General features: G+C 37.7%; 1 protein-coding gene across 2 annotated transcripts; it reads left to right on the top strand.

Moving 5' to 3' along the window:
• Nucleotides 1–784: 784 nt before the first annotated feature.
• LANCL1 (LanC like 1) lies at nucleotides 785–45,967 on the top strand. Of its 2 annotated transcripts, none has more exons than XM_010354920.1 (10): nucleotides 785–833; nucleotides 1,144–1,240; nucleotides 5,392–5,509; nucleotides 21,998–22,205; nucleotides 35,692–35,827; nucleotides 36,383–36,529; nucleotides 39,231–39,413; nucleotides 40,767–40,943; nucleotides 41,695–41,767; nucleotides 42,586–45,967. In XM_010354920.1, the coding sequence occupies exons 2-10, from the start codon at nucleotides 1,160–1,162 to the stop codon at nucleotides 42,660–42,662; spliced, it is 1,200 nt and encodes a 399-aa protein (XP_010353222.1). In that variant the 5' UTR covers nucleotides 785–833; nucleotides 1,144–1,159; the 3' UTR covers nucleotides 42,663–45,967. The 2 variants fall into 2 exon arrangements, with proteins under 2 accessions (XP_010353222.1, XP_010353221.1); XM_010354919.1 differs by having other exon boundaries at nucleotides 787–935.
• Nucleotides 45,968–60,948: the final 14,981 nt, after the last annotated feature.

Here is a 60,948-nt window from a genome sequence, read left to right as displayed (position 1 = left end):
AGCTAGGACCCTTCATTGAAATCGGAGAAAAGGAAAAGGAGAGAGTGAGGGTGACTTTTTAACTGAACTCCAAAATTCTCAGCAATAGAATGGGCCTAATATGTACCAGGTAGGATTTAATTTTAAATGAAAGAAAAATGTTTCAGATAGCAGGGACTGTTAAACATTGAAATTGAATGTTGTGTAGCTCCTGTTTTGTTGGTCTTCAATATTTTTTAAAGAGCTTTGTTATCCAGTATTATCGTCCAGTTGAGGCTAAGGAGCAGAATAGATTTCCTGAGAGCTGTAATTTGTGTTTTCATGTGCTGTCCCCGAAGTATTATCAATTGCTATTTGATATCCTGTCCTTTGGACATATTGTTGTTGTTGATAATGATGGTGGTGTTTTGTTTTTGTTTTTTTTTTTAAGAAATGAAAGAAAAAGTTTGGCACGTCCCTGGAGAGACATTACCCCCGACCCCCCGCCAATTTTATCTATTACAAACAGCAGAAATACCAGTGTTCAGATCTAAAAGCAGTCTTTTTCTTCTCCAGATTAAAAAACAAAATCTACTTCTTATGACTCTGGACTTAAATTTGACTTCTTAAAAATAAGAAAAATTAAAGAAGGGTATGAAATATTGGTCACATCTCCGCGTGATTCTGGGTCCTCACTTCTGCTACCCCGTAATTAAAATACCCTGTGTTATCCTTTAGAAATTACACTCCTGTCTCTTTAACAAACTGTAAGCGAGAAGGGGGAGGGCCTCGGGAGCGGCGAAGGCTCTGATTGGTCTTCCTGGCAGAAACTGGGCGGTAAAGGAGCCTCTTCTGTTATTGACCGGGGCTGCTGGGTGAGAGGCCAGGGCCGAGGAGGGCTTCAGGACGCGGGAAGCGCCCTTGCTTCAAGTCGCGGGCGTGGGAACGGGGTTGCAAAACGGGTCCCCTTCATCCGGGTGGGTTAAGGGCCCTGGCAGCCTTTTCGCGAAGGCGCCACGCCCTAGCAGTTGGGCCGCAGTGGGCCCGAGGGCCACTCGGACCGCCGAGACCGCTCGCTGGCCGCGGAGCTGGAGGAAAGGGGATACCTGGGCCCTGGCCGCCGCCTTCTCAACTCGGCCGAGGCCCCTATCTCAACCTAGTTTCTCTTTTTCCCCTGTTCTGCAGGCTGGCTTCCGGCGTCATGGCTCAAAGGGCCTTCCCGAATCCTTATGCTGATTATAACAAATCCCTGGCCGAGGGCTACTTTGATGCTGCCGGGAGGGTGAGTTCGGGATATGGCTGCCTGCATCCCTGCCTCTCCCCACGGTGTTCGGAAAGGAGCTCATTTCCGAAAGAAAGAGTTGAGCATCCCCCTTTAAAAAAATACATGATTCGACGATAAATATGTAAATTATTTAAAAATACATGTTACTATATACAATTGGAGCTCCAACATAATGTTGAATACGTCATTGTTAACATTGTTGAAGTAAGCTCAATTATTGATAGTATAAATTTTAAAAATTGGCAAATATGTAGTTTACTATGTAATTGGCATTTTTTATGTATTTTGGTTTGCTGCTTAAAGAGGTGAAGAATCCTAACAGTATTCACATGTGCCGTGTTACTCCTTTGTGATTACACACAAGTGTGGTCAGGGTAATGATGAGAGCAAACGGTGGTGTGTGGTAAGGACATCTTTAAACTCTTACTGCTAAGAGAATTTGGGGACATAGGAAACCTGAAGTTTGTACCAGTGTCACCCCACAGGACATACCCACAGCTGGGGAAAAAAAAAAAAAATTTGTAAATTAAACTGGTTAGCATGTCACAAAATCACTGTGCAAAAGAGAACCTGGATGTAAAATACTAGGGGCCTGTGTTTTCTCATGCCTTTTTGAGTGAACATAATGGTTAAGAGGGAATACAAATATTTTTAAGAATACCTAGTTTTGGCTGGGTGCAGTGGCTCACGCCATTAATCCCGACACTTTGGGAAATCAAGGCAGGAGGATAGCTTGAGGCCACGAGTTTGAGACCAGCCTGTGCAACCTAACAGGACCTTATCTCTACTAAAACTTTTTTAAAAATTAGCCAGGTGTGGTGGAAAGCTTGTAGTCTCAGCTACTTGGGAGGCTGAGGCAGGAGAATTGCTGGAGCCCAGGAGATTTGAGGCTGTAGTGAGCTATGATTGCACTACTGCACTCCAGCCTGGGTGACGGGGAGAGACCCTGTCTCTAAAAAATAAAAATAATAAAAATTTTGAAAATGAGTTCAGCTGGAAACAGGGCACACACTTTAAAAATTTTACTAGTTTATTTCTTTGGAACTTGTCAGCCATGCAAAAGGCATTTTATGTGATATAATGGCCTTACAGATTTCATCCCTGTCAAATTAATCTGTGGGTTTGATAGTTCTGTGTTTTTTCCTTAAAGCACTCGTCACTTTATAGATTAACTTGGGTCAGTAATGCAGGTAGGAGGAATCAAAGAGATGAAGAAGAAGTGTAGGGTACAAGGCTACCAAAATGTATATGGAGTTTGAGTCAATCTGATTATTTTAAGACTAGTATTAAGCTGCCCAAACAAAGCTTTTTATAATTATCTTCAGGTCAGATGGATTCCCTCTGGCCATCTGGGCTTGCATTCTTCCTAACTGTGCAGATTCTCAAGGTGAAGTATATGTCTTGTCTTGCTGGAGGAGGACTTGCTGCTTCATGCTGACTTGGCAAAGAGAACACTTGAGGATTGTCCTAGTGACAGAAACCTTCAATAAAATGTAGCTGTTTAGGCTGCCTATAAAGTAAATGCTTTTTATGAATTTAACCCTTTCTTTCTTTCTTTCTTTCTTTTTTTCTGAGATGGAGTCTCATCCTGAGCCCAGGCTGGAGTGCAGAGGCACCATCTTGGCTCACTGCAACCTCTGCCTCCCAGGCCCGTGATTCTTGTACCCCAGCCTCCCGAGTAGCTGGGATTACAGGTGCACACCACCACACCTGGCTAATTTTTAGTAGAGGTAGGGTTTCACCATGTTGACCAGGCTGGTGTCGAACTCCTGTCCTCAAGTGATCCACCCATCTCAGCCTCCCAAAGTGCTGGGATTACAGGCGTGAGCCACTGTGCCTGGCCAAATTTAACCCTTTATTTCTAAGGGGAAAAATGCACAAATTTAGACCCTGACCCAAGAGTAAGAATGTAATTTATTTCCTAATGTAGTTTTTGGACAGATCCTAGAAAGAAAGTAGCATACCAGTTCTAAAACTGTGTAATGTTGCACACAGGGGATCAAACCCTGGAGATCTGTCCTCCTTAATTTCTTGGCACAAGATTTCAATAAGGAACTGGTCTGTTTTCTGGCATCGGTCAGGAAAAAAAAAAAAGGACTTTTAGAGACTTCAGATTATTGCTAGAGTTTGAATAATTTGGTGGTCTACCACAAGCAATCAATATTCTCACAGAGGTCACCTTTATTAAATGCAGAATGTGCCGAACAGAACGTAACTTCCCTTCATGAGGCTGAGACATTCTCATTATTCTTGATCTCTTGAAGGCCAGGCAAGATGATAAATTATATATGATCTATATACAGTAGATGATGTGTTCTCAATGTAGATGCACTCTTCTATCTAGCTGAGATTTATAGGCCTTTTATATTAACACTGAAGTATATTTTATCCTACTAAATGTATTTTCAAGTCTGGTTGAAATCTTCTTTGCAGAAATTGTTAAATAATGGGAGTGTGTCTGTCAAACAATGTAGTTTCTTCTAAAGAGTGTGAAATAAGGGATCATAGTGGTGCTCTAGATTAAATAATCCAGATGCGGTTGAAAGTCTGATTTGCCTTATCAAGGATGCTCCTCCAAAGTGAATCTTAATGTATTTTTAAACTATTGTTGTTAATTCTGATACTGCCTTCTTGCTGTTATCAGTGTTAAGATTTTATCCCATTTTTAAAAATGAGATTCTGATGTGAGTGGTTAGGTTTATTTCTGCAATCCTTACATGGTAAAATAAAGTGTTTATACCCTTGTAACATCCACATTGTTCTGAAATTTTAATTGCTTTGTGAAATTCAACTCGTAGAATCACAGCAAGTTCTTAAAATTATTGAGGGATACAATAAAGTGACTTTTTTTTTTTTTTTTTTGAGATGGAGTTTTGCTCTTGCTGCCCAGGCTGGAATGCAGTGGCACAATTTCGGCTCACTGCAGCCTCCGCCTCCCGGGTTCAAGGGATTCTCCTGCCTCAGCCTCCCTAGTAGCTGGGATTACAGACATGCGCCACTATGCCTGACTAATTTTGTATTTTTAGTAGAGATGGTGTTTCTCCATGTTGGTCAGGCTGGTCTCAAACTCCCAACCTCAGGTTATCCACACGACTCGGCCTCCCAAAGTGCTAGGATTACAGGAATGAGCCACTGCACCCGGCCTAAAGTGACTTTTTAAGACACTGATTCAGTGTATGCAGAAGTTTAAAATTATTTTTCACTTGCCTTTAAGAAGAATAACGTAATGATTGTGTGAGCCTCACTATTTGCACAGCATCTGTGGACCTTCGTATGGGTGGTACTGACCCCAGAGCCCCAGCCTTAGTGGATTTTTCAATCCATATCTAAACTATTACTTGCCTTAGACCCTTGATCTGCTGAAAAATTAGTAAAAATGTCAACATTTACATCCCTGAATGAGAAAGACTTATAATACACTATTTCATTTAATCCTCAAAGTACATTTTGAAATTGGTGGGGCAGGTATTATTATCCTGACTTTATGGAGGTAATTGAAACATAAGTTCTGAGTTAAGCAAGATCACTCAGCTAATAGCGGGTAAGGATGCAGACAGGCTCGTTCATTGAGAAACATTTGTGAAGCCCCATTCTCTGCCAGACACTGGGTTTATGATGGTGAGTTTGATATTTGTTCTATTCTGCTGAGGCTCTTGATACACATGAATTTGTTTTGCTTTTCTTTTGCTACTTTATTTTTTTTAATCATTTTTTAAAAATAAGAGCAATTAGATGTTTCTTTAGGGCATCTACCTTGCTGCAGCTTGAATACTAAAAATCCAGTAGTTTGAAAGCAGCAGATGTATGATTTGTGCTTAATTTAATAAAATGACTATTATTATAATAAATATTGGTTTAAATAATAGGCGATTACTATTAAGTGGTAAATTACTGTGAGCCAGTTTATCATTGGCAGTCTGTTTTCATATTTAACTAAAAATTTTATGTAAAACATAAGTTACAACAGTATTTTATAAATTTTGTTAATGTGATGTTGTTGTTAAGAATAGGTAATAAATTGTTCAGTCTCCCAGGTAGAAAAATATGTCATAAGTGGAAAAGAAATACCTCTCTGTCGTTGATAGCTTATAGTCCAGCAAGCTGGGTGACCCACATTATTTTGATATTTGTTTTCCTTTAATATCTAGCTGACTCCTGAGTTCTCACAACGCTTGACCAATAAGATTCGGGAGCTTCTTCAGCAAATGGAGAGAGGCGTGAAATCAGCAGACCCTCGGGATGGCACAGGTTACACTGGCTGGGCAGGTATGAAGTGCTGACTGTGAGCTGGCATAAGCATTGTGCTTAAGAGCCAGAGCATTTTTCCAAGAGCTGTCTCTCTGAATGGTACACCCTTAAATGCTTCCTGCATCTGCATATGAGTAATTGCTTCTGGGAGAGTGCTGTGCCCTCAACCCAACCACAGTATCTTCTGGGTTTTTAATAGTGCCCTGAATTTAGGACATGGTAAGCATATTCATGTAATTCATGCCTGACATTTGGATGGCTGCTATACTTGTGAGGAGAAAAATTGATTTTCAATATTACATAGTTAATTTGGAAATGTAATTTCAGTGGGAAGAATTGGGAAGAGTTCCAAAATACATTGCCTGAAGCAGAGGTAGTGAGGATTGATCTCAGGAGTAAAACATGTCCAGAAGCATTTTAAAAAGTTAACCCATAACAGGAATCCATACAGAAACACGGGGTAAAGTATTACTTCCATGAACTAATCCTCCTATGTGGTCATTGCTGGTTGGTTTGCAATTGCTGCATTGCCAATCTCAATCATTGAGAGGTTGGAGGAGGTTTAGGAAGAAACAGTGCATTGATGTCAAAAAAGGTGAGAAAGAGAAAAAGGAAAGAAGAGACCGGGCACGATGGCTCACACTTGTAATCCCAGCACTTTGGGAGGCCAAGGCGGGTGGATCATGAGGTCAAGAGATCAAGACCATCCTGGCCAACACTGTGCAATCCCATCTCTACTAAAAATACAAAATTAGCTGGGCATGGTGGCTCGTGCCTGTAGTCCCAGCTACTTGGGAGGCTGAGGCAGGAGAATCACTTGAATCCGGGAGGTGGAGATTGCAGTGAGCTGAGATTACGCCACTGCACTCCAGCCTGGTGAGGGAGCAAGACTCCATCTCAAAAAAAAAAAAAAAAAAAAAAAAGAAAAGTTAAAGAACTGCAATTAATTTACCAAATTTAGAGAAACAAAAAGACAGCTGTGTAATCTGGAAGAAAGCATAGTCTAGAGACTCAGTGTTTCCCATTCCCTTTAAAGAGTGGGCAAGGAGGAATAAGCTTGCAATCCAAGGAATTTGAATTTGATTTTAAGGGAGTGGAATTTGTCATAAAAATGGCCTCATAGCAGAGATTCTGATTCAGTAGATCTTGAGCAGAACCTAGGAATTTGCCTTTTATAACCATCAGTGGTCCTGATGCAGATGGTGATATATGGACTGCAGTTTGAAAGCTTCCTGAGAGAAATTTATTTATAATAGAAATCTCTTAGTCTTCCTCTTTAGTACAGGTTGAGGATCCCAAATCTGAAAATCTGAAATCCAAAATGCTCCAAAATTTGAAGCTTTCTGAGCTCTGATGTGACACTCAAAGGAAATGTTCGTTGAACATTTAGGATTATCAAAACTCAGATTTGGGATACTCAACTGGTAAATATAAGGCAAATATTTCAAAAATTGAAATCCAAAACACTTGTCCCAAGGATTTCAGAGAAGGGATACTCAGCCAATAATGACAAATGATTCCATTTTTTTAACAAGGGTAGGGAAGACAGATTGAACCAGTAAAATTACAGTCTCAGGGACTTTGAAAAGTCAATGTTTTGTAAAAATAAGACTGGACTAAATAATGTTGGACCATTCCTTTTATTATTTTATGATTTTTACGAACTGTAGAAGCTTCACACAAAATGAGAATGAAATGAAAGGATTTTCTTTCAAGAAGGAAGGTATAACAGCTATCATTTATTAGCTACTGTGTTCCAGGTGTGATGTGGTTGATAATGTCATCAGTCAATGTTGAACATTACTATTTATTTAAAATTATTGGGGTTTGAACAAAACAGGGCAAGCACAATACACAGTTGTCTTGAGTTTTCCTCTTGATTGCCACATTGTAATATATAAGGCTCAAACTTACAGATCTGTTTCTAATATATATGGAGTTTCTATTATTTTGTTATTCCTGGCAAAAAAAAAAAAAAAAAAAAAAAGACTGAAACAGATCACTAATTCTAGCACTGATTACGAAAGAATGACTTAAACTTTTAAATTGGCCACTCATATGTACTCATATTATTATTGTGAGGTGCTTTGCTTTAGGGGGAATATAAGAGGATTGATTTCAAGTTTGAATTAAGTTTGACGATGTTGGAAAGAGTCATTAGTCAGACCCTTATATTGCTAGGGCTAGTTGAGAAACCAAAAGTTAAAATCTTTGGAAATAGCAAAGAAATTTCACTCCAAAGTAAAATGCAAGTTTGTTTAATTTTTTTTTTTTTTTTTTTTTTTGGGCTGTACAGGGTTTCTGACTTCATCTCTTTTGAATGCCAATATCCTTCAACCTTTTATCCTCAAGTATCTATGATATTCATTGCTGGCTCCTGAAAGCAGCTTATATGGCAAGCATCTGAGGCAAATTGGCATACTTAGCAGTTTAGGATGTCTTTAGGGGCTGGTTGTTTTTTAGGATGTAACGTAAAATCTTCTAAATTTGCTAATTTTCTAATTTGCTAGTTTTCGAGGCAAGCTTCCTAATGTCTCCTAATCAAACACTGTAAAAAAGCCATTATTCCCACATAAAATAGACTGCCTCCTCCAGTGTTTTGATAAGTAAAATGCTACCTTGTGCCAATGTTGAGACAGTCTAAATAACATAAAGCTCTGAGTTGTATAAGAAACTAAAACTGATTCAACCCCATAAAATCACAGTGTTAATACCTTCTCCTCCTATTATGTTATAGTTTACAAAGTATCATTTATTCATAACTGCAATTTTATTACCAAGAAATGTATTCACAGACATAATAAAAATATTTGGTGCTTTTTGTCAAAGCAATGTTTATATAATTATGTGTAGATTTTTATGTTCCTTTGTGTCCAATGTTATCTTTCAAAACAAAAGACACTCTTTAGGAAACACGCATTATATTTCTTTAACTTTGTTCAGCATGAGAAAACTGCATGGTTATTGCAATTAGTTAGAACTTTAACATCTTATTTTGTTAAATGTCATTCTCCAGTATAAGCATGGGCTGATAGCTAATACTAGTTAGATAGGATTAGGATTTGGGACAGGATTAGGTTCAGCTGTCTATACCCCAAAAAAGAAAACAAAAGTATAGTGGTTTAAATAACAGTGCATTTTTCTCTCGTAAAAGAAGGCCAGAAAGCGTCGGTCAGTCCAGGCCTGATAGTTAGCTTCAGGATGTTAATAGGAACCCCAGTTCCTTTCTTTCTGCTCCATCATTCCTCAGCCTCTAGCTTTTACCTCTTGTTCAAATTGACTGCTAAGATCCAGTCATTACATCAGCTTTTCAGGCTGCTGGAAGGAAGAAGAGGCAAAGAAGAATGCATTAATGCATGCTCTGCCTTTAAAAAGCCTTCCTGGAAGTCCCACTCATCATTTAAGTTGTGCTTACTTTGCATGGGCTGGGATGTAGTCACTCTTGTTAGGAAGGAAGGGTGGGAAATGCAGTCTTTTTTCTTGGGTTCTGTTAATAGAGGAAGAGGAGAGTCAACTTTAGGATAAGACCTAGTAATCTCAGCTATAACTTCTATATAACAAGAAAAATGATTTTTTTCTTGACTCCTGTATTTTGCACAAGGCTTTTGGACAGTGAGCCTCAATTTTTATGTCTGTTAAAGGATCTCTTCTGTTCACTTTTGGGGGATTTTTGGGGTGAATAAATTTACCAGTGTCTATAAAATATTTTGAAGTTTTCCAGGCAATATTTTGTCTCTTCTTTGTTTCCAAGGAGATTGATTTGGGTTTTGATTCACAACACTTTTACTCTTTTAAGGTTTTTTTTTTTTCCCCATTCAGTAAGTAATAGTCTTTGCATAAAGCCTGCCACAGAAAGGAAGTATTACAGGAATGCCAAATCATAAATAATTTTCCTAGAGCTAAGTGTAACTTAAATCTAGAAGGGATTACAATTGATTCTAAACTTAATACTGTAAAACATTACTATTTTTATAGCTTTATTAAACAGTTATTTGCCGTTCTTTTCTGCTTTCTCCTAAACTCTTATTTTCTGTTGCAGAATTATAAAGTTCCTAATTTGTACCATACATCAATTCATACTAAACCCCATAATCGTATGTCTTTGTTTCTACTTCATGAATCTGAAGAAAGCTACAAAACTGGGCCGCCCAGCTTCTTAATACCTCATTCATGGTGTGTCTAGATTTGTCTCAGTTGCAGTTGCTCAGTTGATCTTGAAAATGAAAGGGTTCTAGTGAAGAGATAACACATTCGTGTTTAGTGTTAGATGTATAAACTTGACCCTTGAACAATGTGCAATTTAAGGGCACAGGCCTCTGACACAGCCAAAAATTTAGGTATAACTTTTGTCTCCCCGAAAACTTAACTAATAGCTTGCTGTTGAGGAAGCCTTACTGATAAATAGTTGATTAACTATGTATCTTTTATATGTTTATATTATCTTTTATATTTATATTTTGTGTGTTACATTTAATATGTACTCTATTTTTACAATAAAGTAAGGTAGAAAAAAATGCTACTAAGAGAATTATAAGGAAGGGATTATTTACTATTCATTGAGTGGAAGTGGATCATTATAAAGGTCTTCATTATTTTCTTCTCATTGAGTAGGCTGAGGAAGAGGAGGAAAAGAAAGGGTTGGTCTTGCTCTCAGGGGTGGCAGAAGAAGTGAAGGGAGGTGGAAGGGAAGGCAAAAGAGGCAGGAACACTCGGTGTAACTTTACAGATATATGTCGTAATTTCTGTCTGACATTTTTGCTTTTTCATTTCTCTAAAACTATCTCTGTGCATTGTCAGTTCTTCCACCATTTGCTTTAGTGTCAGTGCCCATACCATGTATGAATCCGTGTCAGAAAAGAAGTCAAAAGCAGCATTGAATAATCAAAACCCTTTTGCCAGACTGTCTAACATCAATTCGTTTTCTGGCACTGCTTCTTCTGTATCCTCCTCATCCTCTAGCACTGGTTCATAAGAACTCATCTTCATCAAGTCGCTTTCTATTAATTCCTGTGGTGTGGCATCTATTAGCTCTCGAATTTCTCCAAGATTCATATCTTGAAGTCCTTCATCCCCATCCCCCCACCTTTTTTTTTTTTTTTGGCCATATCCACATCTCTTTCATGATCTCCTTGATTGGTGCCTGTGAAGTCATGCACACTATCTGGACCCAGTTTTCTCAAGCAAGAATTTGTTTCAGCCTTGATGGTTTTTGTGGCTTTACTGTATCAACGATAGTGTCTCAATGGTGTAATTCTTCTAGACTTTCACGATGTTCTATCTGAGTTGTTCCGTAAATAGGTCACATATGCAAAGTGGCCCCCAAATGCTGAAGGAGCTGAAAACCCAAAGGAGACAGACAATCCAGTTTGTTAGTAAAGTCTGTTTTATTGGAGAACTTGGAGACACCAGCCTGGTCTTGGTCAGCCACAAGGCAGGAAGATCTCAACACTGTTACTCCAGAGACCCAGGGCTTACATACCATAGGGAAAGGCAACCCTCCAAAACAGGCAAGACTACTATGTGTATCGCAGCCTATAATTTGTGCAATAGCACCAAGTTTCCTTTGTTCTTACACTACGGACAGTAACGTAAAAATCAGGAGGCATTCACGAGGCCAGGGCTAATCAGAAGTTAGCGTAGAGAATTAGCCTACAAGATGGAGTCACTTTTGTCTCCACAGGGTACTCCATAGCATTGACAATCCATTCCATAAAGTACTGTTTATAATGAGCCTGAGAGTTCCTTATGAACCCCTGATGTAGAGCCTGAATTAGAGACCTGTTTGGGGCAAGTAGACCACTTTGATGCCTTCAGTGTTGAACTCTTGGGTTCTGGGTAGCTAGGGGCATTGTGCACTATTGAAAAAACTTTAAAAGGCAGTCCCTACTGGCAAGATAATTTCCCTACATCAAAGAGAAAGCATTGGTAGAACAAAACCATTAAAAAAGGTTCTTGTTGTCCAAGCTTTCCTATACAACCAAAAGATTAGCAGCTGGTGCTCATCTTTTCTCTTCAAGACCCGGGGGTTGGCAGCTTCATAGTTAAGGGTAGTCCTGATCATAAACCCTACTGCATTTGCATGAAACAGTAGAGTTAGCCTATCCCTTCCTGCCTTAAATCCTGGTGCTCATTTCTTTTCCTTACTAATGCATGTCCTTTATGGATTCTTCCCCCTAAAATAGGGTTCAAAAACTTTTCAGGCAGATGTCCTTTCCCCTCAATTGTTCTTCATCATACCTGCCACCTCTTGGTTGGCAGAAGCTGCTGCTGCTGTTATCTTGACTCTTTTTTAAGCCAAATCTTTCTATAATTATCAAACCAACCCTTACTGGCATTAAATTATCCAGCTTTAGATTCGTTTTGCTTTTAGTTGCCATATATTGACTTCACATTTTCTTGAATCATTTTAGAGTCCTGTACCAACATAAAGGCTACATTTTCAATATGTACTGCAGTTTCACTAAAAATGCAAGGTTTTTGTGCCTGCTGCTGTAACTGCAGTGATGGCTTCATGAATTTCCTTTTCATTCTTTACAATGGTCCTAATGCTGGATTCATTTATCTTAAAATGGCAGGCAACTGCAGCTGCAGACCTCAATCTATGGTTATATTATATCAAGCAGTTCAGGTGTTTCATGTAATGTCATGACTTTTCTCTGCTTCCTGGAAGCACTTTCAGCATCACTAGTGGCACTTTGTATGTGTCCCATGGTGTTATTCAAGGTTGACAATATTGCACTAAACACAATTAAAAATACGCAAGAATCACAAGAGATTACTCCTTACTGTGATATGTAATTTACTGGAGAGCCAGAGATAATGATCTCAAGCAGAGATAATTCACATCACATGTTATTTTAAGTGGAGCAACACTTGATTTCACATAAGTAGCAACAGGAGGTGGCTAAGAAGTTATTGCTGTAATACAGTGTGCACTAGAGTTAATTTACGAAGTTATTTAATATTTCATCTTTACATTTGTTTACATTTCTCTTGACTGCGGGTGGTGCCATGTACAGTCTGTATGCATAAGCTTTGATAAATTTTAACTTTTTATAATAGATTTGTGTATATTTTATCCTAATGATAAAATATTTTATGATTAAATGATTAAAATTTATTAAATATTTTAATATTTATTAAATAATATAAATAATAATAATTATTAAATAATAAATATTAATATTTATTAAATAAATTTATTAAATGATTAAAATTTATTAAAATTTATTAAAATAATGATTAAAATATCCTAATGATAAAATGAAAAAATATTTTATCCTAATGATAAAATAGACTAGTAACTACATATATTTTGTGTATTCATGACACACCTTTTTCTTAATTTTTTCGATATTTCTGGTCTACACAGTTCATCTGCAAGTTTTTTCAAATTGTCAACAAATGCCCAAAAAAGTTTCCACTATATATATGTTTTAAATCTGTGTACAAGTAGACCCATGCAGTTTAAACCCATGTTGTTTAAGAGCCCACTGCATTTGGAACTGAAAAACTGACTCCTTTTTTTCCCATCTATCTTTTCAACAAAAATTAAAACTAATAGAAGGTACTTTTTGGAATTCTGCTAAAGTACTTCTGAGTGTTAAACATGCATAGTAAAATGATTATTATAATTAGTTAGGAGTTTACAATTTTATTTTGTTGTTTCTTTCCCCAGTAGTATGTAGATGGTCTGATAATTAACGCTGGTTCAGATAAGATTAGGATTTAGGATAGGATTATTCCAAATAATTCGTATATACAAAATGCTTTGTTGATAACGGTGATCTGTACAGGTTTAAATAGAAATGTAAAAGAAGTAAATAATTGCTTAAGAAAGTACTTTACACTTACTTTACAAACTGTTTTACAACTGAAATTATCTTGGCTTTTATTTTAAGATTGAAGCAGAGGGTATGATATAGTGAAGAGATTGGTTAACATGAACTTTTAATAGAACTCAAACATCATTTCCACTGAAGCCTATGTATTTACACCCATGAGTTGTCATAGTGCAATTGTACAAGCTGTATCCCTGACTTTTACCTTTTTTATTCACAGCACAGGTAAAAATGCCCTGACCCAGGGAAAGAAAGGGAAGAATTTTTAAAACCCTGTAGCTGTCTCATATTGTCAAAAGAGGCAGTTATTACCATAAATCCCTCTGGTCTCTCTCATGCTCATTCAGGAATGAGATGTTATGATTAATCAATTTTTCAGACAGTAATTTAGACTTAAATTACTTCTATAGTGTTCAAAAAAGAATAAAATAGATTGAATGTTGGTTCCCAAGGGAATAAAGATCATCAGTTTGCAGTTTTATGATCATTTGACTGTTGGAGGACAGGAGTAAGATTAAAACACTCTTCCTGTTGATAAAACGTTACTGCAGTTAACATTTGATTGACAAGACGGTGCAGGCACGTACACCAATCACTACTGTTGTATGCCAGGCGCCGTTTTAAGTGTGTTGCATTAATTCAGTAATCCAAACCTCAAAAAAACTTTATATAGCCAGGCGTGGTGGTGGGCACTTGTAATCCCAGCTACTCAGGAGGCTGAGGCCGGAGAATCGCTGTAATCTGGGAGACGGAGGTTGCAGTGAGCCGAGATGGTGCCACTGCACTCCAGCCTGAGCAACAAAGGGAGACTGTCTCAAAAAAAAAAAAAAAAAAAAAAATCCTTTATGGCCAGAATACCATTCATATCCTCATTTCACAGATGAGAAAAATGAAGCAAAGCAAGGCTGAGTATTTCATTCAAGGTTATACAGCTAGTGACAATGCTAGGGTTCAACCCAAACAAGCCTGGCTCTTGAGTCCTGTTCTTTACCCTATGAGCATGTGTGCATGTGTGTGTTTACTCTCAGCTTCTACATATGAGTTTATTCTGTACACTTTATAAGTGAAGAAGGTTTACTCATAAACTATAAGATGGAGTAGTTTGAACAATGACAACATGATACTCAAGCCATACAAACTTCATAGAAATGGCTAATGACTAGTCAGATTTAAGTGTTTTATTAAAAGAAGTAAGAGTCAGAGTAAGCCCTGATAAAGCATGAAGGAAATTTGGTAAGTAAGAAGGAAACAAGGCTTATTAGGCAAGAGTAATTACTATTTAAAAAATCATTTAGAATTGAACATAAAATAAACCCTGAGAAGACTTATGGGCATTTGCAGCTAGAAAAATGAAAAAATCTCCAGTGCTTTTTTATAGAAGGTGTTTTTTCCCTTCCTAATCTTGTATTAATATATTCAGCATGGTTTCAGGATAGAAAATTAATTGGGCCAAGACAGAAGCTTTTCCTCATAATTGCTTGTTTTTGAAAAGGCTTAAAGATCTTCTCAAGTGAATTATCATCCATAGTCTGAAATCAATTGGTAGCTCTTGCAGCTGTTAATAAGGGATATTTTGAACGAACAGCCTCAGTTCTTTTCACCAAAATTCTCCTTTGTAAAATTTAGTACATGGGAGTGTAATGCATCGTGATATTGATGTATGACATATGCCTGCAATAAGCATTGAGTTGTTCATTTTTAGCCTTAATCTTTTCCCAGTAGACTTACAGGAACTATGTATTCACGGCTTGTGTAGCAGGGGACACATTTTAGTTATTTAGGAACCCCATTAAGAGTTGTTATATATGACTCTACACATAGCAGCAGACAGTACAGAAAAATAGCATGACTGGAGGCCCCTTAAGATCAAATCTACTGGTCAGCTACTGAGTGGTTCCCAGTGGTGTGCAGAGATCGCTGGGGACTCACCAGAGAACATAATGCTACCTGCCATGGAGCTGGTCTGAGTTTTGATCCAGGTAGACTGTAGGTGCTAGGGGGGAGAACATTCTAAAGTGCTTTATAAAATGGAAACCACAAAACACTGGTAAGGAATTGTTATTATAAAGGATTAAATGAGCAGATAAAGTGTTCTTGTGTTAGAAATAAACATTTAATCAAAAGGATTGCTTCCCTTGCAGATAACATAGTAGAAAAGTTAAGTAAACCCAAGGGATGGCTGATCTCACTACTGTCTTTGAGAGACAATGAGGGAAAATGCTAGCCCTTATTTCATTTTTTTTCCCACTCTTAACTATGATGATTCTTAGGGGAAAGGATGATCAGCTCACACTTAAAAAAAAAGATTAATACAGGACTCTAGGGACTTTAGTTCTGAAAGACATGACCCAGTCTTCTGTAACCGACTCACAAAGTTAATGAGGCTAAAATTGGCATGTATTTCCTCTTTTCAAATATTAAATAACATTTTAAACAAGAGGATATGTAGCATAATCCCTAGAGTAATATTAACTTGCACTCTAAATGCAAGTCATTATAGTGTTTCAAGATGCTGTTCCTCTGATCTACCAAATGTATGGCCTTTGAGCTGCAGATTTAGCATGTGAGTGTTAGTTACTGCTGACACCGGACTTACTTGAAAGGCGTCACTCTGGCCAGGTGTCTTCTCTTTGCAGTTTGATCTCTTTGTAAGTAGCTCTTCATCAGAGCCAGCATTTCAGTGTTTAATTTGAGCCCTGACCAAGTGTCCTTCACCTTCATTAGATGCACCTATCCCACCCAGCCAGCATTGTTAGGACAAGTAGAAAGAGCCACAGGCATGGATTTACGCTGGTTAGAGCACTTCGCAATGGCCACTAGACAAATGAATGCAGTTGTAGAGTTTAGACACCACCAGTGGGGCTTGAGTGAAGCAGAGTAGGATGAGAGTGTGATACAGATCAGAAAAAAAAATAAATGGTAGGAAGGAAAGAAGACCTATCTAACAATTTGACTTTTACAGCCAACACCAAGAAGGCTGTGTTTGTCATTTTCATTCCAGTAATGCCAGCACTTAGCACAGTGCCCAATTCATAGTTGGTGGGCTGCAGGGCACTGCAGGAAGGAAAAGCAAACAATGTTTCCCTGTTTTTTGTTTTGTTTTGTCATCTCTTTTTCTGTTGGACAGTCAGCTCTGAAATGAAAAGACACATTTTCAGAATATTTATTTGCCCTCCTTATTCTCGTTTTTACTCACTTGTTTGGAGCAATATTATTAAATTAAAGGTGTGGAGTCATGACTACTTTCCTCCCCAGATGACCTGTTAAAGCACTGAAGTGTTCGAAAGCCACAGTCTACGATGCTCCACTTTAGTCGGACAGCTGGGCAGATGTCCTACTCTGGATTGTTTACGGTTCAGGCATGGGGAGAGTGCTGTGCACAGTAATGACAATGCTCTAAAGACAAATGTGATTTTGTTAAGGAATGGAAATGCACATGGTCAACATTCAGCACAAAATTGAGAAACAATTACAAAAGAACATATTAGAAATTATTAACCTGATATGGAAAGACAGGTGGTCATACTTGCAGAATACTTTCACTTCTTACTGTTTCATAAATCTGAAGAGAAGAAAACATAATAATTGATGAGCTGTTAAAGTTTCAAGTAGGGAAAAATGTATTTGAACTTAGATTGGAACACCCAAGTGCCCCTCCTTTAGGAAGTTCCTGTCTCCCTATCATTCTAAACTAATGAGTATTAGTTAAGCACCCATGGTGAGCCTTGTAGATCCAAAATCTGAACATGATTTTCCCTACCAGAGTACATGAAGGGAGTCTCTAAATGGCCTTGAACTGCACGAAAATGCCTTGTGGGGCTAAAGTACCATGGCACAAAGCTTTTTACATCACTGTAAGCTGGTTGTAAAACCAGTGAAAAATGTTGAGGAATAATCTGTGGAATGCAAAATCGCAGAAAAGTATTTTGAGAGATATATCTGTGGAGATTTTTATCTCCATATGCATTTGAGACACAGCAAGGTCTTGATTGGTCAAAATGAATAGGACTAATGATCCCTCAGAAATTCAAAGGCTTACTATTAATTACTTCTCAACAGCTGGCTGTATTTATAGTACTACTTGGCATAAGTTACTGAGTAAGGAAATTGCAGATTTAGAAGTGTCCCTAAATAATGTACCCTCCCATCCCGGGGTAGTAGCTACAGGAAAGAAAAAAAAAGAAAAATCTAGTTCACAGCTTTCATACTGAAGTCAGGACTGATTCCTATTACAACAGAATTTTATTTGGTCCTCATAGCATATTTTGTTTCTTTTTGTTATTGTTTTGTTTTAAATAGTTATCAACATTTCAAGACCAAGAAATTCTTAGGGTAAACTGAGAGACAGTGCCAGACTTCCTGAACTTCTTGTACAGAATGACATCTATTCCTGGTCTTCAGAGCAGTTCTATCATTGGAATGTTCTGCAGTAATGGAAATGTTATTTCCATCACAACAGCCACTAGCCACGTGTGGCTATTGAACATTCGAAATGTGGCTAGCGTGACTAAGATTGAATTTTAAATTGTGTTTACTTTTAATTAACTTACATTTCTATAGACATTTATGGTTAGAGGGTATCATACTGGACACTGCACTTCTAGAGAAACCAGACAGGTTGCAGGAGTAGTAATTCAAAGTACTACAGATCTGGATGTGTAGATTTTCTTCTATGTTTTCTTCTAGTTGTTTTACAATTTCTGATCTTAAGTCTAAGTCTTTAAGTGTGAAATGAGGTTCAAATTTCATTCTTCTGCATGTGAATATACAGAATATTCATACTTATGACAGTAACACCATTTATTAAATATAAAATAATTCTAAACTCTAAATCAGTTTAGAGCAGATTTTTACAATTAAATTCAATCAAAATTTAAATCTCATTCAGTTTTTTCTGGTCTAGAAGAGAAGATGAAGGGAAGGAAGCATGTCTCCATTCTACTTTTTGCTTAGCAGACAGCACAAAAGGAAATGTAATGTGATATTCAAATTTAAGCCTAAGAATACACTTGGCTAAAATTGGCTTTTGTGACATTTTAAAGTAGATGCATATTCTGCGATAAAAAGATGAAAGAAAATGCTAAAAAGATGAAACTCCCTACATCATTCTTTGTCAAAACTCAAACAATTTTGGCTGTTATAAGTCAGTAAAAGTGTTTTTTTCTCATTATATTAAGTGTCCTTCAGAGAATAGAATCATTTGGGGATGAATTTATTAATGGATACAGCTGTCCTCTTTCCTCCCAAACCTGGTTCTCCAACAGAGGGGTTTGCCACCTCAGTGGATGGCACCGTTGCCCATCTAGCTGTTGAAGTTACTCATCAGGAGGCATTTTGACATCTCCTCCTCTGCCCATCCCCCCACCAGGTTCTGCTGATTTTACTTTCTAGACAGGTATCTTTCAGTTCATTCTGACAACATCCGTATTACACCACCCACCCTGTGTCTCGCTCCTACTCCTGAAGCATCGTCCTAACTGCTCCTCCTGCGTCCACTGTTCCATACACTCCCTTGCAAACCTCACAGTGCAGTTATGGTGAACTTTTAACAAATCTAAGTATATTCTTTCCATGCTTAAAATGGGTGCATTTCAAATGAAACTCCAAATCCTAACTGGCCTGCTAGACCCTGTGTAATGTAGCTTCTGCCTGCCTCTCTAGCTTTGAGAAGAGCTGTCTTTAGGATTAGGGTTACCAGGACATGGCAATACAATACATCTAAAATAACAGTGGCTTTTACAAAACTGAAGTTTATTTTTTTCTTGTGTAAGTAGGCAATCCACAGACTGGGTGGCAGCTTCACAGTCTGCCAGGATCTAGGTGGCTTTGATCTTTGAAACTTTACCACCCTCAGCACAGAGCTTCCAACTCACGGTCCTTAGACCATGGCTGCTCTAGCTGCCCCATCACATCTGCATTCCAGCCAGGAAGAAAGTAGAAAAGGAAATAAATGGCCAGTGCCTTCCCTTTAAGAACATTTTCCCAAGTTGCCTCCACTACTCCCACTGCATCCTGTTGTTCAGAACTTCGCCACATAGCCATACCCAGCTATGAAGAAGGTTGTTCTTAGCAGCCTGTGCCCAGCTAAAATCCAGGGCATTATTGTTGAGAGAAAGGCAAGATACATTTGGAAAACCACTTAGCAGTCTCCATCACAAGAGGTAACGCCTCATTTTCTAGAGTAGAATATGAGTCAGAAATATCTGACATAGAAAAATTAACAGATAGTACATAAGCATATTGTTAGAAATAGGCAGATACTAGAGAAAATGGCAGAAACTGTTGAAAATGGTTGCCTCTGGGAGGCAGGAACACAGTGAACCAGAGGACTAGTGTTTTGCACATTAAGTTTTTCAGTGCTGTATAATTTTTTCCATGAAGAACATATATATTTTGATAAACATTGCATTTGAAGGCATTTCTTAAGGCATTGACTGAAGCCAGGCCCATGAGTATGTATTAGGACTGGGTGATTTTTCCCTGCAAAGCCCCTGAAGTTGTGTTTTTATTTCCCACCTTGCCAACCATCCCTGAGTCTTTGGTATTTATTCAAAGGTGGTGGTATATGCATGGTTATTGTCAAGGGTTGAGGATCATAAACATCAGGTTTAAGACATTTGGCCACAAGCAGTCCCCCCTTTTTTCTGTTATTAGGACACATTATATTGTTTTCTATTATATAAAATACTGATGAGGCATTAAATGTCTGTGACTTAATGCATTTTGTCTTATTTTCCTGACCTGGGTTGATTTATAATAAGCATGTGCAGGAAACTTTCTAATTGGCAGCAGCACTCACCACTTAAAGTCCTTTTCCTCCATGGGTGTTCTGTGACAGGGAATGTAGACACAGTAAACTATCATCTGCAGAAGATTACTTACCAAAATTCACAGATCCAGAGGCCCACGAGAGGTAGGGGAGAACTGGAACATGAGGTTGTGGAATCCCAGAAACTAGAAAGATAATTCTTTGCCGATCAAAAAGAAAGTTTTAGTCCAAATGTATTCTTGTGAACTTGAGAAATGATTACCTGTTTTTCATGAGAAATACACCAAATCTTACAATTGCAAGCCTTAATAGGTTTTGTTTGTTAAATAGTTAAGTCAAGAGGAATTGTTGCTAATGAGAGACAAAGGTCTGAAAGGAAAACAATCATTGGGCTTGTATTTAATCACTTTTTATTTTCTCAGATCTCCATCATGTCATTATCTGGCTTTGGTGCTTACATAACTTAATTAGGAGAGTTCAGGCAGCAATGGGAATAGGAGGGCAAAATGAAAGGGTAACAGTTTAAATGGATCACCTGCAGATGCGTGATATGGATGGAGATGAAGCCTATTAAGGACCTAATTTTAGAAGAAGCTCTTGACATCAGTCATTTGTGAAAAGGGGATTTTTTTTTATTACCTACACACAAGGTTCTGTACACTTGTCTACAAACCTTAAGCATTAGTGCATCTGATCATCAGCTTCTGGGATTACTAACACCAAGCCACTTTGAAAGAGCAGTCAAGGTTATTAACTTTGGCAGGAAATGAAAATTTGGCCTTAATATACATGTGAAATTGAATTGTCTGTAGCACAAAGCTTTGGAGATTACCCATGCAAAATGAGAAAACTATCCAAATTTAAAATTGTCCTCAGTACAGTGGAAAGTAATTTTGCAGACAGCATTTTTACTGCATTGAAATCTGTGAAAAGATTGGCTCTATTAATTTAAATTTAAACAGAGGTTCTGTGTCTTCTAAAAATGGCAAATGAGATGGAAAATGTACTTTAAGGGAAAAAATGGGTTTCTGGAAATGCTGCAGGCAGGCAGGCTTCCTACTCCACATCTTTGAGTCTGCCCTGAGACCAGTTGGCTTCAGAGGGAAGGCTCTTTCCACTGTGACAGGCATTTGAAATAAGGACATGCAGACAGTGCCTCTATTACATATTTCAGGCTTCAAGAAGAGGGTAAGAAACTGATCGAGTAAAGCCCGAGGCAAAAGTCATTGGTGGCTTTTACATTACAGTTACCAAAGTAGGTGGGTCCTTGACAGAGAAAAAAATCAAGGGGTTGAATATTTTTTCTCAGCTATCAAATAACTTTCTTATAATCCCTGCCTGGAAGGATACTGGGGCAGGGGATTTGGTTACACTAACTACCTTTTCACTAAAAAAAAAAAAAAAAAAAAACACACACACACACTCACAAACCAAACTTTTACGTAAAGAGAAATTGAAGTTTTCATTCACTAGTCTTTGAATTTCTTTAGTTCACAACAAACTATTTATTATTATTAGTGAATCGATTACATTTATTTGGAACCCTAGTTTAACGACACATCATTTCGCCATCAAGAAGAATACATTAACACAATAACCAGAGTACAACAAAGATTAATAATACGCTGTGTGTCTCTTTATTGGCCAAAGCCTTAGAGACCTTATTATTTAATAGAGTTGTCATAATGAGGAAACTGAGGACAAGTGGTTGGCTTATGCTGGTTCGTAGAGTTGCTTACTAATAGAGCTGAGCCTAGAATTAAAGTCACCCAAACTTCCAGATCATTAATACATTTGCTACAGGTTATCAAAAATCACTGCTGAGTAGACACCATGCCAAAATAATAAAATAACTGCCTTTCCTCATCTTTACATTGCTTTCTTTTTGTTTTTCAGGTATTGCTGTGCTTTACTTACATCTTTATGATGTATTTGGGGACCCTGCCTACCTACAGTTAGCACATGGCTATGTCAAGCAAAGTCTGAACTGCTTAACCAAGCGTTCCATCACCTTCCTTTGCGGGGATGCAGGCCCCCTGGCAGTGGCTGCTGTGCTGTATCACAAGATGAACAATGAGAAGCAGGCAGAAGATTGCATCACACGGTAATCATGTTTCTACATGAGGGTTATTTTCTAGACATCATTATGCATTAATTCTGCATATGTTAACAAAAGAACATTCTAGTGAGTTTACTTTTCTCTTAGCAGATAAATCTCACTGCTGTCATTTGATCAATTCTCATATTATTCCTGTGTTGTAGTTAAGGAACAACAAATATAATCCCTATTTTATTGCAAGATATAAGACACTGTCATGTTCCAGATTAAATATCAGTTCAGTAATGTAAATGAGATCAAAAGCCTGAACATATGATTACTAATCCAAAGTGCTACCCAAGATCTGTAATTCAAGGAAATGCAGTTCAATTCCTACAGGTGGGCTGAAAGTCCTTCTAAGGGACCACAAACTGATTCAGAACAGCCTTTCTTAGAGGCAGTGACATGTACATCCTGATTTTCATTTTGGTATAAATTATGGTGGTCCACTAGAAGCTGGTGAATTATGAAGAATTGTTAAATGTTTTTACTAATAGACTAATTGTTGCCTTACCAGAGTTTATTAAGCACTCTTTCAGAGTTCTAAGAATGCTGGCTGCCATGCGACTCTGCGTGCATTGCTCTTAGGCTCCCACTGCACATGCTAACACTCCAGCAATGTTTTAACCAGTGACTGTCCCCGAGTTGACCATGGTGCTTGACTCCCACTATTCTTTCTTATAGATTACTGCTAGGATGGCATTACCATCACCGATTTAGTTTGTCTAGGATCCCTTGGCTAATCTTTACCCTGTTTGCTGGTGTATATTTCAACAACAGGCTTTTTGGACTTTTCAAGATGTGATAGTGCCATATTCAAAAAAGAAATGATTTGTACCCCTATTGTTTAGGCGTGTGTGTGTATATGCATGTATCCCTTCTCTCCCAATCTTTTCCCATACAGTGATATTTTCTTATTGTAACTTTTTCCACTGGAAATTGTAACAAAAAGAGGGGGTGGGAGTCTTTTGCTCCACCCATAATGATTTGGGAATCATTATATTGGATCATTTTCTGAATTGACATATACTTCAAAACACCTTTTTTTAAATACACGCCTATGCTACATTTCTTAGGGGCTAGACATTATATAGTATAACTTTAAAACACATTACTTAGTGCGTCTAGAGGAAAAAAACTGAACATTCCATTCCAGAGCTGAGAAGCTTTTCATATAAAACCTGTCACCAAGCTCGACCAAAATGAAAGATGAAACAAAACAGTGATTTCCCCCAAAGTTTAATTAAAGTGTGTTCCTTCCATAGTAGCTGACTTGCATAAGACTTGCCAATACAAAAACTGTTCCATACTCACCTAAATTTGAAACACAGAGACTACCTTTTAATTTTTTTTACGTAGCTGATGTTTAAAGCCATCAACCAACAACTGCTTTAGAGGTCCACAAGATATTCTCATTCAGTGAATCACTGTTAAGTACCATCAAATCAAATTGTAGTGCTCCCAATATTCTATATACAATGCCAGCCTTTCCAAAATACATGCAGCCAAATTTTAATAGTTTGCTATGTGAGAAATGTTAATGTGTTCAATGAGACCACGATTCATAGATTCAAACAGATGGGAATTTGTATCAAAGCACTAATTAAACAAAATTAAATATGTGTCTTTACCGGCTGCTTAAAGAGTCTTCTGTAGCTTGTATACCTGAGGACAACACAGCAACTCTAGGGAGCAGCACTTGCCAATCTTAACTCACCTATACAACCCTCTTCTTCTTGAAATCTTGAGGGCCTATTTCTAACACACTCTTTGGGAAATGGCACAATATCAGTATTAGTGTATTAAAATTAAAATGCTCGTAAGAGTATGCTGAGATTTTTGTTTTTGGTATATTGGTACTAAAGGTATTTTTGTCACTTACATTTTTTAATTTTGACATTTCAACAGGATTTATAGCCAGTAGGCTTGTTAAGGTTAAAAATATAGTGTGTGAATATAATAGGAAAATACACTATTTGTGGCTATAGCTTTGATTTTTTCAGATTTTTTATTTTATACAAAACAGAAAAAGAATGACTTGGAATGATTTGTAAGTTACGGACTTTGTTTTATCTGTTCAAAGGAAAAATCTAGAAATTTGACTTAATTTCAAGAAATCCAAAATTATTTCATTTATCAGTTTAGTAAACCTCCTTTAACTTTTTACTAAACTTTTCTCATTTTACAGATCTTTTGAGATCCCACACTCACATTCTCTGTGTACTGCCTTTGTTGCGCTTCATTGCCAGCATCATGTTCTAGCTAGCTTGCTTTTTCTACACTTTCTTAATATAATGTTCTTTCAAAATCACAATTTTTAAGTTTTAGAGACCAAACGGTCCTTTGAGATCATCAAAAGTCTAATCCTTAAAGAAACTGAAATCCAAGGAAATCAGTGTTTCCCTGTAGTACATACTCTTAACCTTGGGCCTCTGAGAATCTTAGAGTTTCTGGAAGTGTATAAAACCTCCAAATTATATTCAGCAAGGAGAGAGCATTTGTGCTTTTCTTAAAGGGATCTATAACTCCCCAAAAGGAGGGTGTGTGTGTGTTTTCATCCCACCCACTTCTACATATTGGTGCCACGACATGAATAGAGTGTGTGGTCTGTTCCCAATTAGATGGCTAACCTGACATATATAGTGCTTTGGGGCCAGTACTTAGAATGATGAAGCACTGTGGCTTTCCTGGTCCAGAAATGTATAACCTCCCTTCTTGTAGTGTGACAAGTCAAAAGGGATTTAAAAATACTTATTGTGGTAAAATATACATAATATAAAATTTGCAGTTTAACCATTTTTAAATGTACAATTCACTGGCATTAATTATATTCACAATGTTGTACAACCATCAGCACTATTTATTTTCAAAAAATGTTTTATTACTCCAACAGAAACTCTGTACCCATTAAAAAGTAATTCTCCATGCCCCCATACCCTCACACCCTGGTAACCTATATTCTACTTTCTCTATGAATTTGCTTATTTTAGATATTTTATGTAAGTGGAATTATACATTTGTTCTTTTGTGTCTGGCTTACTCCACTTAGCATAGTGTCTTCAAGATTTATCTATGTTGTAGGATGTATCAAAAATTAGTTCCTTTCAGTGACTGAATAATACTCCATTGTATGTATATACCACATTTCTATTTTTTTTAAAGGCTATTTAGTAGGTTCTGGAGAAGGAAGCCTGGAGCCTATATAGCCAGTGTAGGGCTGTGAGTGCTGTGGGGGCTTTGGAATTCCAGCTGCACTCCCTACTATATGATCTTGGGTAAATTACTCTAAACCTCAGTCTCTCATCTGTAAAATAGGAAATAATTTATGGAAATCACTTAGCATAAATTATAGCACCTAAACTAAAAACGTGCTTATAAGTGTTACCTATTATTTGGCTTGTAAAAATCATTGCTTATGCTTCTACTTTCTTTTTTTGTTGTTATACTTTAAGTTCCGGGGTACATGTGTAGAACGTGCAGGTTTGTTTCACAGGTATACATGCACCATGCTGGTTTGCTGCACCAATCAACCTGTCGTCTACATTAGGTATTTCTCCTAATGCTATCCCTCCCCTAGTCCCCCACCCCGATAGGCCCCAGTTTATGATGTTCCTCTCCCTTTGTCCATGTGTTCTCACTGTTCAGCTCCCACTTATGAGTGAGAAGACATGGTGTTCGGTTTTCAGTTCTTGTGTAGTTTGCTGAGAATGATGGTTTTTAGCTTCATCCATGTCCCTGCAAAGGACATGAACTCATCTTTCTTATGGCTGCATAGTATTCCATGGTGTATGTGTGCCACATTTTCTTTATCCAATCTATCTGATGGACATTTGGGCTGGTTCCGTGTCTTTGCTATTGTGAACAGTGTTGCAATAAACATACGTGTGAATTTGTCTTTATAGTAGAATAAGTTATAATCCTTTGGGTATATACCCAGTAATAGAATTGCTGGTCAAATGGTATTTCTGGTTCTGGATCCTTGAGGAATCACCACACTGTCTTCCACAATGGTTGAACTAATTTACACTCCCACCAACAGTGTAAAAGCATTACTATTTCTCCACATCCTGTCCAGCATCTGTTGTTTCCTGACTTTTTAATGATCGCCATTCTAACTGGCATGAGATGGTATTGCATTGTGGTTTTGATTTGCATTTCTCTAATGACCAGTGATGAGCTTTTTTTCATATGTTTGTTGGCCACATAAAGGTCTTCCTTTGAAAAGTGTCTGTTCATATCCTTTGCCCACTTTTTGATGGAGTTATGTTTTTTTTTTCTTGTAAATTTATAGATTCTGGATATTAGCCCTTTGTCAGATGGATAGATTGCAAAAATTTTCTCCCATTCTGTAGGTTGTGTGTTCACTCTGATGATAGTTTCTTCTGCTATACAGAAGCTCTTTAGTTTAATTAGATCCCATTTGTCAATTTTGGCTTTTGTTGCCATTGCTTTCGGTGTTTTAGTCATGAAGTCTTTGCACATGCCTATGTCCTGAATGGTATTGCCTAGGTTTTCTTCTAGTGTTTTTATGGTTTTAGGCCTTACATTTAAGTCTTTAATCTAACTTGAGTTAATTTTTATATAAGATATAAGTAAGAGGTTCAGTTTCAGTTTTCTGCATATGGCTGGCCAGATATCCCAGCACCATTTATTAAGTAGGGAATCCTTTCCCCATTGCTTATTTTTGTCAGGTTTGTCAAAGATCAGATAGCTGTACATGTGTGGTGTTATTTCTGAGGCCTCTGTTCTGTTTCATTGGTCTATATATCTGTTTTTGTACCAGTACCATGCTGTTTTGGTCACTGTAGCCTTGTAATATAGTTTGAAGTCAGGTAGTGTGATGCCTCCAGCTTTGTTCTTTTGGCTTAGGATTGTCCTGGCTATGCGGGCTCTTTTTTGGTTACATATGAAATTTAAAGTATTTTTTTCTAATTCTGTGAAGCAAGTCAGTGGTAGCTTAATGGGCATAGCATTTAATCTATGAATTACTTTGGGCAGTATGGTCATTTTCACAATATTGATTCTTCCTATCCATGAGCATGTAATGTTTTTCCATTTGTTTGTGTCCTCTCTTATTTCCTTGAGCAGTGGTTTGTAGTTCTCCTTGAAGAGGTCCTTCACATCCCTTGTAAGCTGGATTCCTAGGTATTTTATTCTCTTTGTAGCAGTTGTGAATGGGAGTTCACTCATGATTTGGCTCTTTGTCTATTATTGGTGTATAGGAATGCTTGTGATTTTTGCACATTGATTTTGTATCCTGAGACTTTTTTGAAGTTGCTTATCAGCTTAAGGAGATCTTGGGCTGAGTTAGTGGGGTTTTCTAAATATATAATCATGTCATCTGCAAACAGAGACAATTTGACTTCCTCTCTTCCTATTTGAATACCCTTTATTTCTTTCTCTTGCCTGATTGCCCTGGCCAGAAATACCAATATTGTGCTGAATAGGAGTGGAGAGAAAGGGCATCCTTGTTGTGTGCTGGTTTTCAAAGGGAGTGCTTCCAGTTTTTCTCATTCAGTATGATATTGGCTGTGGGCTTGTCATAAATAGCTCTTATTATTTAGAGGTATGTTCCATCAATACCTAGTTCATTGAGAGTTTTTAGCATGAAGGGATGTTTAATTTTATCGAAGGCCTTTTCTGCATCTATTGAGATAATCATATTTTTTTGTCATTGGTTCTGCTTTTGTGATGGATTACATTTATTGATTTGCATATGTTGAACTAGCCTTGCATCCCAGGGATGAGATGAAGCTGACTTGATCGTGGTGGATAAACTTTTTGATGTGCTGCTGGATTCGGTTTGCCAGTATTTTACTGAGGATTTTCACAATGGTATTCTTCAGGGATATTGGCCTGAAATTTTATTTTTTTGTTGTATCTCTGCCAGGTTTTGGTATCAGGATGATGCTGGCCTCAAAATGAGTTGGGGAGGAGTCCCTCTTTTTCTATTGTTTGGAATAGTTTTAGAAGGAATGGTACCAGCTCCTCTTTGTACCTCTGGTAGAATTTAACTGTGAATCTGTCTGGTCCTGGAATTTTTTTGGTTGGTAGGCTATTAATTCCTGCCTCAATTTCAGAACTTGTTATTAGTCTATTCGGGGATTCAACTTCTTCCTGATTTAGTCTTGGGAGGGTGTATGTGTTCAGGAATTTATCCATTTCTTCTAGATTTTCTAGTTTATTTGCGTAGAGTTTTTTATAGTATTCGCTGATGGTAGTTTGTATTCCCATGGGATCACTGATGATATCCCCTTTTATCATTTTTTGTTGTGTCTATTTGATTCTTCTCTCTTTTCTTCTTTATTAGTCTAGCTAATGGTCTATTTTACTGATCTTTTCAAAAAACCAGCTCCGGGATTCATTGATTTTTTTGAAGGGTGTTTCATGTCTTTATCTCCTTCAGTTCTGCCCTCATCTTACTTTTTTCTTGTCTTCTGCTAGCTTTTGAATTTGTTTGCTCTTGCTTCTCTAGTTCTTTTAATTGTGATGTTAGGGTGTCAATTTTAGATCTTTCCTGCTTTCTCTTGTGGGCATTTAGTGCTATAAATTTCCCTCTACACACTGCTTTAGCGGTATCCCAGAGATTCTGGTACGTTGTGTCTTTGTTCTTGTTGGTTTCAAAGAACTTATTTCTGCCTTAATTTCATTATTTACCCAGTAGTCATTCAGGAGCAGATTGTTCAGTTTCCGTGTAGTGCGGTTTTGAGTGAGTTTCTTGATCCTGAGTTCTAATTTGATTGCACTATGGCCTGAGAGACTGTTATGATTTCCATTCTTTTCCATTCGCTGAGGAGTGTTTTACTTCCAATTATGTAGTCAGGTTTAGAATAAGTGTGATGTGGTGCTGAGAAGAATGTACATTCTGTTGATTTGAGGTGGAGAGTTTTATAGATGTCTATTAGGTCTACTTGGTCCAGAGCTGAGTTTAAGTCCTGAATATCCTTGTTAGTTTTCTGCTCGTTGATGTAATATTGACATTGGGGTGTTAAAGCCCCACACTACTATTGTGTGGGAGTCTAAGTCTCTTTGTAGTCTCTAAGAACTTGCTTTATGAATCTGGGTGCTCCTGTATTGGGTGTATACACATTTTGGATATTCAGCTCTTCTTGTTGCATTAATCCCTCTACCATTATGTAATGGCCTTCTTTGTCTCTTTTGATCGTTGTTGGTTTAAAGTCTTTTATCAGAGACTAGGATTGCAACCCCTGCTTTTTTTTTGCTTTCCATTAGCCTCCATCCCTTTATTTTAAGCCTATGTGTGTCTTTGCACATGAGGTGGGTCTCCCGAATACAGCATACCTATGGGTCTTGACTCTTTATCCAATTTGCCAGTCTGTGTATTTTAATTGGGGCATTTAGCTCATTTACATTAAAGGTTAGTATTATGTGTGAATTTGATCCTGTCATTATGATGCTAGCTGGTTATTTTGCCCCTTAGTTGATGCAGTTTCTTCATAGTCTCAACGGACTTTACAGTTTGGTATGTTTTTGCAGTAGCTGGTACCGGTTGTTCCTTTCCATGTTTAGTGCTTCCTTCAGGAGCTCTTGTTAGGCAGGCCTGGTGGTGACAAAATCTCTCAGCATTTGCTTCTCTGTAAAGGATTTTATTTCTCCTTTGCTTGTGAAGCTTAGTTTGGCTGGATGTAAAATTCTGGGTAGAAAATTCTTTAAGAATGTTGAATATTGGCCCCCACTCTCTTCTGGCTTGTGGGGTTTCTGCATAGAGATCCACTGTTGCTGATGGGCTTCCCTTTGTGGGTAACCCAGCCTCTCTCTGGCTGCCCTTAACACTTTTTCCTTCACTTCAATCTTGGTGAATCTGACGATGATGTGTCTTGGGGTTGCTCTTCTCAAGGAGTATCTTTGTGGTGGTCTCTCTTTCCTGAATGTGAATGTTGGCCTGTCTTGCTATGTTGGGGGAGTTCTCCTGGATAATATCCTGAGGAGTGTTTCCGACTTGGTTCCGTTCTCCCTGTCGCTTCTAGGTACACCAAACGTAGGTTTGGTCTTTTCACATAGTCCATTATTTCTTGGAGGCTTTCGTTCCTTTTTATTCTTTTTTCTCTAACCTTGTCTTCATGCTGGATTTCATCAAATTGATCTTTAATCTCTGATATCCTATCTTCTGCTTGATCAATTTGGCCATTGATACTTGTGTGTGCTTCACAAAGCTCTCATGCTGTGTTTTTCAGCTCCATCATGTCATTTATGTTCTTCTCGAAACTGATTATTCTAGTTAGCAATTCCTCTAACCTTTTTTCAAGGGTCTTCTCTTCCGTGCATTGGGTTAGAACATGCTCCTTTAGCTCAGAGGAGTTATTACCCACCTTCTGAAGCCTACTTCTGTCAATTTGTCAAACTCATTCTCCACCCAGTTTTGTTCCCTTGCTCGCGAGGAGCTGTGATCCTTTGGAGGAGAAGCAGCATTCTGGTTTTGGGAATTTTCAGCCTTTTTGCACTGGTTTCTCCCCATCTTCGTGGATTTATCTATCTTTGGTCTTTGACGTTGGTGACCTTCGGATGGGGTTTCTGAGTGGATGTCCTTTTTGTTGATATTGATGTTATTCCTTTCTGTTTGTTAGTTTTCCTTAGTTTTCCTTCTAACAGGCCCTTCTGCTGCAAGTCTGCTGGAGTTTGCTGCAGGTCCACTCCAGACCCTGTATGCCAGGGTATCACCAGTGGAAACTCCAGTACAGCAAAGATTGCTGCCTGTTTCTTTCTTTGGAAGTTTTGTCCCAGAGGGGCACCCGCCAGACGCCAGCCGGAGCTCTTTTGTTTGAGGCGTCTGTCGACCCCTGCTGGGAGGTATCTCCCAGTCAGGAAGCAGGAGGGCAGGGACTCACTTGAGGAGGCAGTCTGTCCATTAGCAGAGCTCGAGCACTGTGCTGGGAGATCCACTGCTCTCTTCAGAGCCAGCAGGCAGGAATGTTTAAGTCTGCTGAAGTTGTGCCCATAGCCACCCCTTCCCCCAGGTGCTCTGTCCCAGGGAGATGGGGGTTTTATCTATATAGCCCCTGACTGGGGCTGCTGCCTTGTTTTCAGAGATGCCCTGCGCAGAGACTGGACATCTGTTTTTAAAAGTTACAAACCTTTTGAAAATACAAGGCCAAAAACTATCCCCAGTAACACCCTGAGGAAGTACTGTGAGGAGTGGAACAGAACTATCCTGTTTGTGTGTCTTTATTCTTCCTTCAGTGACATTTCAGTGACTTGCTTATCTCTTCTGTATTGCATTCATATCAACATATCAAAACAAATAAGCTGCAACAAAGTGCTTGTTAGTTTGAGAGTTTCTGAAAACACATAAAATAACCATTATGACTTATCAGTGATGTCATTTCTTTATTTTATCTTGAGAATGTAGCATGCACAACTTGCAGTTAAGTCCTGCTAATCATCGAACCCAACTAATGAATTTTAGCGATTTGAATTCAAATCCAGAAAAAAGGGATATACTTCCTTTATTACCCTAAACTGTATTGTTTTAATAAGATGCTCCCGGCAGTACTTCATTTTAAATAAATATTTGAAAGGTATTTGCTACCTACTTTGAATGTTCCAAATGCAAATGTGTTTGGCTGCAAAGTAAATAGAATGCTAATTATATATTGCCACCTAGTGGTAATGTATGTCATAACATTGGCAAAAAAGGAATGGAGTTAATGCAGTGGTTCAAATATTTTATTTCAGTTGGAATATCATTGGAATCAGTGCAGTAATTCTGTGTAATACTTCCATAGAGCAGCGTGTGTTTAAAAAAATTACAGTAATTGTTTTGCATAGTTCTTTCAATCTTTGCAAAAGTAAATCAAAATTACTTTATATTGAAATTCTATACACTTTGACACATTTATATTAAAAATAGGTTCATATCAAAACTTGAGACATTCATTGTTTACTGTAACAGTTGAGTTTGTATCTAATAAACAGATTTTGTTTTCTTATGGCCCCAACATTACTGAGCTCCCAGTTCTGGCATGAGAAAAAAAAAATTCTTAATAAATGTTTCTAAACATTTAAAATTTTTATTAAAAAATTAAAAATTTCCTTTAAAAATTAAGGGAGTCTGTGTGTGTAGATACATATGGTATCGAAGTAGAAAACAAAATGGCTCATGATTCTATCCATAAGCCCTGTTATTTTAAGAAGGTCAAAGTATACAAGAAAATGTATTAGAAGAAAAAGGAAAGAAACCTCTAACCAAGTTTCTTGGTTATCGATTTCTTAGTGTATCTATTCCTAAGATAACTGTTTCACTATGAATTATTATTGCCTATATTTGTAGAAGAAAAAATGGATGAGCCAGCATTTGCATATTTCACTAATTTGAGTTGCCTCAGTTTGATGAGGGTATAATATGAAAAAGTTTAAACTTTTTCACTAACTGCAACTAGCCATGCTTTTTCACCCCTTTCCTGCTGAGGAGTAAGTTCCCTTAAAGACTCCTTCATTAGTTTCTCTCAGTCTTTCTTTCATAACTGTCAGCCACTTTCACTCACTAAAATCATCTCATTCTGCTTATTTAAAACCTATCCTCTTAATTTTAAATGTTTTCTCCTCCCCTCACCACAAGCGTGCGGAAGTAGTGGAGAGGGAGATGGGAAAGGAAGATCATTCTCCTTCACATCTACCCTCCCCGCTGAGCTAGGATGTTTTCACTGTATCTATAGCCTGGTGGTAACAATTGTTAGATTTTTGTTTGCTTGGGATTTTGTTTGATTTTGTTTGATTTTGTTTTCGTTGTAAATACTGGTGGTCTCCAGAGATGGGCAGTAGAGGCTGTAGACCCCCTCAGCTATACCCCTACCTCCTATGCTCAAATGAAAGCACACATGGGTGCCCAATTCTGCCAAATGTGCAAACACTTTAGGAAGAAGGTACTCTTTAGAAGAAGATACTATTTAGACATACATACATACAGTCTCCTACCCTGTTTTTGTAGCTCAGAGAAAGTCACATTACTCTCAAGCCCTTCTTAGACTTTATTCACGAAAGAGTGGGAAAGCCCGTACCATCTCCCAAAGCTGCAGCCCATCTTTACCCTCACTCCACCAATGAAAAACCATTTTCTATCAATCCTTAATAACAACAAATTCTCTGGTGTAGATTTTGATAAAGTTCCTATATGAAAAAGATGCACTTCAGTGCTGAGTACCTCTGAGTGTTGACTCCTGCTTAGAGTGCTTCAAATACATCACTTTGGGGCAGGGGTTGGAGGGACCTGATGTTTGGTACTTCAAATGCTAATTAACCATCCCTAGTGTATAGACTGAAGTTAGATGACAGACATGCACAGGCACGGCACACTGCTTATACTTAACTACTTTAAAAGTAAATTTCCATATAGATAAACAAGATAATTTCTAAACCAGAAGGGACTATTTATTTCACAGATGAAAAATTTTAAGAACAAAGATTTAGTGTCCTAAGCTACCAGATAACATTTGTTAGGGCTAATGTCGTCTCATTACTACTCTTTTCCAGAGTGTCATTGGATCTTTGTGCTAATATTTTGTTGTTTCACCAAAAATTAAAATGTTTTAAATGGGATCATATCAAATTTATAGGCTAATTTAGGGATGATTGAGATGCACTTCAAAATTTCATGTGACAACTCTAAAATATCAAGGACATTTTTCTTCCCTATCATATTTGCTGCCTACTCCCCTCCCCACCAAAAGGGAAAAAGGTTCATTCTCAGAGGTCAAACTACCAAATAGAGTTACTTTCCTAAACTGACTTCCCTCTGTGATCTCCCCTACTTGCTGGTTCCTGAGGCTTCCCTTTTTGGTCTCTGATGAAAAGGCTGGGGCTTTGGTGACCCTGCTCTGCCACATCTATGACCGCATGCATCTGGGGCCAGGTGATGTGGAGGACAGAGAAGTAAAGCAATGGGGGCTTACAATCCCCTCCTGAGACTGCAGGTCCTCCAATCTGGGGGGAAGTTTCCCTTCCTCAGAGTTTAGACTCCCAGGGCTCCCCTTGCCTTCGTACCTGCTCCCAGCATGAAATTGCCTGTAGCTTGGGGCACAAGAGAACTGAGAAAAGGAAAATAAAGAAAAATGGAGGGTTAACCCATTCTTTCTGATATTAGGAGTTCTCTTTGTTCAGATAGCACTAGAGGGCTTCCTCTGGGTCTCTATCAGCCTACTTGTGTCTACTTTTGGGTTTTGGGCTGTACTAGTTCAGACCAGGGGAATACCAGAGAGAAAAAATGGTAAAGTCACCAATGGTTTGGTGGTACTTCAGATTCCTGTCCTCTTCCTCTTTTTGTGTGTTACTATTTGCTTTTCAGAGACCGCAAATAGCTGCTCTATCCTGTCCAGGTTTTAGAGCCACATTTTGGGGGAGAAACAAGGTGCAGAGCATGTTTACTCCATCTTACCTGAAACCAGAACTGAAAGTAACTTTTTCTGAGAAGCTGAACTGAGTCTATCCGTAGGGATTGAATGAACCATAATACATTCATTCATTGGGGTTCTATGCAAGTATTACAAAGAACGTGACTACTCTGTGTGCTGTTATGGAATCATTGTCAAGATGTATTGTTAAATAGCAAACTGTAGAATATTTATAAATATGTATATTTATGCTTATGTGTACATAAAATCTAGGAATACACACACAAAAAAATGGTAACCATGGTGATTTCTGAGGAGAACTAGAAGGCTGGGAGATTGAGGAGATGGAGACCTGACTGACACCTTTGTGCTATTAATATTTGCATGTATTGGCCGGTTGCAGTGGCTGACGCCTATATCCCAGCACTTTGGGAGGCTGAGGCAGGCGGATCACCTGAGGTCGGGAATTGGAGACCAGCCTGACCAACATGGAGAAACCCCGTCTCTACTAAAAATACACAATTAGCCGGGTGTGGTGGTGCGTACCTATAATCCCAGCTCCTCAGGCGGCTGAGGCTGGAGAAGCGCTTAAACCTGGGAGGTAGAGGTTGCGGTGAGCCGAGATCATGCCATTGCACTCCAGCCTGGGCAACAAGAGTGAAACTGTCTCAAAAGAAAAAAAAAAAAAAATGACATGTATTATTGACTGTGGTAGATGAGACCTACTTCAGGTAGGCCTGGTGACACATTAAGAAATAAACCAAGGAAGGAGGTGATGGGCCATTTGTTAACCTAGTCCCCTCTCTGGGCTAAATGCCTCAGAGCCAGCAGTTCTTGGCTTCTCTGACCCCAACTGCTAAAATACTCACCTTAGGGCCTGCCTGCATGAGGAACTAGGGAGATTTCGGATAACCTCAGCCATACGTTTGTATTCTTCCGTTTTATGAATGTATTTGTCAGTTCCATTGTTAAGTGAAGAAATTTAATGGAGGGCTAATCTGTGAACCATAACTGTTCTATAGATAGATATTATGTATGTATAAACACATATTATGTGTGCAGGTGTATTTTTTCAATGTACCATTTTTAAGTATACACCAATACCTGATTCCTTTCAAATTATTTTGGGCATGTATTTTTATTTTTAGGCTAATTCACCTAAATAAGATTGATCCTCATGCTCCAAATGAAATGCTGTATGGGCGAATAGGCTACATCTATGCTCTTCTTTTTGTCAATAAGAACTTTGGAGTGGAAAAGATTCCTCAAAGCCATATTCAGCAGGTACCACGTTTTTGTGTTTTTAGGAGTCTCTTTAGGATCCCATTTACTTACTGTCTGCCTAAACTATTGTTTGTGTCTCTCTAGTTAGCACATTCCAAATAAAGGAAGGTGTATCTGGACCTCTAAAGGTTGGGCACAGTCCAAGAACCAATAGCTTCCTACGGAGTGCTGTTGGAAACATTTCTAACTCAGTCAGAAGGCCAGTCTGCTCCATTTCGGAATTTAGAGGCCCTCTCCAAAGAAAATTAGAGCCAAATTTCACCTCCCAGATGGAGGGTCTGCTTTGGTGGTGCCTAGAGGAGTTCGTGCTTTTCTTTGACAGGTGAACTCTTGTAAACTGTAATGCAAAGAGCTCATGATCCTCTATGCCCTCCCCCTTCTAGGCTGAATATAGTCCCACTCTCTGATGAAGAATTAAACTATGCCTTTCCCTGGCTGAAAGCTAGTGTCTAATTTGTCGTGTTCCTCAGTACCTCTTAGCAGAAAAGTCATTACCTCCTCCAGGAAGGTTTTTGTTCAGTTAACTTGTTATTTTGGTTGGTTTTCTCTCTGCAGATTTGTGAAACAATTCTAACCTCTGGAGAAAACCTAGCTAGGAAGAGAAACTTCACGGCAAAGTCTCCACTGATGTATGAATGGTACCAGGAATATTATGTAGGGGCTGCTCATGGCCTGGCTGGAATTTATTACTACCTGATGCAGGTAAGGAGTGATTGTGGTGGAACTTTAAAATGTCCTTCCTGACCCATGTACTATCATGGGTGAGAAGACAGATGTTCTAGTTCTAGTTTGTCACTCTGTCAACCTCTGCATTATAGTACTCTCCTTGTAATTAACTTGACCTAGACAAACAAAAGTAATGTTTACGAAGGTGCCTTTAAAAATGTATAAACATTAAAGGCCTTGCATTTTGAGATGAAGTTTGATTTACAGGTTACCCTACTTGCCCACTTAGCATCACTTGGGCAAACTAAAGTATTTTGACCTATAGTTCCGCATGAAGCGCCTCTGCTCTGCTCTTGCAGCCAGTGCTTTGAATTAAAAATATTATTCCACATTAAAAGGCACAACTCATTCCAACAAATTCCAGTAATAGGAACAAAATCAATAGAAAACAAATGAGCGCTTGTTGCCTAATGCTTACTTAGAGAGCAAAGCTGAGGAGACTTTTACTTACCTGAAAAACAGCTGAATATGCTCTGCCCAGCAGTTCTTAGGATCTAATACTATTGGGGCACATCAACCAAAGTCAAATAGACTAAAGACAAATAGCATTTACTGCAGCAAACATAACTTGGGAGAGATCAGAAGAGGACTTCTCATGAGAGCATCATTTTGGGAGACTTCTGAAGCACTCCTTAAGGAGAAATTGGCACTTGTGAGTAAGAATTCATGGCAATTGATTTTTAATGGCAGCAGAGGTATCCCTGTCACCTTCCCAACACTGTGACATAAAGAAAAGTGTTTCATTAACGTGTTCAGCAGGAGTGCTTGGATATACATACTACCAGCTCTTTGAGTAGCTGACTCTTATAATGCAAGATCAGTGTTGGACCTGCCCTCTACCTATAAATAAACAAGGACAACAGAACTGAAAAACTCAAGGTTATTATTACTTTTGAATGCAGAGTCACACATTGAGTGTTAGTGGCAATCAGAGACTAACTGGCATATTTATTCTACACTTTTCAATTAGAGGTTATATAATTAGGATGTTGACATTTAGACTTAAATTTCTTTATTTTTCTGGTGCATGTCTTCCTCTCTATTCCCAGTAGTAAATGTAGATTCCTAAAAGTTTTCAGGAAAGAAGAGTCTTCTGAAGTTTCAAGGTTAGTTAGAATGAAACATATTAGAGGCCCTCTCCAAAGAGGATTAGACAGCCTTATTGAACTTTCATTGAAACGAATAATCAGAACACATAGTGACTAGACAGCCTCATCAAACTTTCATTGAAACAAATAATCATGAGACATACTCTGTCTCCTTGTGTTAGCTGTAGTAAGAAATCTGAAAACCCAAGTATTTTGACCTATAGTTCTGCAGGTTATCATCTGTATGAAATGATTTAATTTTTAATCCTGAAAGTCTATTCTAGTAGGTACCCCTTCATTAACATAAAATGAAACATTATTATTTTTAGGCCATGTTGGGTAATTCCTGCAAGTTTGAGGAGAGTCCACTCATTCTACTGTAACACTTTGAGCTTTAATGCTATTCTTTGTATAAAATGAAATCTGTCTTTTAAATAACTCAGTGCACTTTCAGAATCTTGTGGAAGTCGTATTGTCAACATTACTGTGACCCCATCACAACCACCTCCTGCCTGTGCTTCACACCACTGCCACCCCTCACCACCACATGCCCTACACCTTGCCTAGCATAACAGCACTTTGACTCTGTTAAAGACATTAGCAGTCATTGAATTAAGGACAGGACCAAAAGGAGAAACTAAAACAGTATCAAAAACGGTAGCTCATATGCTCTATGTCAGTATGTCCTTTCGATCTGTATGTTGTTATATTAAAATAATGTGGCATTTAGATCAGTCCTAAATCCTCTGTAAAAAGACAGACCTGATCTAGAGGCATGCTATAGTTTGGAATCTAGATTCCAGGTCTCTTAACGTGTTAGTATCCTTTTTCTATTGAAAATACCACCTATCTCCTCTCTAAATGTAATAACGAAAGTCATGCTTGGTTTGTCTAGTGCCATTTCTTTGTGACTTAAAACTTGCTTTATATATTGAAACCATGGGAAACTTCTCTTACACTCACATTCTCAGACATTGACTTAGGAAAATTACTTATATGTATGTAGATAACAATATTGAGAAACAATATATACAAAAGGTCGAGCACAGTGGCTCACGCCTGTTATCCCAGTACTTTGGGAGGCCGAGACGGGCAGATCATCTGAGGTCAGGAGTTCGAGACCAGCCTGGCCAACATGGTGAAACCCCATCTCTACTAAAAATAGAAAAATTAGCCGGGCGTGGTGACAGGTGTCTGTAATCCCAAGTACTTGGGAGGCTGAGACAGGAGAATTACTTGAACCCAGGAGATGGAGGTTGCAGGGAGCCAAGATCGTACCATTGCACTCCAGCCTGGGTGACAAGAATGAAACTCCATCTCAAATAAAAAAGAAAAACAATATATACAAAAGACGCTAAGAGTTAGCTAATAGCCCAATTTTATTTTGTCCCATTGTTTAAAGTTTTTAAATGAAATCACAAAAGGTTAAAATAAAGGCATCCAGTAGGTGGAAAAATTGAATGAAATCCAAAACCTCTTAATGACCTTCCATTTCCTCTTAGCCATGCTTTTTTTCTGGTTTAAATATACTGAGATCTTGGAAGGTTTGTTTGCTTCAGCAGAACTAATAATTTCCTTCTCATTTTTAGCCCAGCCTTCAAGTGAGCCAAGGGAAGTTACATAGTTTGGTCAAGCCCAGTGTAGACTACGTCTGCCAGCTGAAGTTCCCTTCTGGCAATTACCCTCCATGTATAGGTGATAATCGAGATCTGCTTGTCCATTGGTGCCATGGCGCCCCTGGGGTAATCTACATGCTCATCCAGGCCTATAAGGTACTGTGTGTATTTTTGAAAAAAATTTTTTAATAACCAAAAATTTATAATTTAAAATTAGTTTTACCCTAATCCATCAAGGAACAATAAATAAATCTCTTGTGGGACCTAAGATCACTTTGCTAAATGAATTATAATTCATTCTCACCATCTTTCTGTACCATAGCAGGCATGGTTTCATAACCTACTTTCAACAACACTTAGGTTGCAATGAGATATTGTTTATGATCCAGCATATTATCTAGCAATTCCACTCCTAGGTGTGTACCCAAAAGAACCAAAACCAAGGATTCAAATAGATACTGTACACCAGCATTCATAGCAGCATTATTTATAATTGCCACAAGGTGAAAATAATCCAAGTATTCATCAAGAGATGAACTGATAAAGAAAATATCATATATACAATGGAACATATCACAATGCAATGGAATATTATTCCGCTATTAAAAAGAATGACTTTCTGATACATATTACAACATGGATGAACCTTGAAAACATTATGCTAAGTGAAATAAACAGATATAAATAGACAAATATTGTACGATTCCATTGTAGTGCATAAATAACACTAATAAAAAGCATGCCCTCACAGAACTGCAATCAAAGGTTTTTAGTTGAGGAAAAAAAAAGATGTCTATGACCATTGGTGCCAAATCAACAAATTACAACTCTGCAGATTATTGCTGGGCACTGACATCTCATAAATAAGCTGCCAGTGTATCAAATTCTACATTTCAGAGAATTAGACACATTCATACTGGAAAAACTTTTTAAACTGCCTTATCCTACTTTTAGGAACACTTAGGTTGCAATGAGCTATTAAAAATACCTACTCAGAATATTTCCTCAGTCTTTGATGAAGATACAGGAGGCCGTAAAAATTGTAAAGGTCTATCTATTTTTCTGACAAAGTCTAGTGTTTTATACTCAATTTGCATATTTCCTAAAGAACAGTTGTTCTCCAGTGTGTAAAGAAACTTCCTAATAGTGAAGAGGACATCATAGTTACCAAAGAAGAGAGCATGTGTTCTTTGGAAGGTCACTCATGCTAACAGCAAGTTGCAAGTTAAATAATGCTGCTTCCTCAGTAACATCCATATAAACAAACACACATGCACAGAAAACTTAGACTGTACATACCAAAGTCATGCACAATTTGAAAAACAAAGAGCCAAACTAGTAGATTTTAGTAATTGTCACTAGCAATATAACACATCCCTCTGTCACTAAATCCTTTACCCTTTCTTGACAAGCCATCTCCCTCTTTCCTCCTTACCTATCAGGAAGGAATATCAATGGAACTTTCTTTTATATCCAGTATAATAGAATGCATGTCCTTTGCCTCTGCAGGTATTCAGAGAGGAAAAGTATCTCTGTGATGCCTATCAGTGTGCTGATGTGATCTGGCAATATGGGTTGCTGAAGAAGGGATATGGGCTGTGCCACGGTGCTGCAGGGAATGCCTATGCTTTCCTGACACTCTACAACCTCACGCAGGATATGAAGTACCTGTATAGGGCCTGTAAGGTAGGAGTCAGAACCACCAAATAGAAGGCAGCTCGGTGGCTCATACCTGTAATCTCAGCACTTTGGGAGGCTGAGGCAGGTGGATCACCTGAGGTCAGGAGTTCGAGACCAGCCTGGCTAACGTGGGCTCTACTTAAAATACAAAAACTTAGCCAGGTGTGGTGGCACGTGTCTATAATCCCAGCTACTTTGGAGGCTGAGGCACGAGAATCACTTGAACCCGGGAGGCGGAGGTTGCAGTGAGCTGGTATCATGCCATTGTACTCCAGCCTGGGTGACAAGAGTGAAACTCCATCTTGAAAAAAAAAGAAAAAAAAAGCAGGTCTCCCAGGAGGTTGTAGAAAGGTTCTAGTTCATCTGATTTAATTCATTTATCCCTAAAATCATAGGTCTTGGATAACAAATACCGTTATTTAAGGAAAACCTTCAAAAACCTTTCAATTAAATTAGCATTCCTTTAAAGGGACGTAATTCTACTCAGCAGCTTTTATGGGAGAAAAAATAAAGACGTAGGGTGATTTCGTGCCTTTCTTCTTAAATAACCTTGGAGATACGTGACTCAGACAGCTCATTAAATTCCTCCCACGCTGTGTACTCTCTTTCAGACCATCCTTTACTCTGCATTAATCTCCTTTCTCTGATGTGAAGGTAGTGTTTGACTTTTCAGAGTAATTTGTAGAGACAACCTCTTAACTTTCGGGAGGTCTCTGGAAGAAATCACTATACTAATTTAACTTGGTCTCATTTTCAGTTTGCTGAATGGTGCTTAGAGTATGGAGAACATGGATGCAGAACACCAGACACCCCTTTCTCTCTCTTTGAAGGTATTTTGTACACTTTATTTATTTGCCTTAAATAATATCAGCGTCTACTTCTCTGCTTGCTAATTAATGTATTTGAATTTAAGTTTTATCAAAACATTAAATTATTCTTAAACTACTTTATTTCCTAATATGCTAAATCGATATTAAAAATCAATTAGCACGTGTGCTACCACAGTCCCAATACTGGTAGTCATCGAGTTACTCCCTTTTATGGAGCCAGGCACATGTTGGGCATTTTGCAGATGCCATCATAAATCATTCAGCAAAAAACATACAGGCACTACTACCTTCATGTCATAGCCGAGGAGACTGAGGCTCAGGAGCTTACGTTTGGTAAATGGCAGGGCTCTGACTTGAACTTGTCTGGCTCCATTCTCTCTCCAGTCTTCTACTGGGATATAAGGCTGAGCACCTCACTAGTGATCTCTTCTAATGTTGAACTACAATGTCTGTAAACATAGACAGAGTTACACTTCATTTAAATCATTGCCATTAATATTGTAATGTTGTTAATGTTAAAAAAATGGAGCCATCCTTTGTTTTTGCAGAGTTGTAACTGCTCTCAGGGGGTGTCAGTGAGGTGGGGAAAAAGCCATAGGATGCTGAGGGAGGAGGGCCAAGAGGACATCCCCACCCTCCCCTCCAGTGTGGCCTTGATTCAGACCTTAGGGACGAGGCTGTCACTGGTGGGCACCCTTTGTTGATGTTTATGTGTTTGAATAGACCGAAATGCTGTTGACTTGTGGAGGGAAAAAAAAGCCATCCTATGAAATGGAGTCATTTGGTATAATAACTTTTGCCTCTTTCTCTTTCTTCAGGAATGGCTGGCACAATATATTTCCTGGCTGACCTGCTAGTCCCCGCAAAAGCCAGGTTCCCTGCATTTGAACTCTGAAAGGAAAGCATGCCACCTGCAACTCACTGCATGACCCTTTCTGTGTATTCAAACCCAAGCTAAGTGCTTTTGTTGCTTTCCAAGGAAACAAAGAGTCAAACTGTGCACTTGATTTTGTTAGCTTTTTTCAGAATTTGTCTTTCATTTGGTTCATTTCCATTATCATTTACTTTTACTTAAAAGTATCCAAGCAAGTCTTTTAACTTTAATTTCCATTTCTTCCTAAAGGGAGAGTGAGTGATATGTACAGTGTTTTGAGGTTGTATATATATGTTCCAGAACTTGGAGGAAATCTTATTTAAATTTATGAATATAACCATCTGTTACTGTTCTAAAAATGTTTAAAAGAAACTCAATATAGATAAAAATAAATATGTGACTATTACTGGGTATTGCACTTCACTTTTCTTTAATATTTTCCTCCAATTGGAGGGCAAACAATTTTATGACTTGCTTTTCTCTAGGTGTTTCATTTTGAAAGGGGACAAAAATATAACGAAATGCTTCCAGGAGAAAAATTCCAGGAATTGCAATCTGGACTTGGGACCTAAATATCATGTTTAAAATTCTTGATGCCTATTTAGACTAGAGGTAAACATACTTTCAGATTTGCCTGTTTTTGTCAGCAAGGCATACAGGCTTCAGAAGCCAACATTTTTAATCAAAAACTTATAAAACGTGATGATCATTGTGAAAATTCTGAGTCGAAGGTTAGTTCAAGTTAAGCTAAGAATAACAGTTTGTGTTTTCTCTAAAATAATCCGGGTTTTTTGGAACTCTTTATTTAAATATGTTTGTTTTTCAGTATTCATATAAGATCAGGAAGCTAATTTTCTATGTAGGAATATGCTTTGACCTAGGATTTCAGTCCACTCTGACTGACTTTCTAAACTTTAACTTGAGTTTTTTACAGTGACTATGCACTAGTGCTGACTCTTTGGTATAAGCCATAAAATATTTTCCTTCTTATCAGTTTTTATCTGAACTTTGATATTTTCACTAAATAGTACAGTATTCTACTTCGCTTTAAAAAAGGGGGATGAGAAAGGGAATACTATGTAACCAATAACTTGAACAAAAACACTAAGCTTTTAATAGAAATGCTTTTTGTTGAGGAGGTATTATCCAGAGTTCATGCTTAGAACAAATGCATCATTGTGTATCCTAGGCTTAACAATTCAGCAGTTTCTGAGACCACAGAATCAGATTTTCTGTAGTAGATAAAGACTCCCTGGTGCTTCAAATTCTGTACAAATGTTTTGACTCATCAGCTTTTACTCCTCCTCCTTCCAATACTGCCTTTGCCTGGCTTGTTTTGTCTCTTTGCAACTGATTTTGCAAAAGAGATTTTGCAACTGATTTTGCAAAAAAAAAAAAAAATTGTAGCTTTAAAATAACAGGGTCTAAGTATTTTAAATGTGCCTATTTCACAGCTCTCTTGGTGACAAAAACATGCTATTTTTATTGGAACTTCAAACCAAATCCCCAGAGTGTGTGCTGGTTCCTGCAGGTAGCAGTCTCCTATTATCTCCTGTTTAGCACCAAAAGAGCTAATATTATTGGAAATCAACCCTTTAAAGGCCACTGGCAGTAGGATTTAAAAAGCAGCCCACTGCTCAATTTCTAGGATCAGCTTCCTCCTTCTTAACTTGTGTAAGTCGGCACTACCTTGTGCCTCTCAGATTGCTGAAGTGCTGCTGGTAAGCGTGTGCATGCTCTGCCTTTCTTGTGAAAGTTTTCAGTCAGCGACATCAGCACTTACAGTAAGAAGTAAAAGTAGTGCACAGCAAAGCTAATTTGCCTTTGTCTGTGGTATTCAACTTGAAAGAATAAAGCTCATTTGGTTTAGTTAAATGTCTTACTCTACTGTGCCTATGCTTTTAGCTACGTTACTAAGCAAGGGAAAAGAACACTTTCTTTGAGCCAAAGGAGACTTGATCACAGTTCTCCAAGTATCGTGATAGCAATGCTTAACCCCAGGAAGATTTCAAGGCAGGGAGAAGAACATTTCAAGTAAGATTCTTGTTAACCCATTTATGCCTAGTGTTCCATTACTGGAATGCTAAGCTTGTGGGAGTCGTTTACATACTACTGCTCAAAGTCATTGCCAAGGTCTGATTTTTCACACAAAAAATTGCAACCCCCAGCATAAATGGGTTAGCTACGGTCATCTGTTAGCAAATTCATCCACACAAACACAATTCAAGTTTGTTTGTTTTTTTTAAGCTTTTGAAAACTTATTAAACTGGCACAATTTTATATGTATACTATTTGTTGTATTTATGCTTAAGAGCAAAAAAGTTTTGATGGGATTTTAAACTCAGGCAAAGCCTACAACGCTGAGACAATCCCCTAACATGGTAGTAACTAAAGAAACTTATACTAGGCTTCTTAGTTTTAAAAGATAGTGGCATCATTGTTTCAGTTCTAGTTCTGCTATATTTTTCTCTCGGATATTTTTCTTCTTGGTAAAAATCCTTCCCAGAAGTTGCTTCCTAGAAAACTCAATACCATCTCTCATCTCTGTACAGGGACTAGGTAATAAAACCTTCAAAGGTTACCAAGCAGTGTTCATTTATCCCGTCACATGTTTCTGTTTCTATAGTAATTTAGAAATTGCAAATAGTTAACTTTTCATCTTGTAAAAAATGTTAACATTATCCTGGCTATTTCCATAGATACCATGGACTATTATTACTATCCTGACTATTTCCATAGATACTATGGACTGTAATGTGGCCTGAGTTGTCAGTCTTTAATCCTGAGTCATGTGGCTCTCTTTTTATCTTTCATGTCAGTTCCAATTATTTGGCATCAAAAACCTTCATGGTAGGTAGAGTTTTAGGTAAAAGTGGATCTAGGGTTACTTTCTTTATTAACATTTCCTAAATAACTGAATTGAGAGACATACTCTGCTACTATGTCCCTCAGGTTAATTTTTGTCTGATCTTATGATGGTCCTGCCTTTTACTAGCTACTTTAGAAATAGAAAATGTGAAGAGTGACTATTTACGCATACACTCCTTTGGCTACTAGAACTCATCTGTAGTCCTTTATTATTTACACTGAATTCCAATTTCATTTCTGCTTGCGCTAAATAAGAGCACCTCATTCCTGTGTTTTCTGTACTATTGAGCTATAGACGAACTGTTTCTCTAATTATAAAGCAAACTGTTTGGGATATTCAGGGAAACTGCCCAAATGTTATATTGTCATTTAATGGGAAAGGCTGGGATCATATGTATTTTCATGTTCTGTAAAGGATTTGACTTACTGGTTCTCAATAAAATTTTATTAGGACTATATATCATCATGTGCTTTTTGTTTGGTTTGGTTTAAACTTGAGAAATATTTTCCCTCAATGGCAACTGAAGGTTTTTTTCCTCTATACACCCATTTCCTAGGCTTTGTTCTTTTTTCCTCATTGTTGGATAAAACAAGATTTTCTCTACTGTCTGATAATAGAGATTTATAAGAGGAAAATATTTTTAAATCTGATCATTATAGAATTAGGAGGAATCTACGAGGCTTCAAGAACAACAGTGTATTAACCATCTCATAATATAAGAATCTGCTGCGGGGTTAATAACTAAAGGCCTAATTCTAGAAATTGATTTTCCTGCTGACCAATTCTGCTTTGAATAGAAAAGGGGGGATTAAATGAGGCATAATCATAAAATATATATGCAGAGGTTAGAAAAATTTTGCTGAGTCACTTGGGATGACTTTGTGCCACTACTTTTTATGACACAGCTAGTTAGTGTGACTTAGCACAACAGAGATTTGACAAATTATAGAATACTCGTTTTCATCTCTAAATTACAATTTGTGTGCTGGTACATATGATGAAAATGTCCTTCATACCCAAAGTCTGTTTATTGAATGATAATACTGAGGATAAATGCAGAGTTACATTTATTTCTCCTATTTGAATGAAGTAAAGGTATGTATGGTAATATCAAGACTCTGGATGTAGGCAGTGAGGCATGGGGAGGACACTGCCTTGCAAAGGCCACACAGAGATTCCCACATGATGCTTAGAAAGGTCCTGCTAACTCTGCGAGGTTAGTTTCCATTGGCAAGGCCAGCTCTGGTTGACTGCTCGGTGGCTTCTCCTCCTACTAGGAGGAAAATAATGACAGGCACAGTAAGTTGCACCACAGTCGTAACCTCATGAACAAAGAAAACTTCAAGATATTTGTTTTTTTGACTTACCTATAGTACATTTTTTCCTAATTTTGCATTGGAAAAGATCCTAACCTTTCTCCTCTTCACACTCTCTGAATAGAAAAGAATAATTTTTATGTCATTCTTTTTTTCCAAGATAGTTCCCACTGTGGATTCAGTTATTAAAATTCTCATATCTTCTCTATTCTATCAAGCATCATTTAAACTGAAAACCTACAAGTTAGTCCCCTGAAAATTTGCTTTCTCATTGTTTCTCATCCAAATTTGCCCTCTTCCTTCTAAAGCTGTGGGTCAATTAACAAAACAAGAGAACGCAGGCTTTCTTTTTTTTTTTTTTTTTGAAACAATGGCAAATATATTGGCTTCATTGGTCCCATGATGTAAACTGTCTAAACACTGTTTTCCAGAAGCCCTGTGCTAGTGCATCCTCAGGGACTTATTTGGCAATTTTGTTAGTAATAGGAGAAGGCAGCAAAGATAATAAGCCAAGAGATGAAATAATGAGGATTGAGAAATAGATCTTAGCAGGGCTGCTGCTCATAGTCAACCAGTTTAATTTCACATTTCTACATTAACTTTTCAACCACATGAAAATTACAACACAGTAAGATTAAGTCTGCAACTAATGTTCTAATATTCAAAAATAAGTGTTAGACAAAGCATTTCTGAGGTACTTAGTCATTATGTAGGGAAACACGAGACTTTATAAGTCAGTTTAGAAAATAGTGTCCCAATTGCCTAATTTCTCTTTGATGGAGCTGGGATGTTAAGAAAGGCATTTATAAGCCAGAAAATACTGATGTGGCTCACTGTGAAAGATGATACTGTTTTCTCGGGATTCAGCGTTCAGAAATGAACATGCCCCCTCTTGCTGATACAGTCTGAACTGCTGGCACTTTCAGTTTTTATGATGCAGACATGCCATTTTATTAATCATACCATGACCAATGCCTTAAAATCATTTATCCCCAAAATTCATTAAACATGCTATCTTTATGTACAAGGTACTGGCTATGGGATCTGTTTGCATAAGGTAGACATCTCTACTCTGGCAACTCAGTCTGGTGAAGACAGGTGACTGGATAAGCAATTGCAAGGAAATGTGTTATAATAATCCTATCACCATTCCAACTACTCTTCCCATTATTCCATAACTTCATGTATATTGGGTCTCTCATATGGCCTGCAGTTTCTATCTATGGAGATATTGGCGTTTAGAACTCTAATAGGAAGAAGACAATTTAAAAGCCAATCGGCCAGCCCAGAAGCACTCAGAGTTCTTTCATTTGGACCACCTTGATGTTGGGCAAGGTAGAGGGAAATTTGAAGACAAAGAGTCCTTTGCCCCCAACATTATTTTCATTCAGTTGACCAACTTCTCAAAAATTCACAGTTACTATTAATAATTTAGGCTAAATTCATTTTTCTTCAGGAATCCTCCATTAAGATGCAAATATTTTAGAATAGTTACTGATCCTGCTATGTCATAAGCATCTTATTAATTGATTCATGACCTAGAGAGACGTTAACTTGAACTCAACAACACTGTGTTGCTAGAACGTGCTAGTAATAGCATCTAGCTAAGATTAAAAAGATAATATAATGTCTGCTCATAAAAGACTGTTTAGATGTGATGATGAGTATAAACAAGTAATTTCAATGTGCTGTAGAACTACACCAGCACTACCATGTTATGAGTAGCAAATGTATATAGTAGACATGTCATTTTTCTTTATTTGCCATCATCTGGCATTCACCATGATTCATATGGAAGAATTTCATAAAGTGATGGAGGGGTCTATAGTGCCTCAGAGGTCATTTATTGAGGGATACTTCAGTGCTTAAGAACAAAGCTGACCCAGAAAGTATATGTGAGTTAATAAAACTGGTTAAATAATTTTGACGTCAGGGCTTCTCAACCATCAATGTGCATACAAATTACATGGGGATCTTTTAAAGTAATTTCTAAAATGCAGGTCAGGAAGTGCCTGAGATTCTGCATTTCTAACAAATTACCAGATAATGCCCATGCTGACCAGAGCCTACTTTGAGTGCCATGGAATTAAATTATCCATCATAAATTTCAACTAAATAGAAAAAAAGTAAACTCAGGAGTTGGCTTATGAGTTGGAAGAAATTAATTGATGTTTGTGAAATCAGAGGACTATGCAGTAGAAGCAGGAGTATGAAAGAGCTGGAATGGTTGGGGTCTGATTTCTGATATGACACAAATTCTTACAATGTCAAGGCAAAGGGGGTGGTCTTGAGGTGGCCAGTATTCTGTACTGGTGATTTCAGGAAGTAAAAGAAAATTAACTGGAATAAATATGTGTTTGTAATTTGAATCGGATGATTTTTCAATCCAAAGAGTCACATGCTTCTGGTATAATATTAGAATGATAGGAAAGATATCTATACTAAAGAATTCACTTGAGTCATCTAGAATCATCAAGGCTCATATGGGAAAAATTAGGTCCCTCTGCTTCTCATTTAGAATTTATAAGGAGTCAAGATCAGCCAACCAACTTTTTAAAGATATTAAACACAAAAGTAGATCAATCACATTCTTTAAAAAAAAATCTTAGCATATTATGAGTAGTAGTTGTATACTAGAGATGTCATTTTTCTTTATTTGCCATCATCTGCCATTCACCATTATTCATATATAAAAATTTCATAAAATGTTGAGGGTCTATAGTGCCTTAGAGGCCACTTATCCAGGAACACTTCATTGCTTAAGGAAAAAGCTGACCCAGGAAGTTTGGAAACTTAATTATAAATAGGAAAAACTCATTATTCCTCAACTCCTAAATTGAAGCCTGATACAATGAGTGTGATTATTAATAACCCTATCTTCCTGTTCACATAAGCATATTCCCTGGGTGTTTCATTTTTAGAATTGATCCAAGTTTGGATGATTCACATGATCAATGCCTTTGCTACCACTTATAATAGTGAATGTCCAACATGTTTTATTTGATCTCTTACAAGTTCTTACCTACCCAGTTAAAAATTGAGTTGCTAGGAAGTGACATTAGCAAGATGGCAAAAGAGGAAGTTCCAGCCCTTGTTTCTCCACAGAAACACTGATATAACAACATGCAACCCGAAATATCTTTAGGAGAATTCCAGAATCCAGGTAAGAAGTTGAAGTACCCTGGCAGGAACAAAACCAGAATATCCACACTGAGATAGGTAAGAAAAGCAATCTCATTTTACCCACATCAGCACAGCTCAGCACCGGGAGAGAACAGCCCAACCAGGAGAGAACAACCCAGCTTGTGACTTCCCCTAAGGTGGGAAAAATGAGTGGTGAATGCATGAGTTCAGCATTCAGGGTTTTTGGAAGACTAACCTGGTGACTGATTTCTGTCTTACCCCACGTATCATTTGGATGCTTGGGGTGGGACAGGAGTAGGATCACTGAGAACAAAAACAAGTGGAGGGAGGCTTGCAGCAGCCAGAAAGACTTAGTGTGATAGAGAGAAGGTATGCAAGTTGAGGCTTCTCTTTAGGGAGGGAAGGAAAATAGTGAAGCATGTATCCAATATTCTGACTCTTTGGAGGGCTGCCCCAAGGGAATGGTTTCTCCCTTTCCTCGGACTACTGACTTAACCAGCATAGTTTGTATACCTGGGGGGTCTCTGAGAACAAAGGAGAGTCATGGGTCAGCTTGCTGCAGCTGGCATGACTCAACACAATCAGGAGCTGCACAACTTAGGGTGTCTTTCTCAAGAGGGAAAAGAAGTGGACTGTGCATTGGACATTCTAGAGGACTGAGGGATATCTGCCTCTCCTGATGCAGGGCGCTGACAGGAAGACAGCATACTTTGGATTCCTGGTGGCCACTGAGAACAAGTGAGAGTGGAGCAGATTGTTATTATAGGACCAGAGAATGTGTAGTCCTACATATAGACACCAGAGAGAGAGAGAAAGATTACAAGCTCAAACAAACAAACCAAAAAAAAGGCAAGCTTCTCTAATTGAGAAATTATATGCACAGACCCAGAGAAGTTGCATCTCTCCCAAAAAGGTTTTGGAAGTTCCCAGAATGTCTAGCTTGGTGAAGGTCTTCCTTTGTATGAAGCCAGTGTGTAAACACAGGGAGATGTAGCTATCTCTTCAAATGCATAGATCCTATCACAAAGTTGAGTCACATAAAAAAACAAAAACAAAAAACAGGGATATACAGTCCAAACTAAGAAACAAAATAAATCTCCAGACAAATCTAATAAAATGAAGTGATACAAATTACATGGCAAATAATTCAAAATAATTGCGATAAAACATCAAGAAAACAATGCATGAAAAAAAAGAGAATAGGCCGGGTGTGGTGGCTCACGCCTGTAATCCCAGCACTTTGGTAGGCTGAGACAGGAGGATCATGAGGTCAGGAGTTTGAGACCAGCCTGACCAACATGGTGAAACCCCATCTCTACTAAAAATACAAAAATCCCCGGGCGTGGTGGTGAGTGCCTGTAATCCCAGCTACTCAGGAGGCTGAGGCAGGAGAATTGCTTGCACCCCAGGAGGCGGAGGTTGCAGTGAGCTGAGATTGTGCCACTGCACTCCAGTCTGGGTGACAGAATGAGACTCCGTCTCAAAAAATAAAAAAAAAAGAAAAGAAAGAATTGGTGAACTCAAATACAGGCCACTTAAAATTACAGTCAGGGAAACAAAAAGAGTGAGGAAAGCCTAAGGAAATTATGAGACATCATCAAGTGAATCAAACTATGGGAGTTTCGTAAGTAGAAAAGAGAGAAAATGGGGGTAGAAGGCTATTTAAAGAAATAATGGTTGAAAATTTCCCAAATCTGGGGAAGAAAATAGACATCCAGATTCAAGAAGACCAACAAGCTCCAACTAGGATGAACCCAAAGAAATCTACGTTGAGACACATTATGCAGATGCTCCTCAACTTACCATGGGATTACATCCCAATAAACCCATCATAAGTTGAATATACCTTAAGTCAAAAATACATTTAATACACCTAACCTATGGAAGATCATAGCTTGGGCTACTCTATCTTAAACATGCTTAGAACATGGTTAGCCTACAGTTTGGCTAAATCATCTAACAAAGACTATTTTATAATCAAGTGTTGCATATTTCATGTAATTTATTAAATGCTGTACTGAATGTGAAAAAGAGAATGGTTTTATGTATACTCAGTACAGTTTTTGCTGAATGTATATTACTTTTGTGCCATCATAAAGTCAAAAATATCAAGTTGAATCATCTTAAATCAGGGACCATCATAATCAAATTTTCAAAAGTCAAAGAATTTTGCAAATAGCCAGGAAAAAAAAAGTTTGTCATATGCAAGGGAGCCTTCATAAAACTATCAGCAGATTTCTCAGTAGAAACCTTATAGGCCAGAAGAGAGTGATGATATAACCAAAGTGCTGAAAGAAAAACCAGACTGCCCACTACCAATATTATATCCAATGAAACTATGCTTTAAAAAATAGAGAAATAAAGATTTTCCCAGATAGATAAAAGCTGAGAGATTTCATCACTAGACCTGTCTTGCAAGAAAGCCTAAAAGACATGCTTCAAATTGGAAAAGACACTAAAAAGCAATATGAAAGCATATAAAAGTATAAAACTTGCTGGTAAAGGTAAATATATAGACAAATACAGAATGCTATAATCCTGTAATAGTGATGTATAAATCACTTCTAATTCTGGTATAGAAGTGACTTGACATGAATGTTTATCTCCTTCAAAACTCCTTAAAATGTCTTTGCCGGCCAGACGCGGTGGCTCAAGCCTGTAATCCCAGCACTTTGGGAGGCTGAGACGGGCGGATCACGAGGTCAGGAGATCGAGACCATTCTGGCTAACACGGTGAAACCCCGTCTCTACTAAAAAATACAAAAAAAAAAAAACTAGCCGGGCGAGGTGGCGGGCGCCTGTAGTCCCAGCTACTCGGGAGGCTGAGGCAGGAGAATGGTGTAAACCCGGGAGGCGGAGCTTGCAGTGAGCTGAGATCCGGCCACTGCACTCCAGCCTGGGCGACAGAGCGAGACTCCGTCTCAAAAAAAAAAAAAATTTCATTGCCATTCTAACAGTATTAAGAGGTAGAACACTTAAGAGGTGATTAGGCCATGTTGGTTGCCCCTCATAGGTGGGACTGGTGCAATTATAAAGTGGTAAGTTTGACCCTCTTTTTCTCACTCTTGCCCTTCTGCCTTCCACCATACAAGGCCCTTGCCAAGTGCTGACCTCTCAATCTTGGACTTCCCATTCTTCAAAACTGTGAGTCAAAAAAAAAAAAAAAACAAAAAACTTCTAATCATTCTAAATTACCCAATTACCCAGTTTCAGGTATTCTGTTATAGCAGCCAAAACAGAGTAAAACAAGAAGTTAAAAAACAAAAGAATACAATAAATATTAAAATACATTAATTGATACACAATATAAAATGTAATTTGTGACAGTAACTGTGTCAACGTAAAAAGTAAAAGTCTTGAGTATTGGTAAGAGATTGAAATGAAGCTGTTATCAGCTTAAAATAGATTATTTTAACTATAAGATACTTTAAGCCCCATGATAAGCACAAAGAAAGTAACTCTAGAAGATACACACCAAAAAGAGAAAGGAATCAAAGTATATCACCACAAAAAATCATGGAAACACAAAAGAAGAGAGAAAAAGAGGGACAACAAAGACAGAAGACAACAAAATAGCAATAGTAATTCTTTTCCTATCAATAATTATATGTACATTAACTGCATTATCAAAATAGGGTGGCTGAACCGATAGAAGAAAGAAGAATCAACTATGTGCTGTCTATGAGAGACTCATTTTCCATGTAAGGACACACATGAAGTGAAAGAATAGGAAAAGATATTTTATGCAAAGGATACTAAAAGCTAAAACCAAAAGAGAGCAGGATTGGCCAAACTTAGACAAAATAGACTTTAACATAAAAGCTGTCAAAAGAGACAAAAAAAAAACCTAACATAATTATAAAAGGGTCAATTCAGCAGGAAGATATAATAATTTGTGTGTGTATGAAAATATATATATATATATATATATACCTCAAACATCAGAGCACCCAAACATATGAAGCAAACATCAGCAGAACTAAAGGGAGAAATAGTAACAATAATAGCAGGAGATTTTAATACCCCATTTTCAGTAGTGGATAGACCATCCAGACAGCAATTACCATCAGTAATGAAACAGAGAATTTAACGACACTATAGACCGAATTGACCTAACAAACATACACAAAACATTTCACAAAACATCATCAGACTATACATTCTTCTTGAGTGCACATGAAACATTCTCCAAACCAGGTCACATATTATGTAACAAAACAAGCCCTAACAAATTTAAGAAGCTTGAAGTTGTATCAACTATATTTTTGAGCCAAAATGTAATGAAACTAGCAATTAATGGTAGAAGAAAAGCAAAAATTCACACATACATGGAAATTAAACAACACGCTCTTGAACAATTAATGAGTTGAAGAAATCAGGAGGAAAAGTAGAAAATATCTTGAGACAAATTAGGTGAAAATGTAACATAACAAAAGTTACGGAATGCAACAAAAGTAGTACCAAAGAAATTTTATAGTGATAAACATCTACATTAAAAAATAAGGAAGATATCAAACAACCTTTCAAAAAAAACACAAATTAAGTCTTAAGTTGATAGAAGAAAAGATTAGACCAGAAATAAAATGGAGAAAGAAAAACAATAGTAAAACTCAAAATTGAAATGATTTTGTAAAGATCAACAAAATTGGCAAAACTTTGATTAAGTTTAAAAAAATAAAGCTATTTAACAGCTTTTTCAGAGCAAAGGAAACAGTCCACAAAGTGAAGAGACACCTCACAGAATGGGAAAAAATATTTGCAAACTATCCATCTGACAAAGGATTAATAAACAGAATTTGTAAGAAGTTTAAACAACTTTATAAGAAAAAAATCTAATAATCTGATTAAAAATGGTCAAAACATCTGAAAAGACATTTCTCAAAAGAAGATATATGCATGGCAAAGATACATGAAAAGATGCGCAACATCACTGATCATTAGAGAAATGCAAATACAATCACATATCATCTCAACCCAGTTAAAATAACTTATTCAAAAGACAGGCAATAACAAATGCTGGTAGGGATGTAGAAAAAAGAGAACTCTTGTACACTTGTTGGTTGCAATGTAAATTAGAACATTCACTATGGAGAACAGTTTGGGGGTTCCTCAAAAACCTAAAAATAGAATTTTCATACGATCCAGCAATCCCACTGCTAGGTGTATATTCCCAAAAAATAGAAACCAGTATATCAAATATCTGCACTCCAATATTTATTGTAGCACTATTCACAATAGACAAGATATGGAAGCAACCTAAGTGGTCATCAACAGATGAATGAATAAAGAAAATGTGGGAAGATCCAACGTTGCCAACTAGTCACAGCCAGGAAAGAGCTGTTTCTACTAACAGACCAGACCATCAGGAAGACAGGCACACACTGAGCAGATTTTCAGAAGGAAGCCATTGAGAGTAGACAGAGGGAGGACACAGACGCTGGGCTGAAGGAAGAGGAAGTTAGGAACCCGACACTGGGTTACCAAGCACCAGGACTCATTCTGGGCACTTAGTAGCTCCTGGAGAAGAGATTAGTTAAACAGGTGTGGAGTGGCCCACTCTCAACCTGGGCCTCTAGAATTCTAGCTGCAGAAGACCCTACAACTCCTATTTGAGCTTGCAGCACAGCCTCAGATGTCCAATTTATGTGCATCTCAGCAGCCACTGCCATAGCTCCTTTGCAAGCTGACTCCACCTAGCCATCAGAGAGAGCCTCTGCAGAAGGGTCCCCGCCTGCAAGCATCTGCCCACAGCCTCACCCCACCACTTTGCCGACTTGTACTCACTTGCAGCCTCCCTCACTGATTTACTAGTGCACATGCATGTGGAAACCCAGCTACCTTGTCACTGTCTGTTGCTGCTGGCACATGCGCCCAAGAACCTCACTGCACTGCCACTCTGTTGCCACTGGTTCATGTACACAAGCATGTACCCTGCTGTCACTGCCCCAGTGAAGCACTTTTGCCAGCACCCCACATTAGAGTGTTGTTACCAATGGACAGGGAGTACCTTGATCCTTTCAGTGCTGTAGGTACTTACTCTCAAGGGGCCAGAGAACAAAGACATGGGCCTGGTTCAAGCCCCAAGGGTTAGAGCATGCAACCTGGGAGTAATGAGCTGAACCTTGGCCCCCTGAAATTGTCCAGAAATGAAGCCAGTCAGCTGAGTCCAACTTATACCACAATCAACTGCTCAAGGGCTTCAAAGAGTATAAAAGCAAACAGCCCCATCCAAATGAAATATCATTTCACCTCAGTTAAAATAATGTTGTCTACATCCCTACCAGCATTTGTCGTTGCCGGTCTTTTGGATAAACGTTATTTTAACTGGGGTGACATGATATCTCATTGTATAATATCTGACAGCACCTTTAAACATTAAAGGGACATCAGCCCACACAGATGAGAAAGAACCAGTGCAAGAACTCTGGCAACTCAAAAAGCCAGAGTGTCTTCATACCTCCAAATGACTGCACTAGCTCTCCAGGAATGGTTCTTAACCAGATCAAAATGGATGAAATGTCAGACATAGACTTTAGAATCTGGATGGCAATAAAGATCATTAAAATTCAAGAGAAAGTTGAAACCCAATCCACGGAATCAAAGGAATTAAATGAAGCAATACAGGAGCTGAAAGAAGAAATAGCCATTTTAAGAATGAACCCAACTAAGCTGATAGAGCTGAAAACCCCACCACAAGATTTTCATAATACAAGCAGAAGTATTAACAGAAGAATGAAGCAACCTGAGGGAATAATCTCAGAGCTAGAAGTCTGGTTCTTCAAATTAAATCAGACAAAAAGAAAGAAAAAGAATAAATAAAATCTCTAAGACATATGGGATTATGTGAAGAGACCAAATGTACAACTCATTGGTATCCCTGAAAGAGAAGGAGTGAGAGTAAGCAGCTTGGAAAACATTTAAGCATATTTTCCACAAAACTTTCCCCAACTTTGCTAGAAAGGTCAACATTCAAATTCAGGAAATTCAGAGAACATCTGTGACATACCAAACAAGGTGACCATCCCGAAGACACATAGTCATCAAATTCTCCAAAATCAATGTGAAAGAAAAAAATATTAAAGAAAGCTGTAGAAAAGGGGCAGATCACCTGTAAAGGTTACCCCATCAGACTTAGTATTGAAAAGCAGACTTTTCAATACTAGTGGGAGAATTAAACACCCACTGACAATATGAGACAGATCATTGAGGCAGAAAACTGACAAAGATATTCGGTACCTAACTTGACACTTAACTAAATAGATTTAACAGACATCTACCAAAAAGCTTGCCACCAAAAACAGAATATACATTCTTATCTGCACATGGCACATACTCTAAAATTGACCACATGCTCAGTAATAAAGCAATTCTTAACATTAAAAGAAAACCTAAATCATAAGAACTACACTTGGACCATAGCAAAATAAAAATAGAAATCAATACCAGGAAGATCTCTCAAAACCATGTGATTATATGGAAATTAAACAATCTGCTCCTGAATGACATCTGGACAAATAATGAAATTAAGGCAGATATCAATAAATTCTTTGAAACTAATAAAAACAAAGATACAACATAGCAGAATCTATGGGACACAACTAAAGCAGTGTTAGGAGGAAGGCTTACAGTGTTAAACACCCACATCAAGAAGTTAAAAAGATCTCAAATTAACAACCTAACATGGCACCTAAAGAAACCAGAAAAATAAGAGCAAACCAATATCAAAGCTAGCTGATGAAATAATTAAAATCAGAGCTATACGGAATGAAAATGAGACTTGAAAAACCATACAAAGATTAACAAAACCAAAAGTTGGTTTTTTGAAAGAATAAGATTCATAGACTGCTAGCTAGACCAATAAAAAAAAGAGAGAGAGAGAGAAGATTCAAATAAACACAATCAGAAATGATGGAAGGGACATTACTACCAACCCCGAAGAAAATACAAAAAAAAAAAAACCCTCAGAGGCTATTACAAACACTTCTCTACACACAAAGTAGAAAACCTAGAAGAAATGGATAAATTCCTAGAAACAAACTCAAGATTGAACCAGGAAGAAATGGAAACTCTGAACAAATGGTGAACAAATGGTGAGTTCTGAAATTGAATCAGTATTGAAAAACCTACCAACCAGAAAAATCCCTGGATGAGACAGATTCACAGCTCAATTCTACCAAACATATAAAGAAATTACCAATCCCACAGAAACTAAGCCAAAAACTTAAGAGGGATGCCTCCCTAACTCATTCTATAAGGCCAGCATTATTCTGACACCAAAACGTGGAAGAGATACAATGAAAAAGAGAAAACTTCAGGCCAGTATCTTTGAGGAACATGATGAAAAATCCTCAACAAAATAATAGCAAACCAAATCTAGCAGTACACCAAAAGCTAATCCACCATGTTCAAGTAGGCTTTATTCCTGGGATGCAAGGTTGGTTCAACACACACAAATCAGTAAGTGTAATTCATCATATAAACAGAACTAAAAACAAAAACTACACGATTATCTCAATAAAGGCAGAAAAGGCTTCCAATAAAATTCAACATCCCTTCATGTTAAAAAAAAAAAAAAAAAAAAAAAGTTAACAAACTAGGCACTGAAGGAACAGACCACAAAATAATAAGAGCCATCTATGACAAACCCACAGCCAATACCAAAATAAATGGGCAAAAAACTAGAAACATTCCCCTGGAGAACTAATACAATACAAGGAAGTTGACTCTACCACTCCTATTCAACATAGCACTGGAAGTTCTAGCCAGAGCAATCAGGCAACAGAAGGATATAAAAAGCATTCAAACAGGAAGAAAGGAAGTCAAACCATGTCTCTTCACATATGATGTGATTCTATACCTAGAAAACCCCATTGTTTCTGCCTAGAGGCTCCTAGATCTGATAAACAACTTCAACAGTTTCAGGATACACACACACACAAAAAAATCAATATGCAAAATCAGTAGCATTTCTATACATCAACAATGTCCAAGCTGAGAGACAAATCAAGAATGCAATCCCATTTACAATAGCCACCGAAAGAATAAAATATGTAGGAATACAGCTGACCAGGGTGGCAAAAGATCTCTACAACAAGAATTACAAAACATTGCTGAATGAAATCAGAGATGACACAAACAAATGGAAAAACCTTACATGCCCATGGATAGGAAGAATCAATATCATTCAAATGGCCATACTGCCCAAAGCAATGTATAAATTCAATGCTATTCCTATCAAATTGCCAATGGCATTTTTCCACAGAATTAGAAAAAAAAAACTCTAAAGTTCATATGAAATGAAAAGAGAGCCCAAATAACCAAAGCAATCCTAGGCACAAAGAACAAAGCTGAAGGCATAATACTACCTTCAGACTGTGCTACAAGGCCAAAGTATCAGTTTTGTGTCACTTTAGTACTGATACAAAAACAGTCACATAGACCAATTGAAAAGAATAGAGAACCAAGAAATAAAGCTGCACGCCTACAACTATCTGATCTTTAACAAAGTTGACAATTACAGGCAATGGAGAAAGGACTCTATATTCAATAAATACTACTGACATAACTAGCTAGCCATAAGCAGAAGACGATTGAAACTGGACTCCTTCCTTTCACCACATGCAAAAATCAACTAAAAATGGATTAAAGACTTGAATGTAAAACCTAAAACTATAAAAATCCTAGGAGAAAACCTATAAAATACCATTCTGGACATTGGCCCTGGCAAAGATTTCACAACAAGACTCCAAAAGCAATTGCAAAAACAAAAATTGACAAGTGAGGTCCTAATTAAAAGTTTCTGGACAGCAAAATAAACTATCAACAGAGTAAGACAGACAACCTGGAGAATAGGAGAAAGTATTTGCAAACCATGCATCTGACAAAGGTCTAATATCCAGAATCTAAAAGGAATGGAAACAAATTAACCAGTAAAAAACAACCCCATTTTTAAAATGGGCAAAGGACATGAAGAGACACTTCTCCAAAGAATATGTACATGCAGCCAACAAGCATATGAATAAAATGCTTGACATCACTAATTGTTAGGGAAATGAAAATCGAAACCACAATGAGACAGCATCTCATACCAATCAGAATGGCTAATATTACAAAGTCAAAATATAACAGATGCTGGCAAGGTTGCAGAGAAAAGGCCACGCTTATACACTGCTGGTGGAAATGTAATTTAGTTCAGCCACCATGGAAAACAATTTGGAGATTTCTCAAAGAACTTAAAACAGAACTACTGTTTGACTCAGCAATTCTATTATTGGATATATATCCAAAGGAATATAAATAATTCTGCCATAAAGACACATTCATATATTCATTGCAGCACTATTCACAATAGCAAAGACATGATATCAACCTAGAGGCCCATCAATGAAGGACTGGATAAAGAAAATGTGGTACATGTACACCATGGAATACCAAAAAAGAATGAAATCATGTCCCTTGCAACACTATGGATGGAGCTGAGGCCATTATCCTAAGCACGTTAGCATAGGAACAGAAAACAAATACTACCTGTTCTTACAAGTGGGAGCAAAACATTGAGTATATATTGACACTAAGAAACAATATACACTGGGACTAAAAGGTGGAGGCTAGGAGGAAGAAAAGAATCAAAAACTCCCTATTGGGTACTATGCTCATTACCTAGGTGATGAAATAATCTGTACCCCAAAACCCCATGACCTGCAATTTATCCATGTAGTAAACCTGCACATGTACCCCTTGAATCTAAAAGAAAAGTTGAAAGGAAAAAAAATGTAGTACATACATATGATGAAGTATTATTCAGCCATTAATAAGAATGAGATCCTTTCTTTTGCAACAACATGGACTTCATTATGTTAAGTGAAATAAGCTAGGCATGGAAAGACAAATTTCACATATTTTCACTTACTTATGGGAGATACAAATTAAAACAATTGAACTCCCGGAGACAGAGACTAGAGTGATGGTTCTACGGGCT

This window comes from Rhinopithecus roxellana, chromosome 14 (genome assembly GCF_007565055.1).
Source record: "Rhinopithecus roxellana isolate Shanxi Qingling chromosome 14, ASM756505v1, whole genome shotgun sequence".
Taxonomy (NCBI): domain Eukaryota; kingdom Metazoa; phylum Chordata; class Mammalia; order Primates; family Cercopithecidae; genus Rhinopithecus; species Rhinopithecus roxellana.
This window is presented reverse-complemented; position numbering and strand designations above follow the sequence as displayed.

Bases quoted from the DNA above. Each gene is read 5' to 3' on its own strand.
- LANCL1 (XM_010354920.1), top strand. From the start codon at position 1,160: ATGGCTCAAAGGGCCTTCCCGAATCCTTATGCTGATTATAACAAATCC. The intron at 5,510-21,997 runs GTATGAAGTGCT...TTTGTTTTTCAG, and splicing joins AGGTTACACTGGCTGGGCAG to GTATTGCTGTGCTTTACTTA. The intron at 40,944-41,694 runs GTAGGAGTCAGA...TCTCATTTTCAG, and splicing joins ACCTGTATAGGGCCTGTAAG to TTTGCTGAATGGTGCTTAGA.